A 51,270-nucleotide genomic window follows, 5' to 3' on the forward strand; every position below is an offset into this window, starting at 1 on the left:
GAGTTGACTTAGAGCGTTTGGAGTAACCCAACATACCCGAATACAATACCAGTTGTTTCCTTAAGTAAAATCCGTACATGGCATTGTTTTCATATAGTTACCCTTTTCATGGAATATTTTTTACTTTTCCAATCTTCCTCATAGTATATAGATTGAGAAAGTTGACTATTTTGTATTCATGTACTTACAAATTGGTGAATTCCTGTGATATTTACAGAGGACCGTGCTGCTGCTTTCATCTTCTTCGTTCACAACCGAATTATGGAATCGTCATCGAACGAATAATAGGTAATACACGTGATAGAACGGCACTTTGTTGCCGTTGGCAACGGTGTTCTTTTGACTTGCCTCATTTCACTCCAAACGTTGGCGGCGCTTTTCATTGTACGCTCGTGCGTCGCATGGTGCGTCGTAGTACTAGTACTTATCGAGCATGAGAGCGCTGAGAATGATTGGCGTGTAACTCAGATTAAGGCAGTCAAGGGAAAAATCATGTTTGACGCCCTGGACAACCTATGTACTGTTTGACGCCCTGGTCAGCCTATGTTTGACGCCTTGGTTTTGTGTATGTCTTTGAGAGTAGGCATGACATATCTGTTTCCACGTGCGTCATCGTGTTGTAGAGTTACCTACTTCAGGATATTCAAAGATGATCTAGATCGGGATAATCCCGATCTGGGAGTATGCCGTACTTTTTCACGTCTAGCTAAATCAGGTGCTGAGATGAAATTTGAAATTCAAACGAAGCCACCCATGCAGTCATTAAATCACAGTACATGTATATATAGTACATTTTATTTGATAAAAAATGCAAAAATACATATCTAGGGTCATCATATCTTAAATCAAAGAATTCTGCCATAAGGTATTGTGTTTATTAGAGGCAGTTCACATAATGTCCAAATTTAGTGCATTTACATGTATCATGTCTATAGTCTGGATGCTACTTACAATACTTATATCTTCTTATACATTTTACATCATTTTCAAGCCTAGGGCCGGGCATTTTTAATTGACGCTGGGAGGGGGGGGGTGTTTTAAAGTTGAACATTTTGTCAAACTGCCTCCACCAGCTCCGATGACCAAAGCCAAAGTAAAGACCACATTTTCCAAAATTGCCCCTCCCACTTGCCTAACTATATATTTCATTATTTCACTGTTGTTATGGGCGTGGTCTTGTTACTAAGCATCTGTCATTCTAGTTTATAAATATTTGTCCCCTTGTCTATCCATCCCAGCAGGCTGTTGTTATCTTTGCATTATACACTTAGGCTATCATCGGAATGTTCCTATTGGTGGTCATGTTTCTGCAGATGTGTGATTTGGGTACAGAATCTTAAACTCAAAAACTGCTGGCAAGATTGGTCTTAAATTTGTTTGGGTGTTCGAAGGGATTTGTACATGAAAATTTGATCATGACATGATGATCCCACCAATAATATGCAAATTAAGTCTAAAAATTAGACTTTTGGGACAAAATTCGTGAATTCAGAAACTAATGGATATATCGTGCTGAAATTTGGTGGGGATGTTTCTAGAGATGTGTAGGTGAAGATTTATTCATGGCATGACGATTCCATTATAGTTAATTGCATATTAAGTTTATAATTATGAATTTACGTTAAAACGTATTGAAAACTACTGGGGTGGATGGGGTCGAAATTTTGGCGGGATATGTCAATCTTGAGATGTTGTACAAGACATATTGACAAAAGTAGCAACCATAACCATGCCCTTAGCCCCAGCCGCTCCAGCCTTTTTTTTGAGGGGGGGGGGGGTTAACTTAGTGTGACCATTGATTTTCTTTTTCTATGCTACAGTTGTGTCTATTACATTTTAATAACCCCAAAGTTGAATTTCTAAATAAAAAATCTATAACACGTTAGAATTGGATCCTTCGACTTAGGTGCGAATTGCTGCAAAAAAGCATTCCCATATGCATCCTTTTGAAAATGTATGCATGCCAAGCAGTTTCTATTGATATGCGAATTTTTACTCACATCGAAAAAAAATTGAAGTACTGTTCTTCGACAAGTGAGCGCTGTCTGTGACAATAATTTAGTATGGAACATTTAAAAAGTGACATGACGCACGCTTCTGCCAATAATATCAGTATCTCGCGCCTAAAGTGTCATTAGCGATGAGAGGATACCATTGCTAAACTTTTACACTAACTCATGAGAGGGGGACAAAGCAGACATGTAAAACACACTGTATGTTGTTCTCACGTGAAACGTGATAACAAAACGGAGCCCTTAAATCTATTGTACACCCAGTACAATGACCAGACACTATTTGACTTTCAAACAATATAACAGTTGTTACGACTACTGATCTGTCTCAGTCCTCGTATATAGAACTGAAGGCATTCAAATCCACGACTGAGCAGACAGATTGTATATGTACAGAAAACACGCACTTTCTTACTGAATTCTGATGATTGTTCTTGAGACGAAAAATTGTGACAGGTAAGTTTTACGTTGTTCTTACTTTTTCTAAACAATTTCCCTTGTGCAGTCTGGCTTTAATACATTTGTATTTTAGTTTCCACGTCATTCTGTTCACGTCGTGTGAAATCTTTGGTAGGAAAGGTTTGATTTACGATCAGCGCATATAGCCTGTATAGCCTCGGACGTCTGTTGCAAAATAGTAGATCTATGATGTACATAACACCTTTTATTATATAGTTACAATTCTTAGTTTAATCTCTAGTCCATTTATCCCAGAGACTTTGCTATCTGACTCAACATACTGTTTTGACTGGCGAACTGACATTTTCAAGCCAGATAGTCAAGTGTTTGTGAGCTACAGTCTATTCGAATTCATTTATATCTATGCTACACAGTTTCAAGTGTTTCGACTCAGGTTCTTTGAAGGGTTAATCTAGAAATATCAGCTAGTTTCAACTCTTTTGTACTGACACCATTTCAACGTAATAACAGGCGGTGTTCTAATATTTAGTTCTATTTTTTAACCCGAACGTTCTACCAAAGACTGTCATACCAAATACGTGTATCTTCTTTCAAAAACCTAGAGCAATTGGAAATGAATGATGTCTTTTTTTGATACATGTCGCCAAACGTATGATTTCTATAGTGGTCTGAGATCTAACGTATACGATATAAAACCTTAGGAAAACGTATACGTTTTTAAAAGAAAACAACAACAATGGTTTAACGGTTTGTTAAATTGAGTCAAAAAGTCGTGTCATTGTGATAATACATTACACTAGAGGTATTGGGCAGATTGCCAGATAACATGGCGTTCCAAGTTCGTACACGCATAGCTGTGCGTATATTGTTTGACCCGGCAAACAATGCATGAATGACTAAACTACCCGACACATTTACCTAGCTACAACACTGCCCTCAATACTACATTGGATTATGTGAATACTCAACATTGCTGCTGTTCTAAACAATTTTTAACTTGTAACACCATGATAATTATACAGACACATATCTTTAAACCATAAACCATAAACCATAAACCATGCACATAGCTAGATTTAAACAATACTCATAAATGCATTCCTTCGTACAGGTATATATAATAGTGATGGAAAAGAAACAGTTGGATATCTTGAGGAATTCTAAGAATGTTGAGATATTATCAGCGAAAATTGACGCCAAAGATGTGATAAGACAGGCAATTCAGAAATATCCAGCATATTTCACCAGACGGGATCTCGACGCTATAAGGGTGTGTACAAGATATATTAGGGCGTACGATAATTTATCTCTCCTTATTACTTAATTAACGTGCAAGTGAGACCGAAATGCAGATGACATCATCAGTGTCTTTGCACAAGATGCTTTCAAAACTTAAAGCTGCACTGGCATGCAATCGAGTTATCTTTGACCAAAGTCTTCTGTGCACACTAACTTACAAAGCGAACCACGACACATACTATAACCCTAGCGATAATTAACATGTCGTATTAATTGCTGGCTTTGTAGTCACGCTTTGTCACATCGTCATACTTAAAGTTTACAGATGAGTTTAACCATAGTTGGTGGAAGGTCTATGGTTTAATGCAAACAATAAACGTGGTTCACATCAAATTTAGCGAGGACAGATAACGTGAAAAACAAGCCAAACCACATACACCGTTGTGAATTGTAACTGTGTCCATACAAGAAATAGACATAATAAAGTTCTCTCGTATAAGTTATTAGTCAAGTGAAGGAGCATTCTAAATGTAAAAACGGCCATCCCTAGCAATTAATCATGACTAAGACCGTAAAACTGACAGACTGTAATTTTTTTGTTAAAATAACGATGTGACGAGTTTCTAGGGTAAAACGCAAGTCATCACGCATCCAAATATACTTAGCAAACATAGCAATCATAACGATATCCCTTCTTCCAACTCTATTGCAAAACAAAAACATCACAGTGATGACGGGTTCATTTATTTTGAATATGAAAACATACACGCCTACAAACCAAGACTACACCAATGTTAACAGTCTAACCAAGACTACACCAATGGCAACAGTCTAACCAAGACTACACCAATGGTAACAGTCTAACCAAGACTACACCAAATTTAACAGTCTAACCAAGAGTACACCAGTGTCAACAGTCTAACCAAGACTACACCAATGGTTACAGTCTAACCAAGACTACACCAATGGTAACAGTCTAACCAAGACTACACCAATATTAACAGTCTAACCAAGACTACACCAGTGGTTACAGTCTAACCAAGACTACACCAGTGTTAACAGTCTAACCAAGACTACACCAATGGTAACAGTCTAACCAAGACTACACAAATGTCAACAGTCTAACCAAGACTACACCAATGTTAACAGTCTAACCAAGACTACACCAATGGTTACAGTCTAACCAAGACTACACCAATGGTTACAGTCTAACCAAGACTACACCAGTGGTTACAGTCTAACCAAGACTACACCAATGGTAACAGTCTAACCAAGACTACACCAATGTTAACAGTCTAACCAAGGCTACACCAATGTTAACAGTCTAACCAAGACTACACCAATGATAACAGTCTAACCAAGACTACACCAATGGTAACAGTCTAACCAAGGCTACACCAATGTTAACAGTCTAACCAAGACTACACCAATGTTCACAGTCTAACCAAGACTACACCAATTTTCACAGTCTAACCAAGACTACACCAATGGTAACAGTCTAACCAAGACTACACCAGTGGTTACAGTCTAACCAAGACTACACCAATGGTAACAGTCTAACCAAGACTACACCAATGGTTACAGTCTAACCAAGACTACACCAATGGTAACAGTCTAACCAAGACTACACCAATGGTTACAGTCTAACCAAGACTACACCAGTGGTTACAGTCTAACCAAGACTACACCAATGGTAACAGTCTAACCAAGACTACACCAATGTTAACAGTCTAACCAAGGCTACACCAATGTTAACAGTCTAACCAAGACTACACCAATTTTAACAGTCTAACCAAGACTACATCAATGGTAACAGTCTAACCAAGACTACACCAATTTTAACAGTCTAACCAAGACTACACCAATGTTAACAGTCTAACCAAGACTACACCAATTTTAACAGTCTAACCAAGACTACACCAGTGTCAACAGTCTAACCAAGACTACACCAATGTTAACAGTCTAACCAAGACTACACCAATGGTAACAGTCTAACCAAGACTACACCAATTTTAACAGTCTAACCAAGACTACACCAATGGTTACAGTCTAACCAAGACTACACCAATTTTAACAGTCTAACCAAGACTACACCAATGGTAACAGTCTAACCAAGACTACACCAATGTTAACAGTCTAACCAAGACTACACCAATGGTAACAGTCTAACCAAGACTACACCAATTTTAACAGTCTAACCAAGACTACACCAATGGTAACAGTCTAACCAAGACTACACCAATGGTAACAGTCTAACCAAGACTACACCAGTGTTAACAGTCTAACCAAGACTACACTAATGGTAACAGTCTAACCAAGACTACACCAATGGTAACAGTCTAACCAAGACTACACCAGTGTCAACAGTCTAACCAAGACTACACCAGTGTTAACAGTCTAACCAAGACTACACCAATGGTAACAGTCTAACCAAGACTACACCAGTGTTAAGTCTAACCAAGACTACACCAATGTTAACAGTCTAACCAAGACTACACCAATGGTAACAGTCTAACCAAGACTACACCCGCGGTTACAGTCTAACCAAGACTACACCAATGGTAACAGTCTAACCAAGACTACACCCGCGGTTACAGTCTAACCAAGACTACACCAATGTTAACAGTCAAACCAAGACTACACCAGTGGTTACAGTCTAACCAAGACTACACCAGTGGTTACAGTCTAACCAAGACTACACCAATGGTTACAGTCTAACCAAGACTACACCAATGTTAACGGTCTAACCAAGACTACACCAGTGGTTACAGTCTAACCAAGACTACACCCGCGGTTACAGTCTAACCAAGACTACACCAATTTTAACGGTCTAACCAAGACTACACCCGTGGTTACAGTCTAACCAAGACTACACCCACGGTTACAGTCTAACCAAGACTACACCAATGTTAACAGTCTAACCAAGACTACACCAATGGTAACAGTCTAACCAAGACTACACCAATGGTTACAGTCTAACCAAGGCTACACCAATGGTTACAGTCTAACCAAGACTACACCAGTGTTAACAGTCTAACCAAGACTACACTAATGGTAACAGTCTAACCAAGACTACACCAATGGTAACAGTCTAACCAAGACTACACCAGTGTCAACAGTCTAACCAAGAATACACCAGTGTTAACAGTCTAACCAAGACTACACCAATTTTAACAGTCTAACCAAGACTACACCAGTGTTAACAGTCTAACCAAGACTACACCAATGTTAACAGTCTAACCAAGACTACACCAATTTTAACAGTCTAACCAAGACTACACCAATGTTAACGGTCTAACCAAGACTACACCAGTGGTTACAGTCTAACCAAGACTACACCAATGGTTACAGTCTAACCAAGACTACACCAGTGGTTACAGTCTAACCAAGACTACACCAATGTTAACAGTCTAACCAAGACTACACCAGTGTTAACAGTCTAACCAAGACTACACCAGTGGTTACAGTCTAACCAAGACTACACCCGCGGTTACAGTCTAACCAAGACTACACCAATGTTAACAGTCTAACCAAGACTACACCAATGGTAACAGTCTAACCAAGACTACACCAATGTTAACGGTCTAACCAAGACTACACCCGTGGTTACAGTCTAACCAAGACTACACCAGTGTTAACATTCAAATCGTCACATTTTATGTTAAATTGGCCTTTAACGATGATATTCTTCTTTCAAGCCATCGACACTACTTGCAGCTTTAAAATATGCTAATAAAACATAATGTGAGTATAAAGATCGCTAACCATACACGTACTACGTGGCCAGACAAAGGTCTTGCTAGGTATTGTTTGATCCGTGACTCATTTCTTCTCTATTTAGGTTAAATCAACGGAGTCGAGATATCGCTATATTGTTGACAAATTTAAGGATGTCTCTGATGGTTATGTTAAACTGTTTACAGTTCTTGTTGAGACAGGGCATACCGATGCTGTCCTAAAAATCTTAAGGCCTGGTTTGACAGTGAAAGTTATGGGTAAGTTATCAAAATATTGTAAATAGTCAAATAATCTACGTTGAATGTACAATTTTGTTTTAAATGAATTGTCGAGTTCATCTTTTATTTCCTAACTACAATTGATATGCTAGTATACGCCTTTTCATAAATACTTAGCATTTGAATGTTTGGAACATACAAACCCATGTTATGTTTACTAATTTACTCTAAACCAAACATTGTTCTGATGATGAGAACACGGTTGCATAAATCCTTCAAATGCTACACACTTTTGTCTCGAGGTTTGTACGTCTCAAATTAAATTGCTAAGCATTTACGGCGAAGTGTGTTATGGGTGTTAACTGACCACAGGCAGGCTGTATAAAGTATGCTGAAGTAGCGTTTAAAAATCTATAAAACGGTCTCCTGTGAACACATTTGTCTCCGGGACAAACTTTGATCTCTTTGCATTATATGAGTTTAACCATGTAAAGACCACTCAGAATCAAATGATTACGTTTTCTATGTTGTATTTTTCAGCGCCACCCCCAAGATCAGCGGAAGCGACAAAATCAGAAGGTATTGATCAAGAAGGTAAGGTACACGGAACAAACACAATGAGAAGTGTAAAGAGAGCATTCCTATTTGAGATAAATGATATAAATAATGTTATATAGAATGTAATGTAATATAATATAATATAATATAATATGTAATGTCATATCATATCATATCATATCATATCATATCGTATCAAATAATACCATACCATATTAAACCATACCATATCATACAATACCATACCGTATCGTGCCGTGCCGTGCCGCGCCGCGCCGCGCCGCACCGCACCGCACCGTACCGTATCGTACCATACCGTACCGTACCGTACCGTACCGTACCATACCATACCATACCGTACCGTACCGTACCGTACCGTACCATACCATACCATACCATACCCTACCCTACCCTACCGTACCGTACCATACCATACCATACCATACCATACCATACCCTACCATACCATACCCTACCCTACCATACCGTACCCTACCGTACCATACCATACCCTACCGTACCATACCATACCATACCGTACCTACCATACCATACCGTACCGTACCGTACCGTACCATACCATACCGTACCGTACCGTACCGTACCATATCATACCGTACCATGCCGTACCATACCATACCATACCATACTATACTGTACCATACCGTACCATACCATACCATACCATACCATACCGTACCATACCGTACCATACCATACTGTACCATACCGTACCATACCATACCATACTATACTGTACCATACCATACCATACCATACCATACTGTACCATACCATACCATACTGTACCATACCGTACCATACCATACTGTACCATACCGTACCATACCATACTGTACCATACCATACCATACCATACTGTACCATACCGTACCATACCATACCATACCATACTATACTGTACCATACCATACCATACCATACCATACCATACCATATCATACCATACCGTACCATACCATACCATACCATACCATACCGTACCATACCATACCATACCATACCATACCATACTATACTGTACCATACCGTACCATACCATACCATACCATACCATACCATACCATATCATACCGTACCATACCGTACCATACCGTACCGTACCATACCATATAATATCAATACTTTATGTTATGTTCTGTCCTAATTCCATTTCTAATATATATCTCTCTAGCTTGGTGATTATTTAAAAGTTTTGTGACTTATCTATTGGCACTTGATATATGTCAGTTTTAGTCATTTTTGTTTCACGATTATCATAGAATCTAATCTGAGCATGTAATTATAATTAATGAAATATTGGTTTGGTTTACTTTAAAATACACTATCAGTTTTAAAACCATTTTACAGCACTACTTAGAGGGATTGGTAATCTGTTGAAAGTACACGAAGAAAAATACACAAACCGTATAGTAAAACTAGAGGAAAATTTTGAAGAACGTCTTACATCAAAATTAGGAGATCTTAAGGCAACCCTGGAAGAGGAAATGAAAGCTATTAGAAATGATGTAAAAGACATGAAACGAAAAATTGATAAAATTGATGATTTGGAACGTATGATAACAAATTTACAAACAGGTAAGTTACACAAATGCTATTTATGCAAGTAAAAAAATTAAAAATACAGAATACAAATAATAAAATTTATTTGTCATGATACCATTATTATGATTGTTTAAAACTGAATTTATCATTTATTTGTCATGATATCATTACTATGATTGTTTTCGGTTTTATCATTTATTCGTAGTCATTAAAGATTTAGCAGGTTCACTATAAAATGGCACCTTTAAGACAGTCACGAACATTTGAATGACACTCACGGACAAAGACATAGACAGATACACACAGATACACACAGAGACACAGACAGACAGACAGACAGACAGACAGACAGACAGACAGACAGACAGACAGAGACAGACGGAAGGAATGGCAGACAGACAGACAGACAGACAGACAGACAGACACAGACACACAGATACACACAGATACACACACAGAGACACAGACGGACACAGACATAGACACAGACAGATACAGATACACACAGAGACACAGACAGACAGACAGACAGACAGACAGAGACAGACAGACAGACACAGACAGACAGATACACACAGACAGACGCAGGCATAAACACAGACATATACAGACATAGACACAGACAGATACATACATACAAATACACATAGACACAGACATAGAAACAGACAGATACACACAGAGACACAGACTGACATAGACATAGACACAGACATATATACAGATACACACAGAGACAGACAGACACAGACACAGACATACACACAGGGACACAGACAGACACAGACATAGACACACACAGAGACACAGACAGACGCAAACACAGATACAGACAGATACACACAGAGACACAGACAGATACACAAAGACAGACACACACACACACACACACACACAGACTGACCCACAGACACTTCAAAAAAGATAATAATCAAACAAATACACACAATACAAATACATGTGGTTAATTGTTCACTTCTTAATTTCTCTACATCAGACATTAAGTCAGGTCGCAATGCTACATCCGAAGTAGAGAGAATGGTTAAACAACTGTGTACAGAGTTAAATGAAGTCAAAGAGAAAATAAAGGACATCGAAAAACAGCAATGTAAGTTTATTAATTTATAAATACTTAAACATGGGTGTTAAATTATTACAAAGACTCCAATATCTATTCGCTGTTGTTCAATTCCGTTCACGCTTGTTTTAAGTATCTAACAAAACTTGGAAAATATATCTGTGGGCAAACTGTTCGCATTCCCTAAAATTCACAAAGTGCTTAACACCGAACTTTACAGGTGTAACTAAAAATAAAGGGATTACCGAAACACATTCAAGTTGAAAAGCAAGAACATGTATGAGACAGAGTGATGAAAGTTGAGATGCAGAAAAACATAGACGTCAAGACGATAAGATCGATTATTCGTTGAACTGAAGGTGATCTATGTATATAGCTGCTGTTTATAATAGCTTCTATATGTTGTATTCCTGATTGTGTCGGGAATGATATTCCAATCCTTAGTGGCAGCGTATTTTACGGCATTAATTTCCATTTCAAGTTAGTATCTTTTGTGTTTTTTACTGTGGAATTTCTAGACAAATAACGTTGTTTTTGGTTCAGTTACATAGATTTGTATCTTAAATCTTACCTCAAAAGAGTCAATGGATGATTACAAAAACACTTTAGCAATTGTAATGTCTGTAATTTCTATCATTTGATACACAAATAGCTTTAACCAATGATATCATGGTTACTAGTTTTCTTTCTTGAATACGATGACACTTGCAGCTATCGAACACATGTCACAGATGTTACAAGTACAAGGTGGAAAAGATGTAATGAGTGAACTTGAGTATGTAAAGACAGAATTACGTCAAGTCAAACTATGGATGGAAGAACAGTGTGGTATGATGACAAATCGTATCGATAATTTAGAAAGGGAAAGTACAGGTATTCATTTTTCCGATTCTACTTTGTTGATACTGTTATGTATCTATTACTACAACTCATTTCATGTTAGCGTTTACTGGCTCTGTTTGATACGTACAAACACACCTAAACCAATAAGAAACTGCCCAGTCTGCACTTTAAGATATTAGTAAGATTGCAATTTGTTACGATTTGTCAATTAAACCTGCTACAAGAAGAAGCAGACTCGAACGTCAATGTTTTGATGTCTGCCTATATCTGAATGGTGGTACGAAGATCATTTCCATTTTAGACAAATATATAGCAATATAATATAGCAAGATGCATTCATTCAATCTTACTATATTAAAGTGTAGCTTGTACAGTTTCTTAGTGGTTTCTGAGTGGTTTATCAAACAAACGACAGAGAATAGCGAGTGAACACTAACATGAAACGGGCGGTATATGCAGGTATCAACTTTTATTGTTAATCTCCCCCCATAAACTTTGATATCAATTGACGTGTTTTTAAATGTAAGTTTTATAGTAAGATTACTCCAAGAAGTCGACTTCTGATGTGTATGACCCCCTTTCAGATACAATGTACATTACACAAGTGTATGGTTTTTATTACACTCAACTCATATGGTACTGAAAAGACCGTGAGGTTTTCACAATATACTAGTAGCACACATAGCAGTTAAGAAAGATAATTGAGTTTGATTTAACCCTTTTGTATGGCATAGAGCACCCACACACTGTAAATGCCTGGTAGTAACACTTATTGAAGTGTATGCAATAACTTAAATCGAAACATTTTCTTGTTTACGTGCTTGACCGTTTTGGTAATTGTCATTTCTACAGGACGTAAGATAGCACGTGGCGATGTTAAAACAATTGCCGTGAAGATACAAACACAATGGGAAGTGATAGCTAAAGAGGTTGGCATAGAAGGTGAAACAATTAAGCATTCTCGAGGAAAACAGGTACTTGAAGGCGAGGCTGCAGCCGAGGCATTTATCTCTCAATGGATTGAAATGGATGGTAAAGCTGCAATGGCTACAGGCATACCACCTACCTATGATGCTTTGTATGAAATTGTGAAAAGGCGAGACGAGAAAGTTGCCGAGGAAATTAAGGAATTGCAAAAACATGCTAAGAAATAACTGATGGACATAAATTATAACTCTACAGTTTTATCATTAATCGTCTTGCCTTGTACCTAGAGACGTTTTCTTAGTCATCACTTTTCATCAAAACAAGATAATGACAAGTTCTGATACATGGTGGTGGAGATGACAGTACAGACAACTTTGAATTTCAAAAGTAGCATGTGATGGTATGGACGTACACTTCTCCCTGTGGTAATAGAATTTAATCATGAAGTGAAACGGAAATTACTGCCCCCCCCCCCCCCATGTACAAAGTAGATGACAACATAGATTGGAAACCTAAATTAAACAAGAACGTTTGGCACTAGTGCTCCGACATTTATGAGATATTTTGATTACTGTAAGATTTTTACCAATTTCGTATTTCACTAGACGTTGATCTTGACTGTGCAGTTTAAAAATAACTTGTATCCTATATTATGGAAAACACAATGTAATGTAATGTAATGTAATGTAATGTAATGTAATGTAATGTAATGTAATGTAATTTAAACAACGCTATGTAATATTAGGGCTTGGCTTAAATAAAACACACTACACGATAATGTAGTATATTTGTATGCCATATCGAAAAATATAGTGTCTGTAGTCATATTTTGTATTTTTAACCAAGAAGATTCGAACAACTTTGAACAGAACATATTTATATAGAAAGGGCATGGAGGGTAATTTATTCAACTGCGGGAAATTCAAACTACCATACACAGCAACGTCACAGAGGTCTTGTCGTCACCCTATTGTTCTTTCCCCAGTAAATATCCGATTTCTTGTGTTTCTATAAACTGTTTTTATTGCCTAAAAATTGCAAATTTATAAACAAACAAACCAAACTTCGACACTGTGCGTGGTATTGGCGTTAAAGAGCATAACAACTACGAAAACAAAATTTAAAATTAAACCTTAAGTCGGCCATGTTGTGCTCTGGGTGGACTCTGTTACGGCTTTAAAGATCTAACAGTACTTCATGTCGTCTGTAACGAGTTAGTGTTCAGTGAGGTGTCCAGAATAACGCTAAAAGAAAGAGCAACATATATAGCCTATAGGCTTGCTAACCGTTTGCACCTTCGCCTACCCTGACGCATGCAAGTATATATTCCATCGTCTCTTCTCTTTCTTTTCAACACTGAGATAATGATGCCAAATTTCACTTGTCGAAATTTGCGACGAGTTCTAATAAACTCTTACATAGACACCACACATCAGTAGAATAGATCCATCCAGAAAGTTTAGCGACACTAGGGAGGTTAGTGACATTTAACATTTATTGGCCTAGCTAATGGGGCCACTAGAAAATCATTCTGTATCCATTATGGAACTATATATTGTTGCAAAAATGACTGAACCTAGATAAGTAAAACTCCTACATTTTGAGTGCACCATACCAACATAACATTGAAAACAACACATTGGATCTATTTTGATGGCTGAACACCTTGGTGTAGTCAAACGAGATCGAAATTTCATTGATTGTGAAATAGCCGACAGTATCCAATACCTCGAATTGACTATAATGAATGGAAAGGAATACAGGTACTTATAAACTAATGGAAGATATACTAGTATGACGACTGTGAGCATAGATTTGTTTGTTTGTTTGTTTGTTTGGTTGGTTGTTTGTTGTTTTTCTTCACTTCATTCTATAGATCGAATGATACATTTCTGACCATATACAGGTAAAAAAAACATGCCAACTTGTGCCTTGAAATATTAATACATATATAATATTTGTCTTTGAGCATACTCTTAGAAATCAAGGGAACTGGGGTAATTTATAGTCGCTGGACAAATATCTAATTTAGTTATCTAAATAACTATCACAGCTCACGAATTGATGTAGAAACTATATGGACATTGGGAGCAAAAGGCGCCCTTCTGAGCCGATCTCCCTTTGAATTCCCAACCAGGTGCTTCACAAAAATGGAGATATCAAATCACTTTATATTAAACCATAGACATTGCGATAAACCAAAATCAGCAATCTTGGCTGACTAATTTATAATACTGTTTTTGCTCATCGTTGTGGACCAGACGAGGGCTTGTTCGGTCCTCAAAGTTGCCACAAAGAGGTTGTACGAGTTGTCATGGCTATTTTCAACGCTGTGATCGACAGGGCTATGTATTCGCGTGTTCGTTTATATGCGCATGCACGCGTGCGTGTGCTCGTGAAGTCCCTTCTTAATATTAATTTGTAGTCGATCCAAAGTACAAATATTCATATCAACATAAAGTTTTGATAGATTCTAGGTTTAGTCTTATCCTCTCTAATGAGAGTTGGAGAAAATAATCCATCTTTCCTGGTTATTATTGAAGAGAGAAATCTTTGGAGAGATTGCAAGAGCTGAAGTCCCAGTATGTGTTATTATTTGTCGTAATCATGGAATCTTTCAAGCGGCGTAGAGGGCGATAGATACATATTTAGACGATTTCAATACCGAAACGTGACCTTGCATTGAGTTATTTCTACACCATAGACTTGTGCTTCACGATAGTTGCTTGATTGCAAAAGACCAGACCTTGACTTAAGGATCAGAAAGTATATCTAATACGCTCTTTATATTGGTGTACTAAATCATTCACATATATATATTTTACGGACATTTTGCATTTGACAAAACTAGCCATTAGTCCACGAAATGTTGGTGTCAAGCTCTCAGAGACTTCAACATCTATCACATCACTAGGGCTATTATAGTGTATAAATTATACATAGTTTATGGTACTATAAAATAAATGTGACCCCAAGACAAGTCTTAACATTAGTAATAATTAGTTCTTCTACCTCAACTAAGCTAGGGTTCGCCTCTTCAGCTCGGCAGGCTTTGTCAAACTGTTTGCTGGCTTTATCACCAGACGGCGAAACGTTACTCGTAATAAGTACAAATGTAATTAGAACCCTTGGTCGTGGTATTATTGTTATTTTTACTGACTCGATGACTATATTTGAAATTTGAAATTTGCTATTGATTTCTGCCAGAAACTATGCCTAAAAGGTTCTACCAGAGAGCAGCGTGTGATTATGTGTACGTCATGTCAACATAAAGAGAGTGTCACCCTCCAGGTCATACCACGGACACTCTTTGAAATGATTGACTGGCAATTGTAACCACCTTGATATTTTGAATAGGCTGAAAAGAACAATATTGTACTCATACTTTGAACATTTGATATACTGGAAGTAAAATCATATCATGTATGTCTTCCATAACTCCCATGTATGATAGCAAGACTGTCGACATTGACGACCAGAGAGGTTCGACATTGTGTACACGGCACGTACCATGATATGGTTAATGGCTGTTTGAGACTCAGGCCACTCTGCAGGTAGTACAACACTGGTTCGAGTTAGAACACATTCAAGGAAAATAGTATTGTCTGTCTTTAAAGAGTGAAGAAGTACAGTCATTGTGAATTAAAGGGATTGTCCCGACCGATGGTCAGATTTATGTTAACTACCGTCATGATAGGAAAAGTAATGACCATAGTAGTTTGTACTGTTTATTTATAGTAGACTAGTGTAGTGACAAAGATGAAAATGCAATTCGTGTAGAATAATTCATACTTATCTAACTTTTGTAAACTTATCTGTCTAGCGCACAGACACAGACACAGACACACACACACACACTCTCTCTCTCTCTCTCTCTCTCTCGTTTTCTGTAGCTGTATGTATGTATGTATGTATGTATGTATGTATGTATGTATGTATGTATGTATGTATGTATGTATGTATGCATGCTTGCCTGTCCCACCCTCCCTTCTTCCCTCGCCGATCTGTCTGTCTGTCTGTCTGTCTGTCTGTCTGTCTGTGTCTGTCTGTCTATCTGTCTGTCTGTCTGTCTGTCTGCCCATCTGCCCTTCCTTCCGTCTCTCTCTGCCTGTCTCTGTCTGCCTGTCAGTTTGTCTGTCCTAACTTCCCCTCTCTCTCTCCGATCATTGTGTGATGAATGGGTACAGTTTGTTCACTATGCATTGTAATCACGTACTTCAAAGGTATAGGTTGGTGGCTAGAAGATATTTGTGTGTCATTAAATGCACCATGTTAACACATGCGCACTTAAAAATAAATGACGCCACATATATTTTAGTGTCCTATTCTAGCATATAAAAGAAAACATGAAACCACAGCTTTGTCTGTAGAATAGTACCTTGTGTCCATTCTTACGTCAATTAATATACAGGATTGATATTTTCAAGGTACTTTCACCGATGTGAAGATTAGAAGTTATGTTTTTGTTATCATTTTTCACCGATCGATTCACAGTTACATTTCCAAGCGTATATAAAATTAAAAGCTACGTTGCTTAATAAATGTTTAATTACATTTAACTTAATTAATTGTGATGATTGATTACGTTTCAATGAAGAAGGGGATTCATTGGACGAAAACACAGAATATAAATAGTAACAGATTTTGGAAAATCGAGTTATTTTTTAGACACAGTGTTTAATCGCAACGTATATTATGTTCCAAAGCCGACTTATTATTAGCCATAGGTAAACGTTATTGCTTTGGCGTTCTGAAATCCGTATTTGCACACTGTTTCATAGTGGTCATGAAATCACAGCTTGTCATCTCACCTTGATATGGACCAATCAGTGTAAGAGGGAAGTAAGAAGAAAAACAACTCCTTTGTGCCCTATAAATTCAATACGTTACACAATAGGACCTATTCACAGACTATCTATCAAGTCTGGTATAAAAGATATGAACGCTCAGCTCCAACTAACCCATCATTCAACCTGTCGTACCTGCTGACTACAACCAGTGATCCATCGCTGTCGCGACTAAACCTGTTTGGCGTGTCTACTTGTTCAGACACACACGCGTACTATGCTCTGAATATCGCATAGAGAATTGTAACGTAACCTGTTTATAGCAAAATTTCCAAGTTTGCGTATGTCGGACAAAACAAAGCTTTCTATCCACCGACATTATTCGTTGACTTGAATCATCTAAAGAAATGAAGCCCCTGCACACCTGGCTGTGGCTGCTTATAGTGATGTGTTTACTACTCCCGTCAGGTACGGCATTTAAACGTTTTCAACGTTCAATTTTTATACACTTTACTTTCCTTCTCGATACCAGCACACAATCACCATCACGATATATTGATTACACCGCTCCTCTATGTTCTACGGAACATATACTCACTCTAATCAGTTGTCCAGTTTCGAGTAGCAGTCTCAACAGTTTGCGAGAGAGAGAGAGAGAGAGAGAGAGAGAGAGAGAGAGAGAGAGAGAGAGAGAGAGAGAGAGAGAGAGAGAGAGAGAGAGAGAGAGAGAGAGAGAGAGAGAGAGAGAGAGAGAGAGAGGGAGGGAGGGAGGAAGGAGAGAGAGAGAGAGAGACAGAGAGAGAGACAGAGAGAGACAGAGAGACAGAGAGAGAGAGTGTGTGTGTGTGTGCACACACCATGTACCAACAGTTGCGTTGTAAATCAAAATCTAAGGGTAAACTTTATTTCTTCATGTCCCTAACATATAAGTTCTAGTTGTCACCTTGAAATTATAGTGATTTCATTATTCTAAATATAATGTGCTATAACTTAATGATCTCTCACCTAGATTAATTGTTCTAGAAGACATGGTGAACTTTCCACCAGAATTTTTAAGATTGAAATTTAAGATCATGCCATATGTACATTTTCCACGTGTAAGACAGGTGTTGATCACGTCATTGGAAAATTAAGTATTAATCTGAATTCGATAATCAACAAGTTATCTTGTTTACAAGAACTAATCTATGTAGTTTAATCAAAACACTTGACATTTGTTAGCTACTAGAGATAAATGTAATTAATACAGGATTAGTAGATAAATCAACATATTAGTAGATCATGCTATCGTTAGCTCTTGTCTGTAAGTAAGTAGTACAACAAAGGTAAATTTTACGTTAATTTTGGTAAATATGCCAATAATATGTATCTACATTAACACATTAAATAGCAACGTGATAGGGAGTACTAATGGTCGAGTAAAGTTTGGTAACCAGGGAAACGCACATATCAACATACAAATATTCTGGTGAACTAGTCAGAGAGCATAGCTCTGCTAACGCACCAAGAAATACTAAATAAATATTTTACAGCTTGTCTCGACTGTGCCGTAAAGAGGTTCGTCGTGTTACACGGGGGGGGGGGGGGGGTACCACTGGCAAGGTCTGGTAGGGCTAGACCCATTTTGACCAATAATCAATACCCCATTTTAGACCATTCAAATCTTATAAAGACCCTATTGTAGACCACAATACATAATCACCGATATGAAAATGTCAACCAGCGAATTAGCTGGAGGAAATTCCAAGGAAAATTCCGGAAATTTCAAAGTAGTCGAGTATTTATTATGTGATTCATCCCAGGATCCCATTTTAAACCAAACAGAATTGAAAACTGTGTAAAGTAAGACGGTAACGAATTCATTCACAATATTTAAAAGATTGACTGAATTAGCATGTGAAACGCTATTGATCGGCTTACTGTGCAGTTTATCGATATTTAATGTTCAAACGGGGAAGTACTCACTCGCACTGCTGTTCCAATCGTCAGTCTGTTCCATTTAAGACTATAACGTTGAATTAGCCGACCAACTAGTTTCTTCTCAAACCATCTCTTCTACGAGGTACCGTACCGACTTGGATTGTGTTGAGTAGAACTCACAACGAAACATACGTATCTGGTTCAACGAACGCCAAGCTAACCACTTGGTTGATTTTATTACATGACCAATCTCCGTCCCCGCCTCCTCCTTCTTGAGATGGGCTAAAAACCCAACTTAAATACATTTCCAAGTTTACACAAAATCTCTATTCTTAGAGTATGACGTATTCTTAAGTCTATGATAAAAGACATCATCCGAGATCTAATATCCAATCACCTTCCCTAGATTAGTAATACAAGTTCATATCTCAAAGACCATAAAATAGTCATGTCATAATAAAACTTGTTGACAGTTCAATCGTACCTGGTACAAACAATTCAGAAACACCCCATGTAGAGATGTCAAAGACCTATGTTGTTACGCAACGGAATGTCACTGTATGTACAAAGTTTAAATGCTTTTGACTTCAATTTAGAGTTCATAATGAAAATTTACCAAAATGTCCTGAATGGATATATTTTAGATCTGTGACTCGTAACACAGCGCCCACCTTCACTGTGAAGCGCCCTCGCTTCAACATAAATGATTGACATCTCTCCTCGCGAAAAATATCGTACCATCTTGCCTAACTAAGAAATATAAAGTAAAGAAAGTGAAATGTTAGAAAAATGAATCTAAAATTCATATGCAATACTTGAAATAAAATACTAGAGTAGTAATGCAACATTGTTGTAAATCAAAATTGAATCAGTTATCATGTAAATTATCACGTATGTAGAGGTCACGTGATCTGAAGTACATAAAACCAAATTTTACTAATTTCATTGTAAAGAGTGGATCAAGAGCTTTCAGAAAATGTATAGTTATGGATATGTATAATCATTACTTTCTTAACTGCAAACCAATATCAGCAAGGGACATTGAACGTGGTCTATAACCTTAACTAAATAAAGTGAAAATAAATTGCGTGTGATACAATGGAACCAACAAAAAATCAGAAAGTAGGAAAGTGCCTTATTGCAAATCACCAAATAAGTTAAAAAGTATCATAATCAAAAATAATTCCAACTTTGACAAAATAAATAATAATTACGTAGAACTAATGAAAAAACAGCCAAATTTAATGAATTGAATAAATCGCAGATCAAATTCGAAATGAGTTATTGTTGCTCCGGTATATGTAATAATATATGTAAAAGGATTCGAATAAAAGAATAAAATGTAAACATATCATACCTAGTAAGCTATCATATAATATTAATAAAGAGAATAAAAGTAACTTAATGATATTGATAATCGGTAGTCAGTATGCCAGCCTAAGACAATATATCTCACGCATTATCACTAATTTTTATCGCATCAAAGCATAGTATAAATTTGTAATTTTCGCAAGCCATAAAAGTTATGTAATGTCGCAAGTAGCGGGGAGATGATGCCGTCGTATTGCATATATGTTCAAGGACGATATCAAACGCACCCTATTATAAACCATAGAGGATTCTTATCATGAAAATAGTCACAGTCAACGTCAATCGCTACGTCATGACTAATAAATACATATCTATATCACACAAAGTAATGTGCAAATGTCAATAGACTGTGTCAACCCATAAAGCACTTCGTAAATAACCTATTGAGTGTCAGAGGGCCTTATCGCAATATGTATTTCGTAATATTATATAACCCACTTCACTGTGTGTCACATATACGTATCATTCTTGAGAAGGGTAAACAAACGTAAACTAACCAATCTACAGAAAGAATGCATGCTTGTCCCTAGGTAAACAATATAACATTGTCCTGCGTCCAGGACTGAAGTGGTTTGCCAAGGAACCTTCTGACTGTACATGTAAGTCGGTAGTACTCTAAAACAGTTGAAAATGCCAACTTTACCGTAACTCAAAAACTGGATATACCTGTCAGCACCTAAATGAAACAAGTCCGCTATCTAACAACTTGCAACTGTAATTCGAACTTGGAATGTTATCGACAGAGATAACCAAATAATCCAAATTGAACTATCAAACAAAGGGAACCTTCTTCACAAATAAACAGTATTGCCACAACTATTAACAGTGCCACAAATGAAAAACAAATGAACAACTCTATTTCACTTGAAGTTCAGCAGACACATGGAAGCATGAAATGATCAAACACATAAATGAAATGGAAGCTAGAAACATGAAATGGAACACATGTATTTCTGATCATTAAGACTTCGGAACTAATTTATTGAAATAATATGAAATAATACACACGCAGATGAAAATAAATAAATTACTTTTAAAGAGTTTTATGTCTGGTGAGTTGCCAAAAAACGAATATTTCCCGATCACAACATCACAATTATTCAGCGTCAGGCCTGACTGTACAAACACTCACTCAATCATACTGTGCACTCAAACATATTATAGTAAAAAACCCTAACAAAAATATACTAAGTAAACTCTATCAAACAGAATATTCGTCAAAGCAACTCCAAGAATGAGAAGAAAGATAAAAGTAAGTACACGATGCGGTTGGATACAAGGTTGACAATTATGAGTTATGACAACAATTTTGTGCATACGTCGGTGAATCGGTGAACACACTTTAGTTTAATATATGAAGACAAATATAATGTTATGTAAACAGTGCACACCTGAAGCATAGCCATAAAGTGCAGATACAACTTGGGCTGCAATATTGAAACAATAAATATCGTAACAGAAACAATGTTAAGATAAAGAAGACATTATGAGCCATATCTGTAAACTCGGCGGTTCCTAGCAACAACCTTTGGTTTGCTATTAAGTTGGGCGTGACTTACCCGTAATGACAACTGGATTGTCGCGTAAAGATTGAAGGGCAACTTCATTCAAGTAATCCCTTGGAATCCATGAATTGTCTGAATTAGGGTATCCCTCCCATTTTATCAGATATTCTAAAATGCCATTTTTGTATCGTCCGCGTAAAATCTTTTCTATACGATAATACGTGTCATCACCAACATATTCATTTTCTCCAGCTAAACTGTCACTATCATAATCAATGGGATGTCGCGCAGGGGTCCGATTTGAACGTACTGTATCGTTTGAATCGGAAGTATCAGTACTTTCATGGGTTGAGACTTCGTCGCGATTCCCTGAACTACTACGAGTTTCACGTGTGCTATGTGCTATTTTACGAGCGATACGTCTTTCTGCTCTCTTTCTAACAGCTACTTTCTTATCTATTTTTCTTGGTTGTATAGAGTGATCAGTTGATCCAGACACACTTTCACTGGACGTGTATGATAAATCATAAATTTCTGTATCCGAATACATATGATAGTCACGACCGTTATCATCATTCACTGGGTGTGATAAGTGATTATCGCTCTGTATCTGAGTTGCACTGTCAGATTCATCAATTGATTCCTGATCATCATTACTTAATAGACGTCGTGGTCTCAACTTTGCATGCTTGAGTCGGTTAGCATGAATAACTTTCCCATAAGGTCTTGTGCCTTCAACATGTTGCAGTTTGAAATTTACCGGTGAAATTTGTTCCTTGATGCGATATGGTCCGCGGAAAAATTTGTGAAACTTCTTGGCGTAACCGGGCTTCACAGCCGGATGATGAAGATACACTATGTCACCTACTTTAAATGTATTCTCAACATGTGCGGATTTATCATATCTCTTTTTCATCTTTGCTTGTGCCTTTTCGATATTCTCTTTCGCTAATGATACAGCCAAATTGCGGCACCGTGCCATTTCCTCTAAGAATAAATTCGCGTTGTGTGACGCACCAAGTTGTGGTAATAATTCAGTATCAACCGGTAGTCTTGGCTCGACCCCAAACAATGCCCTGAATGGTGACATTTTCGTCGTGTCATGTGGCGTAGACCTGTATGCGAATAAAACTGACGGTAGAAAAATGTCCCAATCATCACCTAGTCGATTCGTGTAAATAGAAATCATATCTATCAGAGTTCTGTTAAAACGTTCTGTCAGCCCATTTACCGATGGCATATACGGAGATGAACGCTTCTTTGTAATATCGAAATAGCGACAAACTTCTTTCATAACATGTGACATAAATGACGAACCTTGATCTGAGAGAATAGAATTTGGAAAACCAAAAGTGCAAAATATTTCTCGAAACAATACTTTAGCAACAGTTTCTGCTTTCGTATTAGGTACTGCGAATGCCCACGCAAACTTAGTCAAATATTCCGTCACAACTAAAATATGCACATTCCCACTTTTTGTCTTTTTCAGTGGCCCTAAAAAATCCATGCCAAGTCTATGCATAACTCCCGTGACTTTCAGTGGAATTAAGTGACCTTTGAACCGACGACCTCTCTTTCTAGTATGACAACGTGCACACGATGCTACATAATCTGTGATATCCTTATTCATCCCATCCCAATAATATCGTGATCGAATTGCATATAAACATCGCGACGTCCCGAGATGACCTCCTGTTACGTCATCGTGTATCCGCTTTATGACATACAATTGAAGTGACCGTGGAATAACTAATTGTCTAACACAATCCTTAGCTAGAGCAGACTTTCCCGACGGTGACCATAAATGATACAAAATTCCATTGAGCAACAAATAATTTGCCTGCGTGTTTGCGATACGTTTAGCCAACTTTTTATCATTTGGTAAATCCCCACTTGTTAAGAACTTAATCATCGGAACTAAATGACTGTCACTATTCTGTAAGCGCGAAATTCTATCAGCTGTCGTATTAGAATGTAAGTCATCATTGAGTACGCAATCATCATTTATTGTGACTGACCCCTGGGATTGACAATTAGTACTAGTCTCAACACTATTTGTACTGGCAACCGTTGCTAAGGTGTTATATAATTCACTGATGTCAATATCAGAGTCATCTGATTTGTTTGACTTATCCAAATTCACCATATTAACATTTGCCATATGTGTACTTGACCCTCTAGTGTTATCGTCGTCGACCTTTATGTCATTGCTCATTGTAGGCTGAAATGCAGGTGTATCTGGGTTACTGAAGTCAGAATTTTGGCTCCCTACCTGTTCATATTCTCTACGCGATAACCCGTCAGCATGGGGAATCTTTTTGCCCGGTCTGTGTTGAATATCGAAATCATACTCTTGAACTCGCATAATCCATCGTGCTATTCTACCACTAGGTGATTTCATTTTGAACAAATATGGTAAATTAGCATGATCAGTAATCACCGTAAAACGATTACCTCTTAGATAAGGGTCGCACTGCGATAACCCATGTAGTAAAGCAATAGCTTCTCGTTCTGTCGTCGAATATTTCCGTTCGCGCGAACTTAGAGAACGACCACCATAAGCAATCGGTCGTTCTAGTTTATCCTGTTTTTGTGCTAAAACGTACCCTACACTAAATGCAGATGCGTCTGTATACAGTATGAACGGATCATTGTAGTGAGGAAATCCTAACAATGGAGCTGTCACTAGTTTTTGTTTCAAGGTATCGAATGCCTGTTGACAATCATCTGTCCATTTGAACACTTTGTTCTTATGCAATAAATTATGAAGTGGATGGGCAATCTTAGAAAAATCTCTGATAAAACGGCGATAGAAACCTGCCAGACCTAGAAAGCTCTTGACCTTAGAAACATTTGTAGGGACTGGAAAACTCTCAACAGCTGAAATCTTAGCTGGATCCGCAGAGATACCATCCTTAGTCAGAATATGACCCAAGAACTTAATTTTCTTCCTACCAAAGTGACACTTCTTTGGACCTAGTTTCAAACCTGCTTCTCGCAATCGTGTCAAAACATTATTTATATGAAGCAGATGATTATCAAAAGTATTACTGTACACAACAAGATCATCGAGATAGACGACGAGGTGGCTCCAAATTAATTCTCGAAATAAATGCTGCATTGTCTGTTGAAACAAAGCACTAGAATTACATAAACCCTGAGGTAAAGTATTCCATTCATATTTCCCATCTAAACTAACAAATGCCGTTTTGTGAGAATCCCTCTCATCTATTGCCAATTGCCAAAACCCAGACGTCATATCAAGGGTAGTGAAATATTTAGGAGACTTATCTCCTATCATGTCTAGACAATCCTGCAAACCAGGCAAGGGAAATACGATTGGCACTGTTTGTTTATTTAACTCCCTATAATCAATAACTAGTCTATACGCACCTGACGGTTTCTTGACCAATAACAGTGGACTACTATACTGTGAAGTTGAAGGTGTAATAACACCCTGGTCAAGTAAATTATCTAACTGAGACCTTATTTCTTTGCGTTTGTCTGGGGAGACACGATATGGCGGCCGAGAGACAGGTTTTGCATTCTCATTTATTTCAATCCTATGCTTAATTACATCACAATAACCCAACGTCCCTGATTTATCAACGAAAGCATCCCTATTCTGCCATAGAACTGACTGTAATTGTTCAAGTTGTTGGTCAGATAAGTCATGGTCAGTCCAGTCAAAATCAGAAAAGAATTCTCTCTGTTCCCGTGTCAAAGGATTAGCAATAGGGGAATACGTCTGATTAGCGCCCAAGTCAATATTATACAATTGATCACCATCAGATAGTGGTTTAAAAACACCTAGCCTTGTATTCCTCCTCAAAGTAACAATACATCATTGTCGCTTGCATTAGCAATTCTAATTGGAACTAAATCATCCTCAGTTTTTGCCAGTACACGCGCTGTTACTAAGCCGAGGTGACACAAAGATTTAATATTAGGCGTGGTGCCAAGTATTCCATCACCAACGTGAGATGGAAGCCGCGCAGATATAATACATTCTGATTTCGCAGGAATTAAATATTTGTCAGCTGATCGCATAAATAGCTTCGAACGAAGACGCAGTTTATTCTTGGCCATATCTATAATCGCTCTATGCATTTTCATGAAATCGACACCTATGATTAGTGGCTTATTAAGATTGTCTACAAGGTGAGCTGGCATAAGGACACTACGATTATTTATAATAGCTGGAAGTATACAATAGACACCGGTGGAAAGATAAACAACAAGGCGGAGCCGCGTTGTTTATCTTTCCACCGGTGTCTATTGTACTTATGCCCGACAAGTTCACAGGATGGCAGGATTAGTCCATCTCACCCTTGCTAGACTAGATTAAGATAAAGTACACACTGTCTCACCCCTTGCCAGGCTAGGTGATGATAAGTATACAATAGACACCGGTGGAAAGATAAACAACAAGGCGGAGCCGCGTTGTTTATCTTTCCACCGGTGTCTATTGTACTTATGCCCGACAAGTTCACAGGATAGCAGGATTAGTCCATCTCACCCTTGCAAGACTAGATTAAGATAAAGTACACACTGTCTCACCCCTTGCCAGGCTAGGTGATGATAGTACTGAGATAAAAGTGTACACATTCGGATGGGGACACACACAGCATGCAGTGTTCACGGCGAAACAAATAAGCCATGCAACATTCACAAGCCCTGATAGGGCTGAACAACGAGACGTGTCTTATGTTATAGTGTAGCTCATGTGAAGATATGTGTAAAATTCGTTTTTTAAATGTTTACCGTTTCTTTTGAATGGTAATGTGCCCTTCATCCTTAAACCCTTACTGTGCAGTCACTACTCCATTCATGGTACAGTAGTATGACTTATTTTTAATACTACTCGCCACAACTATTTTTCTCCGTTCTCGTAATTTTGGCAAACTATTTTGGTCCTCTTGCATTTCATTCTTGAGACCATGGAGGCTTCCCATATACTTCCATGTGCAGGCATATGGTTTCTGACTACAAAGGTCAACCCAATTCACACCTTCTAAATCCCCCTTTGTCTTACACTATCCAATACTGATAAGACTTCAGCAACAACTCAGACAAGGAGTTGATTATAACCCGCTACACAAACTTTAATATTAGCTCCGGTAGAGGACTGCTAATCCCGTACATGTCAAACAATGTGTCAATATTATGACAGATAAAGGGCATAATAACTGAGATAAAAGTGTACACATCCGGGTGAGGACACACACAGCATGCAGTGTTCACGGCGAAGAAATAAGCCATACAACATTCACAAGCCCTGATATGACTGAACAACGAGACGTGTCCAATATTATAGTGTAGCTCATCTGAAGATCTGTGTAAAATTCGTTTTTTAAATGTTTACCGTTTCTTTTGAATGGTAACAGTTGTGCCCTTCATCCTTAAACCCTTACTGTGCAGTCACTACTCCATTCATGGTACAGTAGTATGACTTATTTTTAATACTACTCGCCACAACTATTTTTCTCCGTAATTAAGTTCTCCTCGTAATTTTGGCAAATTATTTTGGTCCGGGTCGTACTCTTGCATTTCATTCTTGAGACCATGGAGGCTCCCCTTATATACTTCCATGTGCAGGCATATGGTTTCTGACTTTGCCGGACTGGTTTTACTTGAACTACAAAGGTCAACCCAATTCACACCTTCTAAGTCCCCCTTTGTCTTACACTATCCAATACTGATAAGACTTCAGCGGCAACTCAGACAAGGAGTTGGTTAATACCCGCTACACAAACTTTAATATTAGCTCTGGTAGAGGACTGCTAATCCCGTACATGTCAAACAATGTGTCAACATTATGACAGATAAAGGGCATAAGTATACAATAGACACCGGTGGAAAGATAAACAACAAGGCGGAGCCGCGTTGTTTATCTTTCCACCGGTGTCTATTGTACTTATGCCCGACAAGTTCACAGGATAGCAGGATTAGTCCATCTCACCCTTGCAAGACTAGATTAAGATAAAGTACACACTGTCTCACCCCTTGCCAGGCTAGGTGATGATAGTACTGAGATAAAAGTGTACACATTCGGATGGGGACACACACAGCATGCAGTGTTCACGGCGAAACAAATAAGCCATGCAACATTCACAAGCCCTGATAGGGCTGAACAACGAGACGTGTCTTATGTTATAGTGTAGCTCATGTGAAGATATGTGTAAAATTCGTTTTTTAAATGTTTACCGTTTCTTTTGAATGGTAATGTGCCCTTCATCCTTAAACCCTTACTGTGCAGTCACTACTCCATTCATGGTACAGTAGTATGACTTATTTTTAATACTACTCGCCACAACTATTTTTCTCCGTTCTCGTAATTTTGGCAAACTATTTTGGTCCTCTTGCATTTCATTCTTGAGACCATGGAGGCTTCCCATATACTTCCATGTGCAGGCATATGGTTTCTGACTACAAAGGTCAACCCAATTCACACCTTCTAAATCCCCCTTTGTCTTACACTATCCAATACTGATAAGACTTCAGCAACAACTCAGACAAGGAGTTGATTATAACCCGCTACACAAACTTTAATATTAGCTCCGGTAGAGGACTGCTAATCCCGTACATGTCAAACAATGTGTCAATATTATGACAGATAAAGGGCATAAATGGTAATATTGCAAACTTGACCCTACACAAACTAGGCATTTAATTATACCACATCTTCAAAGCTTGTCTGCTTTAGCCTAGAATCACAAACCTCCCATGGTAAAAATATCTCTGACCAATCAGTTCTAATTTCACCTAATACGTGGCAGTGTCGTTATCGTTCTGGTTTTCCCCTTGGCAAACTTCCATGCTACTTCTCAGAAGTAGAACCAAGTCTTAAGATAGGTTTCCTTTCGTCGAAATTCGATCGAGACAAGTAGTGTTTTAGTTGTCATGACGACACAAGACAGCACACCTAAATTGTATTCAATCGTAGGCGTTGAGGAAGTGAATTTAATTGACAGTGCATAGGAGTTGTATTTATTGACTATACTGAAGTAAAAATTGGTTAACTAGAACAGAACAACAACGTCGTTGTTAATTCATACAATCAAATGGGGTGTGGCTATATACATGTAGCTATAGCTATAGCTATAAACATAGACCACTAAAGAAAGGCCATTGTTTGTCCAAAGCATGATTGTGCTAAAATCACAAAAGGGTGACGTACTGTCTCGTTGCTGTAATAGGGAAAACCCCTTCAACATCCCAGTGTGTGACGTATGTGTTGATTATAATTAATCGTCCTAAAAATCCCATTTCTCTAGTACAAATACTAACTTACATCTAATCTTTTAAGTTGACAGAAATATTTCTGATATTCTATGAAATAAAACGTACCCAATACTTAAGCATATCAGTGGCGTTCGTGGTATTTGAGTTTACTACTGTAACAGATAATTAGTATTAATATCAAAAGAAAGCATGAACGCTGAAAACACCCCATAGCTATAAGACCAGAAAGCATGAACGCTGAAAACACCCCATAGCTAAGATCAGAAAACATGAACGCTGAAAACACCCCATAGCTAAGACCAGAAAACATGAACGCTGAAAACACCCCATAGCTAAGACCAGAAAACATGAACGCTGAAAACACCCCATAGCTAAGACCAGAAAACATGAACGCTGAAAACACCCCATAGCTAAGACCAGAAAGCATGAACGCTGAAAACACCCCATAGCTAAGACCAGAAAACATGAACGCTGAAAACACCCCATAGCTAAGACCAGAAAGCATGAACGCTGAAAACACCCCATAGCTAAGACCAGAAAACATGAACGCTGAAAACACCCCATAGCTAAGACCAGAAAACATGAACGCTGAAAACACCCCATAGCTAAGACCAGAAAGCATGAACGCTGAAAACACCCCATAGCTAAGACCAGAAAACATGAACGCTGAAAACACCCCATAGCTAAGACCAGAAAACATGAACGCTAAAAACACCCCATAGCTAAGACCAGAAAGCATGAACGCTGAAAACACCCCATAGCTAAGACCAGAAAGCATGAACGCTGAAAACACCCCATAGCTAAGACCAGAAAACATGAACGCTGAAAACACCCCATAGCTAAGACCAGAAAACATGAACGCTAAAAACACCCCATAGCTAAGACCAGAAAGCATGAACGCTGAAAACACCCCATAGCTAAGACCAGAAAACATGAACGCTGAAAACACCCCATAGCTAAGACCAGAAAACATGAACGCTGAAAACACCCCATAGCTAAGACCAGAAAACATGAACGCTGAAAACACCCCATAGCTAAGACCAGAAAGCATGAACGCTGAAAACACCCCATAGCTAAGACCAGAAAGCATGAACGCTGAAAACACCCCATAGCTAAGACCAGAAAACATGAACGCTGAAAACACCCCATAGCTAAGACCAGAAAACATGAACGCTGAAAACACCCCATAGCTAAGACCAGAAAACATGAACGCTGAAAACACCCCATAGCTAAGACCAGAAAACATGAACGCTGAAAACACCCCATAGCTAAGACCAGAAAGCATGAACGCTGAAAACACCCCATAGCTAAGACCAGAAAACATGAACGCTGAAAACACCCCATAGCTAAGACCAGAAAGCATGAACGCTGAAAACACCCCATAGCTAAGACCAGAAAACATGAACGCTGAAAACACCCCATAGCTAAGACCAGAAAGCATGAACGCTGAAAACACCCCATAGCTAAGACCAGAGAGGTTAAATTAGCACAAGCTGAATTTATAAGCTCTTTAGTAGAGAGTCTATGATTGAACTATTTTGATGTCGATGAATTGCATAGAAGGGATTTCTTGAACATTTTTATACGCATGACATTAAGTAATTGGATCATTTATAAATTATACCTTGATACCAGGTTTGTGTTAAGTGAATTAAAGCGGTGGATAAGTGTGTTTCAGTAAATACAATACAATACAATACAATACAATACAATACAACAAGTACGTACACCTTATTCAGCAAAAACAATGCTGAAACACAGCTTGTGTAAATGTCTAGCACGCTATCTTTTGCCCAGAAGACCAAATCTACTTGATATCTTTTTTTTTAAAAGGAAAGACGCGTTTCGCACAACACAAACACGGTGTCACAGACAGACAGACAGTCAGACAGACAGACAGACAGACAGACAGACAAATGTATAGCACCAGCTACACATCCACAACACAAGTTTCATTTTTTACTTACAAATATATATTGAACTTAGAGTGCCAGCAAGACTTTATGTTAATTTTATTTCCCAACATAATCGATATTGGATATTAGTTCCCGCAATGTATAATATTATATTACCTTATATTTGGTTGGAGGCTGTAATGAAAGTTATCTTCAAAAAGTGTTCGCTGTCATTGAGATATCCAAAATCGTCAAAATTAGAGAAACCGGAATTTGTTTTCCAACCCGGACATCCAGCTCAGGTACACTACTTGACAGATGGAGTTTTGTCAACACAAGAGTTGCTGAGTAGCAGACGTACGTGCATAACACAAATAAAATAACCTTTCAAAATCCACTTCGAGCAAATATCGCTTATTGGATAAAGAGAATTGGGTCGTGGTCTCATGAAAATGGTCACGAATATTTTTAAAAAGGGGTTTGTGGACACTCACGAAAATAGTGACTAATGCCCACAAGAACGTGTTTAAATACACTATGGCTGAAGACATCTGGCCAATCGATATCGTTTTACCAGTCGAATTGATATCGTACCGTTGTAGTACGCTGAACGCCTTCACACGACCAGATCTACAAGAAGTAAGATTTTGACCAGCGATTGCTGAAAACGACAAAGATTTAGAACACTAATTTGGGGCACTCCATGCCAACATATCGTACACAAAGATTTAGAACACTAATTTGGCACACTCCATGCCAACATATCGTACACAACGATTTAGAACACTAATTTGGGGCACTCCATGCCAACATATTGTACACAACGATTTAGAACACTAACTTGGGGCACTCCATGCCAACATATCGTACACAACGATTTAGAACACTAACTTGGGGCACTCCATGCCAACATATTGTACACAACGATTTAGAACACTAATTTGGGGCACTCCATGCCAACATATTGTACACAACGATTTAGAACACTAACTTGGGGCACTCCATGCCAACATATTGTACACAACGATTTAGAACACTAACTTGGGGCACTCCATGCCAACATATCGTTCGCAACTAAGTATTTGCAGATATGATTTTCATTCAGACATGAATTTTGTAAGTGGTTGACACAGGAAATTAAAGAAAAAGAAAACACTTGTTGAACCAAGAAAATGCCTTTGCCAACCATAATTTGCTGTGACATATAGTGTCGTGTCCTTGGTGGCTACATACATACACATACCTTATTATTGTGTACACAACTTTACAAGTTTGATGGTTTGTTTAATCATTACGACCCTGACATGAACTCATAATCTGTTCGCTCTTGCTGAACTAAAAAGTGAAAACGTTTGTGACCACATATATTTGACAATGACACTACAAATTCGATGCGTGTGATTGCCGAGGACAAAAGCTAGCCACGCGAACTTCTTTTTAGTAATTTAGAAAAAAATAGTTCAACATATTTTGAATAACTTTTTGAATAAAAGCGAAACCCCAAACAATCAAAAGCTAACACCATGTTTCGCACTCAAGCGAAAACTCGCAGTCAACAGTGATTTCTCATTGGCCAAAAATTGATAAAAATCACTGACATTTCACTTCTTGACAACAAAAATTAAAACGAGTAGACTCAAATAAATTGGTAGTCGAGACAACCTAATATACACAATATTATATATAATACCCATAGTACATAATTTCAGGATAGGTCTTTGGGATATTTAGAAAACCGTTACTGTGAACTTTTGAGATATTGGGTGAACTTGCGGATATCGAAGAAGATTCGTTATAGTCTTATCATCGTAACTATTAGAGAGCTAGTACACACCTCATCATTTATCACAGCAAGTATAGAGAGTTAGTAGACACTTCATCATTTATCACAGCAAGTATAGAGAGCTAGTAGACACCTCATCATTTATCACAGCAAGTATAGAGAGCTAGTAGACAGCTCATCAATTATCACAGCAAGTATAGAGAGCTAGTAGACACCTCATCATTTATCACAGCAAGTATAGAGAGCTAGTAGATACCTCATCAATTATCACAGCGAGTATAGAGAGCTAGTAGACACCTCATCAATTATCACAGCAAGTATAGAGAGCTAGTAGACACCTCATCATTTATCACAGCAAGTATAGAGCTAGTAGACACCTCATCAATTATCACAGCAAGTATAGAGAGCTAGTAGACACCTCATCAATTATCACAGCAAGTATAGAGAGCTAGTAGACACCTCATCATTTATCACAGCAAGTATAGAGAGCTAGTAGATACCTCATCATTTATCGGCAAGAAACAGAGGTATATCTTAATATACAAACATGCATTGCTAAATAAAGAACTGCTCTAGACGAACATTAACGTGCGCACATAGGGAACTAAGTTTACACAAATCCTGACTTGTACGAGCCTACAGAAAGAGAAATAACGTAGTGGTCATTGACACAAGGGTGTATGCATTTACAATGTGTTGACACCCTCGGTATTCAAACATGAATCAAAATTCCTCTGACACGGTCATGAACAATATGGCCGAGTTTCACCTTTATTGAAGGCATCTTTTTGTTTGGCTGTAATAAGATCTACAGGTGTTTTCAATTTGTGTTCTGAAAGAAGGGTTTCTTGAATATAATGCCTTCGAAAACTCTTTGAGTTACTGGGCCATAACACTTAAACACCATTTCTAGGCTGAGTTTAACTCTTAGAAATAGTTACACTACACTACAATGCTGTGGCCATTGCTGCCACGGTGTCTTGAATTTCCTTACGGATTAAAAAAAATACTTTTAAGAGTTATTCTCGGTGATTTTTTATATATTGCATTTTAATATGTACAAGACACTTGTATACAATCATTTTGCCTAATAAATTCAAATCAATATACATTGTAGTGTGGTGTGCGCTATTGTAGTATACTGCAGTGTAGCATAGTGTTGTGTGTTGTTGTATAGCACAGTGTAGTGTAGTTTAGTATAGTGTAGTTTAGTATAGTGTAGTGCGGTGCAGCATAGTTCAGTGCAGTAGTGTAGCGTAGTATGTCAATCAATCAATCAATCAATCAATCAATCAACCAACCAACCAACCAACCAACCAACCAACCAACCAATCAATCAATCAATCAATCAGTTTATACAGAACAATAAGGCCAACGGCCCAAAGCGCAAACAATGCTACAAACCTTTCAGTTCATAGAGGGCGATTCCTCTCTATTTTTCAGTGCAAAATAAATAAATGAAGCAAAATTATTTGAATAAGTTACATTATCAGAATCCAACAGTGAAATGGTCAAATCATAGGAAGGGTTTAAATAAAACAACCTTGGCAATAATTCATTTCGAAGGTCCTCATAATGCGGACAAATTGGTAACTCGTCCTCAGTATAGTACAAATCATGTGTGATACAACATCTTTGCTCAGCAGGAATGTAAAACTTTTCATGTCGTCCCCTCTCAATTTGCAAAGGACACAAAGAGCAACGAAATCTTGACATTTTTTTAGCGTAGCTTAAATATCTCTCTGGTTCAAGCATTGGTTTGAAAGTGTGGTAGGAATGAAGCCTATGAAATGATTCGTGCCAGATCTGACTAGCACAGTCTTTTAACAATTGGGTGAATTCAGACAAAAACTGACTGGTGGAGCCTACACCCTGGGTCATCCATACATTGTAGAATCCAAGGGGGAAAATCACAGATTTAACGTTAAAAGCCCAGTTAACTGATGTTATACTCCCTTCTGTGGCTAATCTTTTCAACATAATGTAGCATAGTGCAGTGTTGTATAGTCAATTTTTTACATGGAGTCGCTACTATTGGCTAGAAGCAACACTGTCACCTTTACCTATCGTAGAACTGCATACAGCGATACACTATTCACTACCAGTTTGGTTAATTGCCTAGTAGAGAACGTCGATTTTCTTTTCCATAGGTAACAGAATTCTTTAAATGTATTCATACCTTTGCACCTATACTATACGAGTCTCTTGTCCACTGTTATCATGGTTATAACTTCTTCATGTCTGGCATTCTCAAATAATTTTGCTTACAGCATTCTAACTGTTTATTTCTCTCATCGAAACATTAATAAATTCTGTCTGCTACGGTACGTCTATAAATTGGTACACGAAGTGCGCCACCAACGCTTCGAACAGTAAGTGTGCCCACTGAGCGCTTTCTCAGGCCAGCTAATTTATAAGAGCACTGACAATCCGTGCATGCACTTATTTTAAACGACTAAACTTGAGGTCTCGTTGCGTGAGAGTAGCTGCATGGTCGAATCCTACAAACCTTCTGTTAATATAATGGAATAAATAATAATAATAAAGAGCATATAAATAACAAAACAAATTGATGACGAGACTTTTCACTGCGAATTGAATTAGTTGTGTGTAGGAATGCTATATATAGCTGTGTACTGAAATGAACGAGAACGTAAGACACGTTCATTTCGGTAGCAAGTGAAATCACTTTAATAAAAATGCATTCACATGTACATTCTAATTGATTGAATCTAATTAATATTCTAATAGTATTAGTGATAGAGTTTGATTGGTTTGAAATACGTCATCATTAAATGTAGCGATATAGTTACATTCTAATTGGCGAAATGCACTTCTATAAAGAGATATATAGTCACAAGTTAAGTTGATTGGTGCAAATCTTATTGTATACTAATATGTCGTGTAGTCATAATTACACCAGTTGCATATTTTTTCTAAGACTGAGGTCGTCATTAATGCTTAGGTACATATACTGACTGAGGTCGTCATTAATGGTTAGGTACATATATTGACTGAGGTCGTCATTAATGGTTAGGTACATATATTGACTGAGGTCGTCATTAATGGTTAGGTACATATACTGACTGAGGTCGTCATTAATGGTTAGGTACATATATTGACTGAGGTCGTCATTAATGGTTAGGTACATATATTGACTGAGGTCGTCATTAATGGTTAGGTAAATATACTGACTGAGGTCGTCATTAATGGTTAGGTACATATATTGACTGAGGTCGTCATTAATGGTTAGGTACATATATTGACTGAGGTCGTCATTAATGGTTAGGTACATATATTGACTGAGGTCGTCATTAATGGTTAGGTACATATATTGACTGAGGTCGTCATTAATGGTTAGGTACATATATTGACTGAGGTCGTCATTAATGGTTAGGTACATGTATTGACTGAGGTGGTTAGGTACATATATTGACTGAGGTCGTCATTAATGGTTAGGTACATATATTGACTGAGGTCGTCATTAATGGTTAGGTACATATACTGACTGAGGTTGTCATTAATGGTTAGGTACATATACTGACTGAGGTTGTCATTAATGGTTAGGTACATATATTGACTGAGGTCGTCATTAATGGTTAGGTACATATACTGACTGAGGTCGTCATTAATGGTTAGGTACATATATTGACTGAGGTCGTCATTAATGCTTAGGTACATATATTGACTGAGGTCGTCATTAATGGTTAGGTACATATATTGACTGAGGTCGTCATTAATGGTTAGGTACATATATTGACTGAGGTCGTCATTAATACTTAGGTACATATATTGACTGAGGTCGTCATTAATACTTAGGTACATATACTGACTGAGGTCGTCATTAATGGTTCGGTACATATACTGACTGAGGTCGTCATTAATGGTTAGGTACATATACTGACTGAGGTCGTTAGGTACATATATTGACTGTAATTACTAATGTTGGGATGAAAGATTAATATACTGTCAAAATATTACTTTACAGACTGTACATTGGTTGGTGTTTGTAGTAGAATCATTAGGTATATAAGAATTGCATAAAATTATGCGTTTCTAAACAGGATCCCAGCTGTAATCAAACGTTGCTTCATATTTATATATTACATCATGGTGGTAATGATAATGTGACCATATTAAGGCTTATAAAGAACATTACATAAAAAAGAATTTAAAAAATAAAATAAAAGAATTAAACAAAAATGTGTCTGAGAGAGAGAGAGAGACAGACAGACAGACAGACAGACAGACAGACAGACAGACAAACAAACAGATAGATATTGGCACTGGGATACGGAGGTGGGACAAAGACACACACACACAGACACAGACACACATACACGCGCGCGCACCCCCCCCATATATATATATATATATATATATATATATATATATATATATATATATATATATATATATATATATATATATGTACAAAATACAAAATGCAGTTTTCTCCTCCCCGCGTCCAATACATTCGGTATTCTTTCACTGTATAGCCAGACTCACAATGTCAACTCTGTTGAAGCTTCTTCGCGACATAAAATTGTTATCATTTCTACCCTTCACGTATCTGGGAGGAGGCTCTTCAAGTTTCATACAAATTATAACACCCCTTCCATGAACTTTACATTAAGGAATACATGACGAAAATATCATACAAATACATGCATCTGCATATATTCAAATGTACTCATATACACGTATTTGTATTTACAGTAAATGGATGGAGGAGGAGGAGGAGGCACGTTGAACCCCATGTAGGTAGGTTGATATATGAGCTTCACAGACAAAATGTGTTGTTTTTTTCTCAATCCAGAAAATCATTCTTACTTTTAACAAGTAGTGCTTACATTTTGGTAGGTGATGAAATTGCATACTTATAAACAGTCAGAAACAGAAGCCTTGTCAGAAGTTGTCTGATCCTTTGAAATTCACATAGAGAATTCATAATACTAGCTATTAATGTAAAAGTGTCCACTCCTATATTATCATGGGCAAGCGAAGGAAAACAATACCGTAACAAAATATGGCTGCCATACCGTGATTGACCCTGAAGGTTGAGGTCAATGTCAAATATGCCAGTGATACCGGTAGAAAAACTACATCTTACAGACGTTTATATAATGTTTATTGTCTCCTCACCATGTAGATACAGTGAAGCCAATATTTACTACCTGCCCAACGTCTTTTAGTGAAATTGCGTCGCCGAGGAGTTATACAAAACGTGTAACTTATCCAGCACCTAAAGCAACAGATGAGAGTGGAGAACCTACGTAAGTTTCCTTATCAGATTGTTAAAACGTTATTTATGCTAGCGCTGATACTCATTTGCTAATAAACAAATATTAACATTGCATTACAGTCTGTTTGCAATTATGTAGAAGGAAATAGCAGTTTCTTATTGGTTTTGTATCAAACAGAGTTGGTAAACGGTTACTTGACACCGGCTGTATCATCTAAGTGTATTTTCTACTCGGACATTGGGCCTCAGTTACGCTCTGTGACACTTTGCTTTTTTTCTTCTATATTACAGTGTTGAACATATTTCTGGCGTTTCTTCAGGGACCAATTTGTACGGGAAGTCAGACATAGAGTATACTGCAACGGATGGATCTGGGAATAAAGCACCATGCACATTTACCATAACAGTCACCGGTAAGGTTATCTTAGCTTGCTTACTATCAATTATGTTGGTAACTGTATGATAACAATGACGTTACCATAACAGTCACTGGTAAGGTTATCTTTGCTTGCTTGTGAGCCTCCTTAAAATCGTTTTCTAAAATATGACCATTCCCGGTTTGGAGAATTGATGTCTAAAATATGACCCCCCCCCCCATTTCCTAGGCTCATTTCCCTGTAATTACTGAAGACTTCCTTACAGACATCGAAATAAATGAAATAAAATGCTTCAACTCAGTTGTGATTTTAGTATGTACACATATAGTTCTCTTGTCTGCCTTCAATACTTTTGACGAGGAAGTATTAATAATAACATTACTCAAGAACAAATTGAAATTTGCTTAATTGTTCTTTTAAAACCCAAGCAGCAACAGCAGAAAACAAACAAATTAAAAAGAAATCACTCGAAAATATGATGAGTGTCTGTCCATCATTCATCCTATTTCAGTTCGCACTTGCTCGTCATTACCAACACCATCAAACGGTTATAAAAGTTGCGATGGTACTAATATCTATGGTACAACATGTACTTTCTACTGTATTCCCGGCTATTACCAATCTTCATCTGGAGGAGCTTATAGATCGTGTAGAAGTTCTGGATCATGGAGTGGCAGTCAGCCAGTGTGTAATAGTAAGTATGCTTATGTTTGGCATTTGTCATTAATATAAGTAGTATAGGGACTGATATGGGGATAACAGGGATGTAGTATAGGGACTGTGTACGTGGGGATAGCAGGGATGTAGCTAATCTAAATAGGTAACAGGTAAAATAGGGAAGTAGGCAGTAATAGGTATAAGGTATGTAGCAGAGTGACCGAGTGGGCGTGGGCACGGGAGGGAGGTGCAATCTCCCGCCCCTGTTTTTTTAATTCAAGGACTGAAATTGTATTTCTCCTGCTATTTCATTACATTGACCTAGATAATAAACTCTCCTGATCGCAATGAGAATTTAGAAACTTTAAAATAGAGAAAAAATCTTACAATTTTGCATGCCCTACAATTCATACCGGATACAGGATTTAGGGTATCAATGTCAGGTAGGCCAGGTCAGGTCAGGTCAGGTCAGTAATCTAACAAGTCATCCCTGCTACAACAAAACCTTCATCAATCAGTGTTAAAAGACTCGTCATCAGACTCATCTTGGAAATCAAGGACTGACTTTTGATATTTGTCTCACTCTGATTGTTATATACTTTTATCGCCATTGGAAAGTACCACAAATTGATACAGACTGTACTTACATGACTTTTATCGTATTGTTAATCGAACCACTGCTATGTAGTTTGTTACTGTCCTCCAATTCGTTACTTTTACGTTTTCAAAACTTCCATTTTTTCCGACTGAATGAAACTTTGTGTAATACGAGTAATACACCTGAATGTGCCCCCAGTAAAATGTGTATCCTGCTTTCATTGTGTTATATATTATCCTGTGTTTTAATTGCAATCCAGACACGTAATAAGTAGCATTAACCTTTTTAACGCAGATTGTCTGTACGCACACCCTGAGACTCTATAAGGGATCTGAGTTTGAATATTTGCTTAAAGTCTGGTGAAGTGTTACTCGATTACCATATGTAACGTATGTAGGACCTTGTAGTACACTATTTGTATGTTATATGGAATGTTTCACACTGGATTTAGATATTCAACATAACTTTTACGTCATGAACTATGAAGTTTAGATGTGTAGTGAAATCTTCATATAATTGGGTTTGAAATGTTACAACCTCCATCAGCATATGGTGTACAAACCTAACCCGTTATAGACAGGAAAAGTACACACATAAATTGGTTTAATAGCATTTAGCACAGCCAGCTAAGAGCACACAGACATGTTGTTCTTCAAGCAGAGACAATTTAGGTAAAGACAATAGAATATGTGTCAGCTACATGTAAACTTGGACATTTTTTATGACCGTACAAGTGACAGAATAATTACAGAAATAACCAATCAAGCAACATCAACACATTTCCTTAACGACCGTCACTAAGCCTCGTTACTCTAACATTTAAGACATTGAATTACATAAATCCAGTCCATTAACAGAAATCAATTGGTATTTCATCTTTATCTATGCGACTTGTACCCTAGGAGTGACCTGCCAACCAACTTTGGGAGACATTGCTCATGGAACAGTGAAATGTACAAATAGCAACTATCAAAATAGTATTTGTTACCACACTTGCTATAAAGGGTATTCTATCACGGGAGGCTTTTCAGTAGTTGTTTGTATGGGGTCATCGGGTGCGACGGGTCAATGGAGTTCAGACCAACCCACCTGTGTTGGTAAGTTATACACCAATATTTAACAGTGACTCTAGCTGTAGCCATGCTTTATCATGTAAACCGCATCTTGGGAGATATTTGATTTGTGATACATACACATGACCCATAGGGTTATTCAAGTTGTATGCCTGGAAGACTACAATAACATCATTATTTCATATTGCCAACCTATGTTTAAAAATCACCAACATTTCACAGTTCTTAACATTGCACTTTATAATAAGTGCGTTATAATGGTGATAAAGCGGACCCAATATTCGTCAATTTGTCTCATTATTTGTAAATATTCAATGTTCGATACACTCTGTTGTTAATTAATTAATTAATTAATTAATTAATTAATTAATTACATTGATTCTTGTGATAATTATGTAGCTCACATTTTCATTCGTAATCTACACTACAGACACTGAACCCCCAGCTTTCATAACATGCCCTGAATCTATCAAAATGTATGCGGATGAAGGGTCCACTGACATTGTTGTGGACTGGGAACAACCTGAGGCTAATGACAATTCCGGCGAGACTGTGACGTCAGAGTTAGCTGAAGGCATACCACCTGGTAGTACCTTTGACCAAGGTTATCACGTGATAAAGTACACATCAACAGACGGTGCGGGAAACGTTGGTACATGTATGTTTACAATACTTGGAAAAGGTTGGTGTTATTTAATTCTGAGTCAATGTCATCCTTTCATTTCATTGGAACATTATCCAATACCAACATCTTCATTTTTAAAGGATTATTTGATACGCCAAGGAATCACTTATAATGTTTCTTTTAATTGGCTGTCATTGTTTTTATGATGTCGCCAGTAAGCAGTACAGTAGACTGTCAGACTGAGCTCCTGTATGATGTTCAAGTCTTCACCAACGTTCGTATTGTTTCATCAGTTTATGCCGAGGCTGTGCTAGGGGGAAGTGTATCAAATCAGTGTTTGTTCTTGCCATTTCAACCGATCACTTGCCCTCTTGGTATAACCACAGAGACACGACGGATTGATTTCATAGCACGAATATGAATGTTGTTACTATGTGTCACTGTGTGATTACAGGTCATTAGGGGTAAACCATTTGATTTCAGGGGTGGGACTGAAGGATTTGACCCCAGCAACGATTTTTTTTCTACCACCATGACAGCAATTGTCACAGGGATCAATTTAGGACCATTTCAAGTTTATTTGCTCTGTATATCTTTAACCCCTGAATGTAATGTTACCATGTTCAAAATATATAGTTCACAAATGTCATATAATTAATCAGACAGATAAGGTGAAAGATGTACGTGTCATTTTAACTAGTAAGTAGAATTGGCGTTCGCACATTAATGAAACTGTTTCTAAGGCTTTTAAGATGTTGGGTTTTATAAAACGCACCTGTAAACATTTTAATGACAACGCTTTGATAAATCTTTACTTTTCTTTTGTTAGAAATCACTTGAATTACTGCTCGCAGCATCAAACTTATCTTAAATAGTACAAAATCTGGAACGAGTTCAACACAAATTTATCAAATACCTATGCTTTCATTCAAGGACAGATTATTTAAGAGATGTTCATCACGAACTCTGTCATGAATTTCGTCTTCCAATACTTGAGACCAGGCGAAAATTCCTTGACTTATCGCGCGTTTCTGTTTAAGGTTATAAACTCACTGTATCATGTACCTGACGTACTTGCGTATGTCAACAATACAGTGAAATCAATCAATCTCCGTAGCAGTCAATATTTTAGACCACATTCAGCTTGTACGAATATTGTAAAATCTCTCTTCTTTTTTTGTCTCGGACTGCATCAATTTTAACACACTAGTTTTATTGTTATTGCATTTTTTCAAAATGAACCTGTAGTTGGGGCAACCTGTGAATTGGTTCGTGAGTAAATAAAAAAATGTGAAGGTGATAACAATACCCTTTCCTGATCACGATTGAAATTTGAATTCAGAAAACTAAGACTGAGAAAAATCGTCAAAGTATATTGTTGCGTGCCGTACTATTTAAAATTATTTCATAATTATGACAAATTGCAGGATTCATTCAAGGTACTAAGTCGGGGCAGTATACTTAGTAATTTGATTTGATGGTAGTGTTTTGGTTTGTTTCAACATTTGCAAACAGTTACCATAAACCTTTGACAAGAAACTTTAAATTTACAAGTTTAGGTACCGGCGCCATAGAAAGCGGTGCCAGAAATACATGTACCTGAGAATTTGACATTTGTAGTTAGTTTCTGCACTTGCAGCACAACATTATTTTTTTTAAAACTCATTCCCAGGAAACATTTTTTCTTTGTCTTGAGTTGGTCAGTAATTTTTTTCCTGTTTTTGGTCGGCGACAATTTTTTTTTCTCTAAAATCCTCCCGCCCCCTCCCCCGAAATCAAATGGCGTAGCCCTCAATATATCATATCTCGCCATTCAATTTCTTGTACATTGATATACACAATTTCCATATCTTAATATTTTGTAGTTGTAACGTGCACATATCCTCAACTTAGACCGAAATTATTGGTTGACTGTCCGTCTGGGTTTGTGCTGGGATCGGAATGCAGGTTCGCTTGTGACGACGGGTATGAACTCGTAGGAAATGATAAGACGACATGTAACGGAACTGGCGACCCCCCGAAGGGTGAATGGACTAACCCAACGCCTTCTTGTGAACGTAAGAGTTTCGTTTTCCTGTCATCTGAATTCCATTAGTTGAGATTTAGTAACTTTACTGCGTTATTTAAGATTGACATATTTCATTAACTCTTACTGGAGCATTTTTGATCATTCTCTAATAGAAATCAGGCTATGGAGCGTCATATTTATTAACTGAAAGATTGGATGTTGATTGGTTGAATCGAAAAATTGATATAAATGTTGTAGTGAAATGAAATGTGTATCATGAAAACGACACTAGAAAACGATTTTATGCAAATGTCAAGGCACAGAATGACTTGAATCCGAACAGACAAGATGATGCAAGTATTTAGTTTGATGAAAAAGTATGTTAGACAAAGTATTCGAAGCCCTTTTTACTTTCCGTAAGGAAGTCTATATAAATAGGGATGAAGTCTCTGTGTGTGTATTTGTGTATGTGCGTGTGTGTGTGTGTGTGTGTGTGTGTGTCTGTATCACCATTTCCGAACAAACGGCTGCATCAATTTGAACGAAATTTGATAGACATGTTTCTAGGGTAATGGAAAGAACTGATTGGGTTTTCGTAATAATCCGATGAGTATCAATGACCAATTTGAGTAATTAATTGACCGATCGTCTGGTCACAAATGTGCTTCGTGTCGAAAGTGCGCCACCAACATCGATGTAAGGTAAACCATGAAGATACGGTAAGCTGCTCTACACTGAGAAAGACTCTGTTTTCAGGGGTTTCGTGCCAACCTTATTTTGTGTTTCCCTTGGATCTGCACTCGGCATTGGCTGGACAAACACGAGAAAAAATAAGACTGAGGCAGGGTATTTAAGTGATTCAAACTCACCAGAAAGAATTTTTTTTTCTTGGCCTTAAAATAGGTTTACAATATGAGTGCGGAGTTCACAAACAGGTGAATCAGAAATATTTATTGAGTGTGTTGTGACCGGCGCCTTTCAGCAGACTCAGCCACAGTGGATGTGCTCATGACAGGTTCAGGATTTTTACGGAATCGATGTGTATTGATATGAAAAACATGCTCTGGTTACCTTTGAAATGACTGCCTTCGTACCATGAATACACAGAACTTTCAAAAAATGTCTAAATCGTGAGCAAGCATGAAACTGACATGACGGGACTGGGGTTACATAACTTTCGCCGATATATTTCAACCTAAACCAGTTGTTCTATATCGGTTTGTAATATTGTTATTGTTGTTGTAAAGATTAAGTTTACTTCATCGTACATTGGAGTATACATTTTAGTGGTATGAGTACACATGTATCATGACAAGTTGAGAACAAAATGTCTAAGTGATAACAACACATCAATATGTGCACCAGTATGAGTGGAAGTAGCACCGACCCATTGGAAACACGCATTCACTTTTCCCCATGTTTTTGTTCTTAAAGCTATTTTGCTAACATTGACCTTGTATAATTACTCCAAGCACTGACAGTATAGTGTACTATCTTATTGCAATATTCTGGTCAGTTTCACAATAGTGAATGTTATTGATGCAACAAACTTTAGTTTTTTTTTAGATTAATTACCTTTACCTGTTGCACACTGATGGATCGTGTTCTACGTAAGTCACACATCATACATGCGGCCATAACTTTAGCATGACATTGACATGCATGTTGTTGGCAAAAAACGAGCTATCACACGTAAGTCAACAGTTTTGAGAGCTGATAAAATGTTTCAGCAATCAATTTCAAAGGTAATAAGAACATGTATTTGACGCCGAAACACGTCATGAGGACATCAAAAGCTTGGGTCAAAGGCGCCGGGTTCCAGCACTACGTTCTGGTGACCGGCGCCTGTTTATCAACGTTTCAATTTCGTCAAATATGGACATATCATTTTCAAATTTTACACACTAATGCGCAGATGAATAAAGAGAAATCATGTCTTTTTAGATTTTCGATTAGAAGTTTAGGAAGTATTATATTGACCTCGAACCGTCTCCTTTTCCGATTTCTCTTGATAACAAACTACTGCTGTGTGTTGCAAGGCTTGTACATAATCATTTATCTAGCTCTGTATCTCAGGATATAAATACACTCTCACATATTTATCAAGTGTAATAATCTATAATTGATACCCAAATGTATGTGGTCAAAATATGGAAAATAGGCCAAGCCTCGCCTAGCCTACGAAGAAAATTTGGCGACAATGTATCAATGATGGTGACCTATACATTGACCTCTATATAATTAGTGTACAGTGAGGGCGCGCCACTCAACAAAATCTTGACAATTTTCCCGTAGTGATTAAAGGAATGTGAACTAGTCTACATGCAACGAGTAGACAGGCCGACTTGTAAACTCGTGGTGGAAGGAAGGAAGTTCAACACGCACATGCCGTATCCCGGGTATGTAGGGGATCATGAAAGTCGAGTGAAGTCGAGGATATCAAGCTTTCCTGTGCTGAGAATAGGAGGCGTGGCGGGCATTTCAACAACAATTTTGACAACTAACTTTAATTGGGACTTGACGAATCACAGATATAGAGCTAAATTCCTTGCATAAATCATGAAATTGCAAGACTATACCCTTACGGAATCGAAGGCATTCAGTTTAAATTTGGTCTCGTTTGTATGAGGTATTACTATTTATGTTGTTGTTTGAAAACGTTTCAGCTGTGACTTGTCCTGTGCTGAATCCACCCGACAATGGTAAAGTGATGACTAACACGATGTGTGGAAACACGTATAATGATTGGTGTTACTTTGAGTGTGATTTAGGCTATCGATTGGTAGGCAGTAACGCACGTAGATGTACAGCTACACAGATCTGGGATGGATTAGAACCAACTTGTCAAGGTACTATAGCCTTCCAAATCGACAATTGGCTTTTGAATGAAATATACTTAACATTTATGAAAGCAAATGAAAGGTTTGCAAGTTTGATAATTGGGCATCTCTTAATATCCAGAATTCCCTCTCTCCACTCTAGTGTATTACACTCTGTTCATGGCTCACCTGAATATCAACTCATTTTTCTTATTTTTAGAGAAGTCGCACGATGCAGAGGTGGTGAACGTGACATATTTGTCATCAGCTAGTACGAAATCAGCCTCACTTTTGTTTCCCTTTAAGTTTCTGTCAAACACTTAAGTTCCAGGCATTTTACAACATAGTTAATTACATACATACGTACATACATGCACACACACACACACACACACACACACACACACACACACACACGCATGCACGCACGTACGCGCACGCACGTACGCACACACATACATTACATACATACATACATACATACATACATACATACATACATACATACATACATACATGCATGCATGCATGCATGCATGCAAACATACATACATACATACATACATACATACATACATACATACCCATACATACATACATACATACATACATACATACATACATACATACATACATACATACACACACACATACATACATACATACATACATACATACATACATACATACATACATACATACATACGTTATACACCTACCTATCTAAAATGTAACCCCCACCCGGGCCCCCACCACTCTCTCTCTCTCTCTCTCTCACACACACACACACACACACATGCACACACAGGTAAACATTATTTACCTATCACAATGGCTTAAAATTATTTCTTTTCTAATCAAGTCGTTCTTTTTTCTGTCTTGTGAATATTTCTGTCCTAATGTACAACACATCTATATTCATTTGTTTTCTAATATTCTATTATCGATCACTTTATTTTCAGTTGAAACATGTAATGTACTGTCACAGATGACATATTTATATTTTCAGTAAACTTAATATTTTAACAACATCGCATGTCCTAGTTTGACTGAAAGGTCAAAAGACTGTCTCAAGGATATCGGATTTAGACCACACAGGATTCCAAGCATACTCGAATACATGAGACGACAGTCTGCATTTCATAAATATCTAGGATTCATAGTGATCATTCATCAATGTTTTGAGTATACTTTTAGGGCATGGTCACGCCCAGAAAAGCTCTATATGGAGTGCATTAATTATTTGGCCATTGGCCATGCGTTATGTATATTTAGACTTTAAGGACGTCACAATAAAGCACACTGGGAACAGGCACTTCACTCAGTTTTGGTAGGGAGACTTGGCTTCGCGGGAAGTCAATGAACGAGGCACTATGCTGGGTGTTTGCCTTCGTCTCGAGTGTAGATTTACACACAAACTGTGTAGTCTGAGCTAATTCCCTAAAAGTCCAAGTCGATCCCGAGTACAGAGTGGAGAGAGAGAGAGAGAGAGTAACATGGAGGGGGGTTACCGTAACAGAAGAGGCCCCCCTACAATTTGTTACATTGATGGAAGAACCGGCCTTGGACTAGAAGGACCATTGTGCGCGTAATGAGACAAATTTAAACTTTATGAAGAATAATTGACAACCTTTGAGAAGAAGAAAAAAAAACGCCGCTGGGCGATTGACAAATCGATGACTCGAGAACTTTTCGAAAGGAAACTTTTAATGATTATGTCGCAATGGTGGTAATTCAACTCGAACTAGAACTTGTAAAATATTGCAGTGATGGACTAAGACATCTCAGAAGGAGGGATTGTGTTTCAAAGCGTGGAATTGTGAATAAGTAGACAGCGATAGAGACTTTGACAAACGTTGTAGCAGTGAAATCTTCAACGGGATCGAACAGCTGACAGGCGATTGGAGATATCGCGTATCGGACGCTGATGCAGACCGAAGCAGTTCGCATGTGAACTACATGTTTAAGACTTTTGAAGGACAAACAACTCATTAATCATACGGTAGTAGAGATTTGCTAAAGATTGGCATTATTTTTATTCCTCGAATTCATTTCTATTCAAGATCAGCAATTTTTACTGTGTGTACAGAGAAATGTGTAAGAAATAATAATTGTATGCTCGATTTAGTTTGACGACAAACAATTTTTGAAATCTATTTCTTTTATCAGAACCATTTCAGTGATGCTGTTTTACACCTCAATGGTCACTTACAAGCAGAAAGAATACTAATGATGATTTTTCTAGGGAGAAAATTTTAGTTTTAATAAGAATATTTATTGGAATATGGAGTATTGGAAACTCCTCGAAGTTTTATTGACTCTGAGTTATTGTGAGCCGAAAACGCTACAGAAATGCGTTGCTCACACGTTGAGTCGGACTGTGTGATTTAAGGTTCCTATGGTAAAGGAAGGAACCAAATTGATATAGTATTTTATTGAATCTGCTGTACAAGATAACTATTTGAATTCGAATTGGGTGTAAAACAGAGATCCGACCGAAATGAGCTGTGTTATTGTCTATACAAATTTCCTTTCAAATTCCGCAAGAATTTATGAAATTCCTCAGAAAGGACCATTATCACTTGAGCTGTGTGTATAATTTCTAGTGGTATTGATTCAAAGGGTATATTGAATTGCAATGAGAAAATTGCCAACCTACTTATGGTCAATCAGGTTACTTGTAATGAAAACTAAATTGACTTATTGGATTAATATTAATGGTCTTAATAGTTCTGTACAAGTCGTTAACATACTGAAGATGTCAAATTTTAAACATGGATGAACAGCTAAGATGCCTGTAATGTTTAAATAATGACGTAGGGTTTCTTACACGACAATGATTGTGTTGGCGCAACTGACTTCTCTTGATGACTGTAACAGCTGATTAGTTAGTGTAACTTAAGGATAGCTGTAAGACAATACATTTAGGACAGTGTTCTTGATAGCTGATATCAGGGTGAAATCACAAGTTACTAGACTTAGATTACTTGAATAACATTGACTGGTTAATTTTGACTTCACTAAACACAGACGACGTCACTGACATAAATAGTTTATCACACACTTTTATGCTATACCATTTTTCATAATATTGATTTCGTCTGTAGTTAAAGATATTTGGAATATGATCACGAATATGGCATGCTGACCGTTTGTCAGTGACAATTTTCAATATTGGCGTGGTGAAATATTTAAGAGTTAATGTTTATTCATAGCATAGATATTTAATGTCATCATTTGATTTTACGAGATAGATACCTTTCAGATAGGAATACTTATGTTATAATTTAGTTATGTACACGATGAATCGGGTATAACTTGGTCAACATTAAAACATTCTCCTATTTATATTTCTTTATGTTCAACTTTTAAATGCTGCAGATATAATATTCCTAGCAAAGTTCTTTAGACCTGAGAATTCTATTGATGACTGTACTTGTCTGGTAGTGTTAATGAAAATAGAGGGGGCCCGAACAGTACGTTATGGATGGTCATATCGATCAGTATGATTGTGTGAATGATTGAAAAAGACTGGCCAGTCGAACGTATGTTTGTGATGTGATTGAGAAGTACACAATTCAATAGCCAACTCAGGATATAATTATTCTACGATTCAATTTTCTAATTATCTGTGATGTCTCTCTTTGATGTCATTTATTCATTAAAGTACATGTTGACGAAACAAGTATATCTGGTTCGGAATTTGAGATTTTAGCAATCTTAGTTTTCAAGGGTCGTATAAATTTTACATTTCTAACACTTCATACGAAACAGCATTAATTACTTCTTCTTTTCAATTCTCATTTATGAAGGGCACATTATTTATAGATATTTTAGTCTGTAACGAGGGCGTTACAAATTTTGGAAAGAGGGGAAAGTGTCACAGATGACATATTTATATTTTCAGTAAACTTAATATTTTAACAACATCGCATGTCCTAGTTTGACTGAAAGGTCAAAAGACTGTCTCAAGGATATCGGATTTAGACCACACAGGATTCCAAGCATACTCGAATACATGAGACGACAGTCTGCATTTCATAAATATCTAGGATTCATAGTGATCATTCATCAATGTTTTGAGTATACTTTTAGGGCATGGTCACGCCCAGAAAAGCTCTATATGGAGTGCATTAATTATTTGGCCATTGGCCATGCGTTATGTATATTTAGACTTTAAGGACGTCACAATAAAGCACACTGGGAACAGGCACTTCACTCAGTTTTGGTAGGGAGACTTGGCTTCGCGGGAAGTCAATGAACGAGGCACTATGCTGGGTGTTTGCCTTCGTCTCGAGTGTAGATTTACACACAAACTGTGTAGTCTGAGCTAATTCCCTTTAAAGTTCAAGTGTGATCCTGGTACGTACATACAGAAGTTGAGTCAGATATGGGATATGAGAATGATTCGGGTGTTATTACTTGGTCTATCAGCTGTGTGCGAAGATCAGTAGTAATAGTACCACCAGTATATCCGGGTACTGAAATCTACAACAGCAGTAGTTGTTTGTTAGTTAACTATGATCTACCACATGGGAGTATGTGTTCCTTTGAATGTCTGGATGGATATTTCATTGATGGCAGTAACTCGGTGTCATGTGGACCTGATGGCTACTGGGACCAAGCCATACCAATGTGTCAAGGTGAGACTTCAAAAAACGAATAGTGATCAATGTCAATCGGTTTCCGCACACTTTCCGTGTTTTGTGAATCATTGTATCAAGAAATCACCCAATCAAATGTACAGGAACCAAGATTTTCAT

At 37.5% G+C, this 51,270-nt stretch overlaps 2 protein-coding genes across 7 annotated transcripts; both read left to right on the forward strand.

Annotated features, from left to right (window-relative positions):
• The first annotated feature begins 2,306 nt into the window (after window positions 1–2,306).
• LOC144438890 (uncharacterized) lies at window positions 2,307–13,378 on the forward strand. 3 transcript variants are annotated; one of them, XM_078128107.1, is made up of 8 exons: window positions 2,307–2,468; window positions 3,544–3,702; window positions 7,513–7,666; window positions 8,168–8,221; window positions 9,557–9,784; window positions 10,749–10,859; window positions 11,541–11,702; window positions 12,525–13,378. In XM_078128107.1, the coding sequence occupies exons 2-8, from the start codon at window positions 3,559–3,561 to the stop codon at window positions 12,824–12,826; spliced, it is 1,155 nt and encodes a 384-aa protein (XP_077984233.1). In that variant the 5' UTR covers window positions 2,307–2,468; window positions 3,544–3,558; the 3' UTR covers window positions 12,827–13,378. The 3 variants fall into 3 exon arrangements, with proteins under 3 accessions (XP_077984233.1, XP_077984234.1, XP_077984235.1); XM_078128108.1 differs by lacking the exon at window positions 9,557–9,784; XM_078128109.1 differs by lacking the exon at window positions 3,544–3,702.
• Window positions 13,379–17,523: 4,145 nt separating this feature from the next.
• On the forward strand, window positions 17,524–46,873 carry LOC144438832 (sushi repeat-containing protein SRPX-like). 4 transcript variants are annotated; one of them, XM_078128015.1, is made up of 10 exons: window positions 17,524–17,854; window positions 37,825–37,869; window positions 38,258–38,381; window positions 38,642–38,763; window positions 39,239–39,421; window positions 40,885–41,079; window positions 41,486–41,737; window positions 43,546–43,737; window positions 46,355–46,537; window positions 46,728–46,873. In XM_078128015.1, exons 1-10 carry the CDS (start codon window positions 17,794–17,796, stop codon window positions 46,829–46,831), a joined length of 1,461 nt encoding a protein of 486 aa, XP_077984141.1. In that variant the 5' UTR covers window positions 17,524–17,793; the 3' UTR covers window positions 46,832–46,873. The 4 variants fall into 4 exon arrangements, with proteins under 4 accessions (XP_077984141.1, XP_077984139.1, XP_077984140.1 ...); XM_078128013.1 differs by having other exon boundaries at window positions 46,355–46,873; XM_078128014.1 differs by having other exon boundaries at window positions 39,362–39,421; window positions 46,355–46,873.
• The last annotated feature ends 4,397 nt before the right edge of the window (window positions 46,874–51,270 follow it).

Source organism: Glandiceps talaboti, chromosome 8 (genome assembly GCF_964340395.1).
Source record: "Glandiceps talaboti chromosome 8, keGlaTala1.1, whole genome shotgun sequence".
Taxonomy (NCBI): domain Eukaryota; kingdom Metazoa; phylum Hemichordata; class Enteropneusta; family Spengelidae; genus Glandiceps; species Glandiceps talaboti.

Bases quoted from the DNA above. Each gene is read 5' to 3' on its own strand.
- LOC144438890 (XM_078128107.1), top strand. From the start codon at position 3,559: ATGGAAAAGAAACAGTTGGATATCTTGAGGAATTCTAAGAATGTTGAG. The intron at 3,703-7,512 runs GTGTGTACAAGA...TTCTCTATTTAG, and splicing joins GGGATCTCGACGCTATAAGG to GTTAAATCAACGGAGTCGAG. The intron at 8,222-9,556 runs GTAAGGTACACG...ACCATTTTACAG, and splicing joins AGAAGGTATTGATCAAGAAG to CACTACTTAGAGGGATTGGT.
- LOC144438832 (XM_078128013.1), top strand. From the start codon at position 17,794: ATGAAGCCCCTGCACACCTGGCTGTGGCTGCTTATAGTGATGTGTTTA. The intron at 37,870-38,257 runs GTAGGTTGATAT...CTCACCATGTAG, and splicing joins GCACGTTGAACCCCATGTAG to ATACAGTGAAGCCAATATTT. The intron at 39,422-40,884 runs GTAAGTATGCTT...CTTGTACCCTAG, and splicing joins CAGTCAGCCAGTGTGTAATA to GAGTGACCTGCCAACCAACT.